The following is a 72,089-nucleotide window of genomic DNA, read 5'->3' as shown; positions in this document are numbered from 1 at the left end:
GAAATAATTTTAAACTTTAGGATAGACAACTGGTTGCACAAAAGCACAATGTTAAGCCCTGCCAAATTGGATTCAGGCGTGGCTGTTCCATTTGGTGTGCCCATGTTGATTTTGAAAGCAGGAGACAACTAGCTCGTTCTAAGATACAGGTTCCGGCCTTAGTAACTTTAGATATTGCAAAAACTTAAAACACCGTGAAACACATTAAACTAATAAATTCGCTAACGCACGTTGGTTTACGAAATACTTCGTGGCGTGGGTTTACTGCTTTCTAAAAGATAGAGAAATCTATTGCTCTCAATCTGGCCTGTGGTCTTGAAAGTATAAAAAATAGAGGTCTCCCCCAAGGTTTGCTACTGTTATCATTATTATTTAATAGTTTTTGGGCACAGTTCCAGTACAAAATTATGTGCAGGTGTATATACATACAATATATCTTAAGCTACAGTTTTATATGAATGCTTTGGACACATGGTTACACGACATATCATTGAACATCAGGAAATGAGCAGTCGTAGATTTTCCTCTAGGTGTTCCAGTGCAGATTTCTTTAGTTTACAGACAGGACTTTATCCCACAGGTGAAATAGATTAAATACTTAGGAGTGACTTATACTGAAAACATAAATTGGAGTCTGCATATAGAAACTATGGCAGCTAAAGGAGCACGGGCGCTTGGGATGCTTCGTAGAATCAGCAATAAATGTTGTGGTTTACGTCGTGATGTGCTAGTAATAATATATTGTATGTATATTCCCCCAATATTAGAGTTCGGCTGTGTCTTGTTTTCTGGAGCATCTGCCCAAAAAATTGACCACTGGTACTAGTAGAACGCGAAGCGTTACGTCTACTTCTTCGACTTTCTAAATTTGTCGCAATGAGTATTTTATATAAGGAAGCGCGCCTGCCTTCTCTTCGTGATAGGTTCTATATACTAGCCATTCGCACCTTCCTAAAAATCTATGTATCCCCACAGACGATGTCGCAATATGTTTTCATTATTTAGCCGACGTCCTTTTTTAACCAACAGTGGCCTAGATTAGGGCACCCACAAGTCATCGTCGTACAGAAGCTCTTGGAAACACTACAAGTTAACCTTCGTGAGGTACTGGTACGAAGAACACCTGTTCAAACAATGGAAATAGAATTTAACAACACAATTCCTAATAATTACAAAAATTGTCCCAGTAGATTTTTAAAGATCACCTGACATGATTAGAAACAAACATATTCTTAGCATTTGATGCTTCAGTTTGCGAAGAAAGGCAGAAGTCATAATTGCATCGTCAGTGTTATATTGGTCTTTTTCAATTCGTTCACCCGATTTTACACCTACTTGTTAAGCGGAATTACTTATAATTCTCTTAGCAATAAAAAATGGCCTCAATCAATAACAGATACTATCATCCTTTCAGACTGCCTGTCTGTGTGTAGTTCCCTAACTGCGCCTAATTTGTGCAGTGCTTTGAATGTATTTTATGCCCTTGCCCAAAACATTTACGACTCGTTCGCTTGGAAGTGGATACCAGTGCATAAAAGTTTAACCCTCAGTGAACATGCAGAGGCACTCGCAGTGCCCTTTCATAATTATCCCACAATTTTTATATTACCGACGCTCACCTTTATCGCCATGGTACGCTTTGCAAATATTGTCATCAGGTCATTCTGAAAAAGGTCAGTTGGCATCACCTGACTTTTTTTCATCTTAAGTACCCCAGTAAAACTCGATGGTGCTCCTCTGGGTTGGCGGAGATATCAATTACGAGAATACAATCCCGAGTCTCCCCCCCCCCCCCTGATGTTTTATCTACACTGGTCTAGTCTGGCATGGTCTCTCCTATGCCTCCACTGAAACAAGAGTGAATCCCTTCATCAATCCCTCTTAACATGCAGGTTATATACAAATCAAAGGAAGAGACTGTTAGAAGTACCTCTCTATATGTTTCCTCTGAATTTATCCTTTCCGGTGGTCCTTTCCTTTGAAGCAACCGAAAAAGAATTTAGCGTCAAGGACGTTTGCGAGGCCTTACGCGATTATCTAATGGCAACAAAACTAATAGAGTGTTAAGCTGAGTCATAAATTCACTTTATGTTGAACCATAGTAGCTTGTTGGTTTTTATTACCTCTATTTATTATATTTCTAATATATGGTTTACCAGTCTGTTCTTTGTTTAAACAACCCTAGTAAATAACCCAGCTGGAAAAAGAATTCGATCTCACAAATGAGGTACCGTTCGTTTCATGGCTGGTCCCCAGGGATGGATTGCACCAGGCCTCTGCGTACCGACCGAACAACCGACCGACCGACCGACCGACTTTCGCTTGGAGCTGTGCTGAAGTTTCCAGATTGTGGCATCGTGTGTCCATTGCATCGTGGAAGGCGAAATGGTAATGACCGCAGACCGCTTTATTCTCATCATCAGCATAAAGGATTTCACTGTCGATTAAAGATTTCAATGTCGATTAAAGACTAAGATTTCACTGTCGACTGGCATAAAGGATTTCACTGTCACACACAGCACTGTTGTGCTGTGTGTGCGACATTGAGCTTCTTTGGCGAACTACATCAGATTTACTGTAAGATTAAAAGAGTGTCTAGTGAGTACGAGGTCGCAGATGGCAAGTGCTCACGTGTAGAAGGGCCTCTTTGAAAGGTTTTAGCACTTGTTGGTGGCGTTGCTGCACTGACAGGCAGCGCCTGTGATGAAATATATCAGTTAGCTAAACTGGGACAAGTGCTGTCGTTTGCGTGTATCTCATTCAGTTGCGTGGACCCGTCAAAAGCTCAATATACAAGCCGTTCACTTGATTACAAAAAAAACCTATGTCTGGGCAAGTGTGCTTTGGGATAAAGAAAATCTGATCTATTTGGTTAAGCTCCTAACCACTTAAGGAAGTCTGAATTTTGAAACCACACAACACAATAAAAATTGCTTTCGTTTCAAAGTATAAATAGCCAGCTTCAATTTATTATGCGGCAAAAGCATCTAAAATGCATCTTTATTTCACACTTATAGGTGCATTGCCAATTCTTATGCGGCGACCTCTGCACACAAACCTGGACAGCCTCCGTCACTTCACTGGAGAGTCAGGTGCGACACGGCCACTTGATGCAACACGCTTCCGATAAAGAACAGCGCCACCGCAGTTTCACTGGAGGCTGACGCAACCACTAGCAACTGTAATATCCAAGCTGCCAAGCTTGGTTATGCTATATGGTCATTCCAGTGACGCAGGCAGCGCCATGTAGCTGTGCTCCGAAGCTGCCACATGGTTATAAAAGTGTGACGCAGTTTGGTCTCTCAGTAGTCATGAACCCATCAATGCGCCTTCACGCTCTGCGACGCTGACGTGAAGGCACTCGAGACACTGCACCGCCTATAGTCGCTGCAATGATTGAATTGTTTTTCTAATGTTTCGAGCACAACAGCAGCGTGCTCCTCCCGCTGCTACAACGAACTTAATAAACAGGACCTATGTTTTATGTTAAAATGCGTCTTTCTGTTCCCGCATGAAAGACGAAGAAGAATAGCCTCTGCGGTGTTGCTGTTACTGTTCGTCTGTGGTTTTTTTTATTAAATATTTCTCGTACTGTCATCTTCGTGGCGGGTGCGATGGCGACAGCAAGGACGGATGCTCCACCCCTTCTTCCACCAAGGCCGCGGTGTGACCTGCAAGCGTAAGATAGGACTGGTGAGCTTGATCATCTGAAGATGGTGCTGCTGCCAAGGTCATCGAGCTGCTCTTACGGGGATGACATGGAATGTGACGGTGGATATGCTGAGGCCACGAACCACCGATGAAAGAGGAAGCTTCGCAGGACTTCAAGCGTGAGTGACCTTAACCACAATGCATCGTCTTCTCCGCAGAAGTCCACAAATGCTTACGTACCTGTCACTGCTACAAGCAACCTGAATCTCCTGAATAGAGAAGCTCTCACGGCGTCTCTAGGAAGGGTAGCTCCAGGAGAAATAAAAGGGGTCCACATTTATCCCAGAAGGAATATAGTCCCTGTTGAGGTTTCTACAAGAGTGAACCTCGATGCACTGAAGGCTGTGACTCAGATGGGCAACATACCTGTGCGCTTCTTTATTATAAATGGAGGCTGCATTATTGCTGGTGTGATTTCTGATGTGAATAAGTATATTGATAACAGTGATCTATTAACGCTGATCTCCTCGACTATGAATATAACAGACATACACTGTTTTGGACGGTCAAAATATGTGAAGATACTTTTTGAGGGGAAAACATTGCCATCGCATGTGAAAGTGGGCTATGTGAGGCATTCCGTCTGCCCGTACGTACCTAAGCCATTAGAGTGCCGCAAATGTCAAAAACTTTGGCAAATTAGCGCTGTATGCGTGAACAGGTTGACTTGTCCCCGCTGCAGCGCTGATATTGAAGAGGCGTCATGCGGGGTATCTAACCTGAAGTGCTCTAACTGCGATTGCCCGCATGAGTCGAGGTCGAAAGATTGCCCTCAAATAAATACTGAAATGGCTGTGCTTAGGAAGAGGCGCTCTCTCAACTGCAAGAGGAGATCAGCATCGACAAGTGTACAAACGCCTACATTGCCTGATGAGTCAGTGGGAGATCGTCTTATATATGAAGCCGTGTCTGAACCTCGAGTGACGCTTTCTTTGAAGGACGTGACGTTCAATATCTTATAGCCTTCTCTACCACCTGGGAGTGCTGAAGTGCAAGGGCCAGAAAAATGGCATGACCAAGAGACTTCATCTTCGGATGTGCAAATCAAACCAATGCTTGCGCAGTTGATCCGTGCCTTGCGAATGCTGCTTTTCGGTGTCAGGACGCCTGTTGCTAAGGCTGCAGTGCGAATTCTAGAAGGACTAGAACCAGTGCTTGGTGCTATCTAAAGCCAACAAAAATCACGGCATCGGCAGCTTCATCGTCATCACTGAGTGAAAGGATTAGTAGTTCTCTTATATTTCAATGGAACGCTCGAAGGCTACGAGGTCACCTTGGAGATTTTAAACAGAAAATGTTTAAATATCGATTTCCTCGTTGCTGTGATATGCGAGAAGAATAAGACTTTACCATTCAGACTGTTAGGATATAAACAATACACTTCCCAAATAAGTGGAAACCCTAGCAAAGTGTTGCTATTCACGCGCTGTGACCTCGCGTATTCCCATAACCAAATACGTACGCATAGCAGCAATGAGTACGCTTCCATCACGTTGAAGCTAAAAAACGTCCGATATCAATCATTGCTGGTTACGTTTCACCGAGAGGGCTTTTGACGCTGGACACCTGAAACTGGTCATCGACTCGAGTCAAGGACTTCGCGTCATCGTAGGTGACTTCAATGCACATCATCTTTGGGGCAGTAGCGTCATAAGTACTCGGGGCCGACAACTTCTAGACTTCAAAAGCAATAATGACCTTCTTGTTTTGACGACGGATCACCGACATATCTTCGTGGCTCAACGTATGGCAGCTGCATCTGTTGATTCTGGGTACCTTTCAACATCCACCGCCTGGTGGGCAGACGTTGAAACTTATAGTAGTGATCACCCTTCTTCTTACGTACAGCTACGATAGTATACCTGCGTTGAAAGCATTCGAAGGCAAGGCACAGATTGGGAGCCTTTTTAAAAAGAGCCAGAAAAGTCTTGTAGCTCTACAGTTTCCGTGACAGAAATTGAAGAATGAAATGTCTCAGCAGTACAGACCACTACACGAGTTGTGACAACATCTAATTCCAGGAAGCTGGTTGATATGGTATGCGAAGAACTGCGGGCAGTTCTTCGTCGAGCTGAACGCAAATGCATGTGAACGAAATTGATCACAGACCTGAGGACCTCTCGTAACGTGCAAAAAGAAATTAAGAGCTACTTTGAAAAGCTTGGCCGCCAAAACTGTAAGTTGTTTTGCACAACCCTGGATCCTTGAAAGCCTTTGTATAAGATATGGCACGTCCAACGAGCTCTAACTTTTTCTCCTCAGCAACTACGTCCTTTCCATGCATTGGCCATCATAAGGACATGCAGCGAAAAACAGATCGTGGAAGAATTCTGCATGCACCTCCCTGGCTCTGCAACAACGGATGCCTCACCGCTTTCGTGCGCACCTCCTACGGCAGACGTCCGCCTCAACCATCCTTTCACGCTGCAAGAGTTTCGTGTGGCTGTGGTCCACTTCGCAAAGTTTTAGTGCAGATGGGCCTGATGAAATCACATATGCTACCCTGCGCCACCTTGGTCCTCGGGCAACCGAAGAACCGTTGTCTTTATACAACCTTTCTTGGGCATCTGGAACTGTACCAACACAATGGAAAACTAGCAACATCGGGGCATTGCTAAAACCAGGCAAGTCTCTCATGATATGTTATCGTACAGACCTGTGGCGCTAGCAAGTTCTGTAGGAAAACTCAAGGAACAAATGATTATGATGCACTTGAAATGGTTCCTAGAGAAGCAAAGAGTATATGCCATTGCCATTACTGGCTTTCGGAAGGGAAGATCATTAATTGACAGTGTTTTTGATTAGGTAACAACCGTTGAACATCAGAAACGGCGCCACCGAATAATGACTGTTGTATTTCTTGATATCAAAGGTACATTCCATAATGTTCTGCATTACGCCATTCTAAATGCTCTTAACGACTATGACATTGACGGCCGCATGCACCTGTGGAAAGCCAGCTATCTTCAAGAACGACCTATATGAATGTGTACTGCCGACGGTCACACAAATAAGCAACCCATGTATCGTGGCGTGCCTCAAGGTGGAGTCCTGAGCCTAACATTATTTATTACAGTACTTGTTAGCCTCGTTACGAAGCTCGTTAGGCTAGGGGTTAAAATGTCGGTTTCTGTGTACGCAGATGACATTCGCATTTGGATCACGAGTCTAACACGTTTGCAAGTGCAAAAGAAACTGCAACGTGCGGTATCGACAACGTCTGCATACCTCAGTTCCTGCGAACTCCAACTGTCACCGACGAAAAGTGCAACCCTGCAATTGACAAGGAAGTCCATGGCTTGCAACGCTATAGTGATCGATGGGAACGTAACACCTTTGGTAACTCATCACAAGTTCCTCGGAGTTGTCATCGATCGCGATTTGTCATGGTCGAAGCACATCTCATCGCTAAGGAAAAAGCTTGTACATAATCGCGTGCTTGTACATCCTCTGTATTTACACTCGAGGGAGCTCAAGCGCGTGCCCTAAGAATTTGCCTAGGAATGCCTCGATGTACTTCTACATGGAGCACTATTGCTAAAGCACGTGCTCGTGCAGCTCGTGTTTATCTTCAAGACTAACCACTACTAGTACATCTGAGGCTACTGACAAGGCATCGAGACCATCTACTGGCAGAGACTTCTAACACACGACCCAATGCTGCATACCCAGAAGCTGTTATGTCGCACCGAGGTCTGCTGCCTTCAAATTATGGACCACATGTGATCTCCGATATAACATTCTGGATGCGTAAGCCAATCGTGCGACTTTTGATCCCAGGAATAATAACAAAGAAGTAAAAAATACCAACTGCTGGTCTTAGGCATTTCGCTTTGTCGCATATTGCCTATATGTACGGGTATACAGTGCGCATTTTTGGAGATGTCTCTATCACGCAGACCTTCTCAGCAACCGCGTTCACTGTGCGTCAAAGTGAAATCATTCAACGCTTCAAAATAGCACACTGGACAACATCTACTGCCGCTGAGCTGACCGGCGTCCGACAAGCTGAGTGCTACATTTTAAAGCAGAGTCCAGCGAAATGAACATTATTTTGCGACTCCGAACCGGCACTTCAGCTAATTATAAACTACATGAGACAAGACACTGCATACAGTTCTCTGGTGTGTGACATAAGGTTGAATTATGCATTTCAATCTAGACATACTGTTGCTTTGCAATAGATTTCCAGTCATTGTGGTATAGCTGGGAATGAACAAGCTGATGCAGAGCGAAAATGGCGCGCACTAGCAGCGAAGTGATATCAATTCACTTTTCCCGATATGATATCGACACCTTGCTGTCTAACGGTATGAGAACATCTATGCAATGAGTGTGGAATGATTCGGATTATTACCACAAGCGCATCTATAGGCTTAGCTCTTGTCGTGCATTTCGCCTTCTGTACCTACTGAGGAAAGACCAGGAAACGCTACTGCATGGACTGCGACTGGGTGTTGCATACGGGCAGCGGTACTTATGCAAGATTGGACAAGAGCAAAATCCTAACTGCAACTTGTGTAACACGCCAGAGACTATTAATCACATCCTGTGCGTGTGCCCTTCATCCTGTGCGTGTGCCCTTCAGTTGAAAGACAATCTCTTAAGCGCCTCACAGATGACCTAGACTGCCTGACTGTTTTAAGAAGAGAAACGTTTGGGTGCTTGAGAACGTGTGGACCACGCCTCACGCAGCTTAAAGGGCTTGTTCGCATTTCTCAGCAAGACAGGTTTTGATTCCCGTCTTTAGAGCATCTGCTAATATAGAAACTTTTGTGCGTGTCCTATATATACACCGAACAAAACATTGTGTGCAGTGACTCATTCTGCTATATCACAATCACCCATCATCATACCCTCCACTTTTTTTCACTTTCCCCCTTGTCCCGTGAGGAGTAGCAAGCGTGAACCCGTTTTTTTTCCAGGCCTACTCCTCCTTCTCATTGAACACCTTCTGCTTCTTCTGCGCCTTTCTGCTGATACGGCAGTGCAAAATATATATACCGCAAAAGCGAGGACGCAACAACAAGAAGAAAAGAAAAACGCACTTCAGAACTACGTAACATGTAGACTTTTACAACGTCAGTGCATACAGAGTGAATAAACAAAATTTGTGAAGATTGAACTTATGCCACTCTGGTGAGAAGGTGTGAACATGTGAGAGCTTTTGCACGTGCTTCTAGCTTTTCGCCATCAGCTTGCAAAACAATATGCTCTAGCGTAGAATACTTTACACGAGGCGGCGCAAGATTTTTCACTTTTGAAAGGTACTTTACTCATCTTTACCTGTCAGCACTTGGCTGCTAAAAGGCAGAACACCATTCGTAACACGCTTGATCGACGTTTTTTGCATGTCCCCAAATCGCGACCCTAAAGTAAAGGGCTAGATCAAAAAGTCACAGGATATCGACAGAGTGAATGATGATGAATGGGGCGAAGAGTCCATCTGTCTTTCTGTCTGTCCATCCGTCCCTCCGTTTGTCCGTCCGCATTTCTGTCTGCCTCTCTGCCTGCCTGCCTGCCTGCCTGTCTGTCTGTCTGTCTGTCTGTCTGTTGGTCTGTCTGTCTGTCTGTCTGTCTGTCTGTCTGCCTGTCGATGCGTCCGTCTGTCTGTATGTCTGTCCTTGCGTTCGTCTGTGCATCCATCCGTTCATAAGTCCGTCCGTCTACCCGTGCGTGCGTCCGTGCTTCCGTCTGTCCATCTGTGTCCGTCTGTCTGTCTGTTTCTCTGATACCGTCGGTTAAGCCTGATGCAGGACAACTTTAGACTAAGAGGAGCTGCGCCCGTAATAAAGTCGTGTGCTTGTAAACACTCGCCTTTCAAGCGTGACTGCACACTCCCATCGCGCATGCACTTTTGTGCGTATATAGACAAGGGAGACTGCATGTGCGCTCGTCTCCATTTTTCAGGGTGTTGTCAGCCTTCGACCCACCACTTGTCACCGACCGCTAAAACACATTGGCGCCAGTCACTATTTTCATGACAACAAGCGGCATGTTTCTTCTCACAGCCAAGCATTTTTGCTCCACCGCACCTCACCAGCTGCATGTTGACACAGGTGTGCAAGCTGCGCTATAAGCTGCGTTTGGCTACGACTAAGACACCATCCTTGCGCTAAGTGCACCCAAAAGAGCTTTCGAGTGTAAACGCCAGGGTGCTGCGAGACGCAATGAAAACCATCTGGAGACTATTCTGGCTCCCGACTTGCTGTAGCCGATGGAAACGCTGTCTGGACAAACAGGCAGACAGACGAACAGACGCAGAAGCGAAAGCACGGACGCACCTATGGATGGACTGACTGACTGGCGGAAGTACGGACGGCACAATGGATGAACAGACAGACAAATGCCCGCAAGGACGGACGGACGAATTCACGGATGGACGCATGGACGGTCGCAGAGATAGACGCTCGGATGGACGCATGAACGAATGGAAACAACAACTAACGGATGGACGAAAACACGGCCAACGAAAGTACGGCCGGACTGACGGACGCTTCACCCTACTCATAATCTATCACTTCGTGCTGTGATTTTTTTCCTGTTCTACAAACCGGCGGCTAACTTCAGAAAAGAACTCTCCAGCTTTCAGTACTTGCTAAATAATAAAAAAACTTCCCCTTCCTGTTAAAACCCACACTACCTTCAGTGTAAGTGAGCGACCGCTACGAACCAATAAGGCGCCCTGTCATGTATGACGAACATTCTAGCTTGTTGTAAGCAACCATGATCTAACAGAGACACGTGCACATGCAAGCTCCCTTGCATAACCACTTAAGCGAAATCATAATGATTGGGGGAAAAAGTACAGCACCTTAATTTGAGGATGGGCAGCACCACGACTTGCGCGCAAAACAAGCATATAGACGAATTCCATGGTTGTAAGCACAAGTAGGCCGATGTCGACATTATGAATTGAATCATAGCGGCGTCCGCACGTAAATTCCGCCATAAGCTCTGAGGGCTGCGATGGGCGCCAGCAAAACGATGTTGTGAGACGCTATAAGCGATGTGAAAGCTATAGGGGCTGCGAGCTGCAACGTGCGCCAGGAAACAAAACACAGTTGTGAGACGCGACTCACATCCAACCGCGACGCAGTTTGTCGGCATACCTTGTCTAGGGGCGATTCTTCTTATAGGGGCACCCGTTCGTCCCTCGTAGTCGTTGTAGTAGTGTGTAACAAATATAACATTTTGACCTGCAAGGTGGTGCCGGTAAGAGCTTTCTTCTGTGCGTTGTTGAACAATAAAAAATAGTGCTCAACGTACATTCCAATGTCTGCTAAGGGGGAATAAGAGACAGTAGAATTCGGTTTTTAACTAACGCACACGCAGCGAATATTTTATTGTGCAACAACGCACAGAAGACAAGAAAGGATTGCTACATTATACTCGCTGGGAGTAACCTCCTAGGTTTTAGAAAGGTTTAGCGAGCGTTGGGCCGCAGTGCCAAGAATACAGTGAACTAGTATATACCGTGAATTAGAGGCGGTTAAATGAGTAAAGTAAACACGAAACGCAAGCCATAAGAAAGTATGCATGTACCTCCTCTCGTTTAGTCCTTGGAATGTCCGCTGGATAGCGGTGCTTCTATGTGAGGAATATATGACGAAAAGTTGCGAGATGGTGGTACTTTGGAGTGTTGAATAGGTGAACGAACGGACACACAGACAGATGCATGGACGGACGCACGGATGGCTGCACGGACGGATGGACGCATGGACGGACGCAGGAGCGGATGCATGGACGAAAGCAGGGACGGACGCACAGATGAACGTGCGGAAGCAGGAACAGACGCACGCATGGACGGGCGGATTGACGCACGGGCAGCCACACTGACGCACGCATGGATGCACGGAAGCAAGAAAGAAAGGACGGACGGATGCTTCGCCCCACTATCCGTCATTCACTCCGTGGATAGGCTGCCATATTTTTTTAATGCGAAGCATTTCTTTGCGAACTTCGGCGACTTTGACCGTATCTATCTATCTATCTATCTATCTATCTATCTATCTATCTATCTATCTATCTATCTATCTATCTATCTATCTATCTATCTATCTATCTATCTATCTATCTATCTATCTATCTATCTATCTATCTATCTATCTATCTATCTATCTATCTATCTATCTATCTATCTATCTATCTATCTATCTATCTGGCCGCCTACGACTTTTCGCTCTCCTGGTCGTTTCAATAACACTTTGCACTTGTGCGATGATGCCAACTGGAGCATTCGTATTAGCAACACTAAAAGCTGATATGAAGCGCTGATGGTCGCGAAGATGCTGATGCTGGTCCTGCACACTGCTACATAAATCAACTTCAGTGAATGGCAACTAACCACAATCATGTCACATTAACCCAACGTGACGGCTGTATCAAAGCAGTACATATGTATTGTTTATAAAACTGGGTAGGCAGAACTGCAACCACTATTGACGTTTCATATAGGATTAGCGTCTATTTAAAAAACAGTTTCCAGATCTGGCGTGGTTTTGTGGTAAAATGCTTCGTTGTCACGCAGAATGCTTGTGTTCGATTCTAACTGGGACCCTGGCGTTTATTCTTTGTATTTGTGAGGTCGACGCTACCGATATTCGGGTATTTCTTAGCGCTCACGCGTTAACATTGCTCCGTGTGTTCTCGTCGTTTCAGGGTAGATACTAAGTGTCAATCCTGTGTGGCCTATACCCGCATACAAGTGGCATATACCCGTCCATAGGTGTGTGTGCCACTGTCTGGCGGAAAGAGTTTGATGACGTACGCGATGGGATTCTGACATTATTCATGTGTTGACCAGCGCGTTATATTGATCAAAGCATCCCACCCTTCTATGCTAATTTTGATTAACGCCAAGTTAAGGGAGTGAACACGAGAACACCCAAACGTATCGGTTAGATAGGTAGATACGCTGTCACCGAAGTTCGCTAAGAAATGCTTCGCTCTTATATACAGCCACAGATGTAGTGCAAGAAAATTTTCAAAGCGCCTGGTTATATCCGCGTTCATAGAAACCCGACCACAAACCGCGAACGCTAAATAATAGTGTACCTACCGAGGACAAACAAAGTATTGTGATTGAATTGACTAGAACAAACTAACGTAGGTTCCGTCGCCTTTTTTTAGAATGCACTAGTTAATGATTTGAGCCATTCTCTGTCGTGCGTCGCCTGCACCCTTTGGGAAGTAACAGCAGGATCTGCTGCCATCTTTCGACCACGGCACCACGCATTGCTGCACGCTGCCATAGTCTTTAAGCATTGCTTTGTTACTTTTCGAACTCGCGCATGCGGCATTACAATATAAAGAAGCTATGCGCCCGAATCTCAACGCACGTCACGTGTTAACATACCTCCTTTCAAGGTTAGTACCGTTCAACCTGTTGACGCTGTTTTAAAGTGTGGCTGCTATGTGGCGAGCAGTCAGCTTAAGCTGCGAATTGTTCCAGTTCATGAATATGCCCGAAGGCATCTCTATTGACTGGAACAATTCGCAATGATGGTGTATAACAGAAGATGTGCTTGCATTTAGTTTATTGATGAAACCACTGGCAAGCTTGCGTACCCATATTAAGTGAGCACACGAATCGGAGCCTTCACCTTTTGCTATGAATTCTGTTTATTAAGAGAAAAAATCTAGTTTCTAAATCGGTCGTTTTCTGTGGCTTTCTCACTACCCTCTTTTGCACACAAGGGCTTTACCTAAAACAAGTAAAGTACGCACATTTGGTCTGCAACACAACATAGTAGACGCTAAAAAGACACACAAAGTAGGAGAAAAACACATGCTCGTCAACATTGGACTCTGGGCCATTTCAGTGGCAATTGGGCCACATAATAAGCAGCAAATATTAAAACAAATAGCATTCCGAAGCTTCATGTAAGGTTCTCCACATTATGCTTACTCAGTTAATTACCACCGCACTATATTTCAGCGCAGCCAATAGTGAAACACTGCTGTCAAGCTTCTAAAAACTTAAACAACACGAAAAAATGTCTCTTTATTAGCTGGTCCTTCTGACCTTTCTGTTGTGAAAAAAAAGCAGATTGACGGAGAGCGAGAAGCCGACATGGGTCCTGGTCTTTCATGTTCTAAGATACACACTGGAGACTGAAATAGGACTGCAGTTTAAAGGAGAAGTTTCTCAATACAATGCTTTCTCAATTTTATTTCTTGCGATGCGTAGTATCCACTCTACCGTCTGGAATAGGGGATCACCAACTATGCAACTAAAGTATGAATGGGAAAAAAAACAGAGAAACATGCTTTTGTAATTTTTCCGTGAGCGTTATATGTTAAGAAACCATGGCACATGCTAAATCATTTAATGTTTTCGCATCTTTAAGAGACAGCCCTGAATTTTGATTTCTAGCCTGTTTTAAAGTGAGCTCATATGTATTGAGCACTTGAACCGATTGAACCGAAGTTTTGTGTGAGTCAAAATTTTCTGAGACATTGTCACCACCAATCCTTCAATTTCTACTGAATAATAGCTATACATGTATTGAACTTACATAACACCACTGAATATGTTCGGGACCTAGTGAGTGTCATTGTGGCATAAGCTTGCCCACTGATTTGATTCTAATAATAACTATACTGTGAGCGCTGACTATGTACTTCATCTTCATCTGTATGACCAAACCATTGTACTGATCATCATCGTATGTCACGCGGGCTGGCTCTCTGGCTCGTGCGTCTGGATTAAAAAAGGATAACCTGGTTGCTGCCGTACCGGACGTGGTCTCATAAGTGGTGGAGAATGCTTTGGTTCCCACGTCCTCCTGCTCTACCCGTCATCCCTGGAGCTCCGGTCTGGTCGACGGTTGTGCCCTCAAGCCACAGCAATGGCAGAACCCAACCCGCCCACTGCTGCAACCGCTCCTTCTCAGCCACTTAGGCTTCACTACACCGTGAGTACCTCTCATCGAGACCCTCCGGTATTTTCCGGCCTTCGCAACGAAGACGTCGAAGAATGGCTCAACAGTTATGATCGAACCAGCGTTTGTAATTATTGGGACGAGGCGCACAAACTGCGCTACGTTCCTTTTTACCTCGATGGCGTCGCTAAAACCTGGTATTACAACCACGAGAGCGACTTCTCCAATTGGTCGGCCTTCACGGGGAATATTCGTCAGGTATTTGGCACGTCTGCAGGATGTTCTGTAGTAGCGAAACAGAAACTCGCAACCCGCATTCAAGGGGACGACGAATCGTATACGTCCTACATTGAAGATATTCTGGCTCTCTGTCGCCGAGCACAAAATGACATGACGGAGGCCAATCGCGTCCGACATCTACTGAAAGGCATCAACTCTGTGGCCTTCAATGCTCTCGTGATTCAGAATCCGACTACCGTCCGGGACGTCATCACTACATGCCAACGCCTGGACGCGCTTCATTCCATGCGCCTTCCACACGCCTCCTGCGACGCTCGCTTTACCAAAGAGCATGAATTGCGGGCCCTTATCCGCACAATTGTCAGAGAAGAACTTCACGGCCTTATTCCAGGCAACCCTACCGTTGCGTCTGTCCACACACCTCCTCCCAACCTGCGAGAGATAATCAAGGACGAACTGGCATCAATGACAAGCGCTGCCCATGCCTCGTCTCCTGTGCGCTTTCCAGTGCCTTCGTACTTAGAAGTTGCATCGCGGGCCCCTGCACCAGTTCCAACCGTGCCTGCGGATGTCGGATGCGACCATGTGGCAGTGATGACAATGCAAGCGCCAAGGCCACGCCACTATTCTACATGGCGTCCTCCCCGCCCCATCTGCTTCTACTGTGGCATAAGGGGTCATATATCCCGTTTCTGCCGCCACCGTCAGCAGGATGAACGACGTGGTTACTCAGCTTACGAGAGAGACTTTTCCCCGAGACCCGATGAATACGATCCCGCACCGTATCCATCCACCTTCCGTCAGTCGCCCTCCCCTCCACGGTCTCATGCTGGGCCTCATCCGTCTCGTTCATCTCGCCGCCGTTCTCCGTCACCGTTTCGGCGTACGTCATCACCCTTGCGTCCCGCTCCGATCTCTCGGGACTCGGAAAACTAGAAGGTGCAGTTTTTGGAGGAGAAACTGCTTGTCGTCGGAACACTACAACTCCTCCGTCTCGTCCAGGTAATTTACTGCCTGTTTCTGTGGAAGGTGTTTTTGTTGACGCCCTTATAGACCCTGGAGCCGCAATTTCGGTAATTGATCGTGAATTGTGTTTTCGCCTGCGTAAAGTGCAAACTCCTTATGCCGGTCCCATGTTATGCGGTGCTAATGACAGTCCAATTCGCCCGACCGGGTTGTGCTCTGCTCGTATTCTCATCGATGGAATCCGTCATCACATACAATTGGCTGTGCTGTCTTCGTGTGCTCATCAGATAATCTTAGGCTGGGACTTCTTGTCAGCGGCGTCTGCTGTAATTTCGTGTGGTCGGCCCCTCATTCGTATTACGGACACTGAGCTTTCCTCTGCTGCCGACCTTTCGTCGCCCAACCTGGTGACAGCTGCGGATTTCCTCCTGCCTCCCGGACGAGAACGTGTCCTTACGATCAAGTCACGTGACATTCTAGATGGTGACGCTGTGGTTGCTCCTTGCCGGCGCTGCATTTTTCGAGGGATCACCATCGCATCTTGTTTAGTGCGGTTCTCCCGTGGTTATGCAAGCATCACGGCCTGCAACACGACGCCAGAACCACTTCTTTTGCCTGAGGGGACCACTGTTGCCAGCATTACCGAAGAAGCACCGCTTTGTGTCGTCACTGGTTCATCTGCTTCGTCATCCTCAAAGTGTATGCCAGCGGAAGATGCATTTCCTGCTCTCAAGCCCACTTTGTGTGAACATCTCAACCCAACGCAAACGGATGCCTTGCTAGCGTTATTATTGAAGCACAAAACTTGCTTTGACGTTTGTTCCGAAGGTCGGGGTCAAACAACAGTGACCGCCCATCGTATCGACACCGACGGATCCCGTGTGATTCGCCGACGCCCTTACCGTGTGTCGGCTTCTGAGCGCAAGCTTATAGAAGAACAAGTCAACGACATGCTCGCGCGCAACGTCATCAGGCCTTCGACAAGCGCATGGTCTTCTCCTGTCGTACTAGTGAAAAAAAAGGATGGCTCGGTGCGGTTTTGCATTGATTACAGATCACTCAACAAAATGACTCGTAAGGACGTCTACCCAATGCCTCGCATTGACGACGCTCTTGATACTTTACAAGGTGCCGAGTACTTTTCAAGTCTTGACTTGCGCTCCGGTTATTGGCAGATTCCAATGCACGAGTCTGATAAAGAGAAGACTGCGTTTGCTACGCCAGATGGGCTCTTTGAATTCAATGTAATGCCTTTCGGCCTGTGAAATGCCCCAGCCACATTCGAACGGATGATAGACACGGTACTGCGGGGATTAAAATGGAAGACCTGCCTTTGCTACCTGGACGACATTTTCATTTTTTCGTCGAGCTTCCCACAGCACCTGGAACGGCTAGACGAAGTCCTCACGTGTTTAGCTAAGGCTGGTCTCTAGCTCAACACTAAGAAGTGTCGGTTTGCCAGTCACAGTATCAAGGTATTAGGTCACGTCGTCAGTAAACATGGCGTTGAACCCGATCCCGACAAGGTTGCCGCGGTGCTGCACTTTCCTACACCAACCACACAGAAAGACCTCCGCAGCTTCCTTGGCTTAGCGTCGTATTTCCGCCGCTTTGTACGTGATTTCGCTACTATTGCGGCTCCTCTGCACAAACTTCTGACCACGAGCGCACCCTTTGTCTGGTCGGATGACTGCGAAGCTGCTTTTCACACCCTCAAGCGATGCCTCACATCACGGTCAGTGCTTCGCCATTTCGACCCTGCAGCACCTACTGTGCTACACACTGACGCAAGTGGACTTGGCATCGGTGCTGTCCTTCTTCAGCGGAACCACGCTTCCGAAGAACAAGTCGTGGCCTACGCGAGCCGTACTCTGTCACATGCTGAGCGAAACTACAGCATCACTGAGCAAGCATGTCTCGCCATCGTGTGGTCCATACAAAAGTTTCGTCCTTACTTATACGGCCGGCATTTCACAATAGTGACTGACCATCATGCTCTGTGTCGCTTATCGTCTCTCAAAAGTTTGTCGGGACGCCTTGGCCGTTGGGTACTACGATTGCAAGAGTATGACTACAGCTTCACATATAAGTCGGGCCGAGAGCACCAAGATGCTGACGCTTTGTCCCGTTGCCCGCTCTCGCAGAGCGCCGAAGTGTCACCTTTCATCTGTTCGTCACCGCCCGCCAAAGTGACCAAACAGACGGCTGCTCCTTCGAAACAGTTAGGTGCCTCGGCGGACCTTCTTTCGTCCACAGATCTCGCCTCGCTCCAACATGCCGATGCCTACTGCCGCACAATCATCGATCGGCTCACTGGCTTATCGCGTGCTCCAAACAGCTGCCTAAGACGACAACTTGCCCGTTTCAAGCTTCATGAGGAAACATTATGTCGGCAAATTTACCATCCTCTCGGTAACCAATGGGTTCCCGTCATTCTTCGCTCACTTCGTCTGGAAGTTCTACAAGCGTTTCATGACGATACGACAGCTGGCCACTTAGGGTTCCACAAGACCTACGACCGCCTCAGGACTCGCTGCTTTTGGCCTGGCCTCTCCACTTCTGTCGCCAAGTACGCGCTTCCTGCGCGTCATGCCAGCACCGAAAACGTACCACGTCTCTTCCCGCAGGGCCACTGCAACCACCGCCGTGCCCGTCCACTCCCTTTGAATTTGTGGGCATAGACTTATACGGACCTCTTCCGCTTACGTCAGCCGGTCACCGCTGGATTGTTACTGCCGTAGACCACCTTACTCGCTACGCGGAGACGGCAGCTCTTTCATCTGGTGCTACCTCTGAAGTAGCCGACTTTTTCCTTCGCGCCATTATTTTACGACATGGCGCACCGCGTGTGCTCCTTAGTGACCGTGGCAAGACATTTCTTTCACATGTCCTTGCTGAAGTCTTAAAGGCCTCTAACACTATTCACAAGACCACATCAGCGTATCACCCAGAAACTAATGGTCTGACTGAGCGTTTTCACCAAACTTTGTCCGACATGATCTCTATGTACGTGCAACCAGATCACAAAAACTGGGACACAATACTTCCTTTTGTCACGTTCGCATATAACACTGCCATACAGCGTACAACAAATTTCAGTCTTTTTTTTCTCGTGTATGGCCGTGTACCGACTTTTGTTCTGGACACCACCTTTTTGTCCACATCTTCCAATCCATATTCATCTCTCCTGGAAGAGTTCGCCGCTCGCGTCGCCCGCTGCCGTAAAATCGCCCGTGCCAACACTACTACCATTCAGGACAAGCGAAAAAACGACCTTGATGCGAAGCGTCGAGTTGTTGTGTTCCGCCCAGGCGACGAAGTCCTTTTGTGGACACCTGTTCGTGTACCTGGGCTCTGCGAAAAATTCCTTCACCGGTATCTCGGTCCATACACCGTCCTGGAACGAACATCTGAAGTCAACTATCACGTTACTCCTGTCAACGCGGCTTCTGATCGTCGTCGCCGCCACACCGAGATCGCCCACGTCTCTCGACTGAAACGATATATTCGGCGTCCCAACCCTTTCTAACTTGCTGCCCTCTTTCGCGAAGGGGGGAAAATAGTGTGAGCGCTGACTATGTACTTCATCTTCATCTGTATGACCAAACCATTGTAGTGATCATCATCGTATGTCACGCGGGCTGGCTCTCTGGCTCGTGCGTCTGGATTAAAAAAGGATAACCTGGTTGCTGCCGTACAGGACGTGGTCTCATAATACATGTATTGAATTTACATAACACCACTGAATATGTTCGAGACCTAGTGAGTGTCATTGTGGCATAAGCTTGCCCACTCATTTGATTCTCTCTTAGGCACACGATTACCTACAGATCATTACACAATGGCTATCATCGCTCAAACACCATCAACCAACGTTCCTGCTGAAAACTGCTCTTTTAGGAGTGAAGCTGCCTAAGGTCGAGACGTCCGTCGCCGTGCGCAATAGCCGTGAAGACAATGATGACGCTAATAACGACGAAGATCAGCACGACGATCATCATGGACAACGGCTGGCTTGTGCAGTAGATGCCATCTCGATATGCTCTGCGGTGCATTTCGTATGACTTGAAACCAACATCGACCAAGGTAACGTGCACAGACCTCGTCTTTTATAACATCAACCTGGTTTCAATTCGTAAAAAGAGCTGTAATGACGGCCAAACGAAATTCACAACTCAACACAGCATTATGCTTATGAACAAGGAACCTTGTATGTGATCGTACACCGCTTTAGCACTCATTTGCATACGTTGTTAGGTTTGGCCTGGAGATTCGTCTCTCAATCCCTTCGGCACCCAGTCTGACAGACGCTGTCGAAGATTTGAGCTATTATCCAGACCAAGCAGCAAGCAAAGGCGAGTCCCCGTCCTTCAAATGCGGACCCCTTTGTCGTCCCTTCAAGCAGCAGCGTGACCGATGGCCTCGGCGACTCATCGGGCGACAGGAAAGCTGGCGTGAGCGGCGCCAGAGCTGACGGCGGAGCGGCGCTTCTTTAATCCTCAGTCAAGTAGCCGACCGGCCGACTGCCTATGCTAGCCAGGCATTGTCCCTGCTGGCCGGAGGAGGAGACGTCGTGTCGCCGCGACGCCACGACGAAAGAGGGCAACAGGGACGGCGTCTTCCTTAAAGAGACCGTGACGGCCACCGCAGATCGCCCCGCTAATTGGGCGAGCTGTGCGGTGGACCCTTTGACGTATGCGACCAGGATCGTGGGAACTCTCGACTAACGGCACACACACGACGAGGAAGAGCCCTGCTGGCGCCACCACAGTGCAGTGTTCACGTGGACCGTGCATGCTCGCCCCCCTCGCCTGTGTGTGCGTGATTGGTGCTCGACTCGGAGAGGAGGAGCCCGACAGGGCATAAAACGACGCCGCAGAGTGCTGGACGTCACTCTGAACTATGTAACGTTCAACCACCACGCTCGTGGTTTGTGAAACCACTAACCCTTCTTTTCTGTAAATATGTGTAAAATAATGTCATAAACCCATGTTTTGTTCTCGTATCCTTCAGCGACCTTCCTTCTCATCTCTTACAACTGGTGGCAGCAGTGGGATGCCATCACCTGCAACTTCGGCCTTCCGACCTCTAACAACTGGTTGGCAGCGGTGAGATGGACTTCGCGACATGGTGCTGTGCTGTGGTGAGTGCTTGGTCTTTGCTTTGACTTTCAAGGCTTCAATTGTGTGAGTTTATTAGAAGCTGGATTGTGTGTGGATTAGGGAGATTACCTTTTGTGAGTTGTAGGAATCAGCTAATTATGTGTGAGATGCAGGGCCAAAGTACAACGGCAATCATGTCGTGGAAGGCAATGCTAAGAGATGAACTTTTGTGTGTGAGTAAGCATCTAGGCATTGAAATAGAGGAAAGAATGGGCAGGACAGCGATTTGGATGCTGATCTTGCAAAAAGCCAGTGAGGAGGATATTAAAAACGCAGTAGAGATTTTTGAAAAACAGGAAATGGAGGAAAAGAATAGAAAAGAGCGTGATCGAGCAAAGTCAAGTGTGTTCTTTAAAACATGGGCTGACATGAAACTACATTAAGCAAATGAGCATGTTAGTACACCAGATTTACTTCATTTTGTTGTTTCAGTTATTGCTTATAAGGATCATATGATCACTTGAGCTGAGAGCCTGGCGTTCACCAAAATTTGAGGCTAGGTACCTTTCTAGGATTGATAAGACGCAGTTTCATTTGATGTGAGAGAGTTTAGTTGGCGTCAGGGTGTCATAAAATTAGGTACTCTCGACTACGCCTTGCAAGTATTTGATTAGAGAAGAAAAAATTCGCACAATTACCTTTTGTAGGTTTAGGCTGCATTTGTGCGGAATTTAGGTGGGTGTGTTTTATGAAATTAGTAGATGTAAGCTAAAAATTAGTAGTGCGGGTGGTAGGAGAAAGCTAGTTTTGTAAAATTGGGATTACGGATAAATAGGGCCGAATTGTATTTGCCTTTGTGTGCTTTTCACGCACGGCAATTTGTTCCATTTTTTGGTAAGCATCTTTACGTCCATGATTGTTGAAACTTTGGCGGCACCAAAATGTCACAAAATTTTAGCATACAAGTTTTTCTTTTTGTGTTAAGAAGCCTGGAGGGTTTTAAGCGGGTCCAATGTGCTTGACTTCAGCATGGTATTGTGTTGTGTGGTTCGCCTTACTGTTGTCTATCATTGTGAGCTGGTTTGGGAGTTGCTTTGAAGTTCGCAGCTGGAGAGAGAAAAGCCAGACCATCGTCCTCGTCACCAACCATTCTCTTCGTGCCCAGAGGTTGGGAGCGCTGGCCAGCCGAGATTTTCCAGGTGGCGGAGGAGCTGTTAGGTTTGGCCTGGAGATTCGTCTCTCAATCCCTTCGGCACCCAGTCTGACAGACGCTGTCGAAGATTTGAGCTATTATCCAGACAAAGCCGCAAGCAAAAGCGAGTCCCCGTCCTTCAAATGCGGACCCCTTTGTCGTCCCTTCAAGCAGCAGCGTGACTGATGGCCTCGGCGACTCATCGGGCGACAGGAAAGCTGGCGTGAGCGGCGCCAGAGCTGACGGCGGAGCGGCGCTTCTTTAATCCTCAGTCAAGTAGCCGACCAGCCGACTGCCTATGCCCGCCAGGCATTGTCCCTGCTGGCCGGAGGAGGAGACGTCGTGTCGCCGCGACGCCACGACGAAAGAGGGCAACAGGGACGGCGTTTTCCTGAAAGAGACCGTGACGGCCACCGCAGATCGCCCCGCTAATTGGGCGAGCTGTGCGGTGGACCCTTTGAAGTATGCGGCCAGGATCGTGGGAACTCTCGACTAACGGCACACACACGACGAGGAAGAGCCCTGCTGGCACCACCACAGGGCAGTGTTCACGTGGACCGTGCATGCTCGCCCCCTCACCTGTGTGTGCGTGATTGGTGTTCGACTCGGAGAGAAGGAGCCCGACAGGGCATAAAACGACGCCGCAGAGTGCTGAACGTCGCGCTGAACTATGTAACGTTCAACCACCACGCTCGTGGTTTGTTAACCCACTAACCCTTCTTTTCTGTAAATATGTGTAAAATAATGTCATAAACCCATGTTTTGTTCTCGTATCCTTCAGCGACCTTCCTTTCCATCTCTTACAACTCGTGGCAGCAGTGAGATGCCATCACCTACAACTTCCTTCGACTCCAACCTTAACAACGTGTACTGTCAATGTCGCGGGGAATTGACGGCAACACCGAACGATCCCGCTAGTTCACTCACTCATCAATAATAACTTCTTGTATATGCCGTGTTTTTTCGGCTCACTTTTTGTATTCAGGAGCCAAACTTGATATTTGTTTCATGATATGAAGGGCCATCGCAAGTACCTTTTCTGTCAACACTGCTAAGTCGAAATATCAGTCACAATTCTACAAAATACCAGAGACTCCACAAGAGAAAGGCAACACCAAGAGCCAAATAGGCACCACGGAACACGCTTGATTGCAATCAGGCACCGAGTCTGTTCCGGTCAATCCGACGTTTTCAGGGATATTGTTTTCACTGCCATCCGCAAAAATCGTGAAACAATACGTTGCGAGAGGTAAATGACAATGTACCCACTCGATGAACGTACTTCTCTTCATACGTTGGAATGCTCCTGCTTCCGCAAGAGCAAGCAATTACCTCCGCTTTTCTTTCCAGCTCAGCAGGAACGTCACCCGGGATCATTGCTCAGTGCCATTCGATAATAAACGGCACCATCGAATCTAGCCACAGCGGCACAATAGTAATGAAAAAGGAACACCACGACATTTTTTTACGCGACAGTAAATTGCAAGCCAGGGGTGAATCGGCGCAGGAAGAGAACAATAGCAGCTCATCTTCCGTCCAGATGCATTGTACGGCTTACCATACAAAGGTACACAAGCGGAAGTGCTCGCAACAGTCTGCACGGCTTTTTCGTACTGCTACTGAATCCGCGATGTTGTGACATCCCGTTCGTAAGCTTCTGACGCTAAAACTCTGATGTAGTTTCAGGTGTTCGGATGAATACGTGTATCCATTGAGGAGCATTATGTTATCCCAGAAAGTTTGAAAAGGCTCCAGATATATAAAAGAAAATATTACAAGCCACTTCAATACTGTGAAACTATCAGATGACGGTGTGCATAGTATGGTGCATATTGTTATGGTTTATGTTACCAGTACTGTGAGCTTAGAGCGCATATATATATATATATATATATATATATATATATATATATATATATATATATATATATATATATATATATATATATATATATATTGTTATGGCGTTTATTAGCCGGCACACAGCGAGTCTACACAATGGCGACAGTAACGGCCAAAACACGGGGTCTACGCGAGACCCACTAGAAAGCACATAAGAGTTCGACCCACTTCAGTGTTCGGCGGCTTCTGTAGAATTACCCCGGGGTCGAAGAGGGAGCCGCCTGGCGACCTAACAGCTTGTAACTACGAGCGGGTCATAGTAAGCCTTCAGACGCTCCACGTTGACTATGTCGCGCCCGCGGCGGCGCATGTCCGAAGATTGTTCAATTGGCTCGATAAGATAGTTGACCGGAGATGTGCGCTCGATCACACGGTAGGGACCTTCATATTTCGGGAGTAGTTTGGAAGAAAGGCCAGCTACGGAGGTCGGGATTGAGAGCCATACAAGGGAACCAGGAAGGAAGGTGGGTTCAGAAGTGGCGGAGCCATCACGAATACTCTTCTGCCGCTCTTGCTCATGCGTCGTAAAAGTCTTGGCAAGCTCGCGACACTCTTCAGCAAGCCTGGCGGTCTCGGAAATAGGTGTACACTCAGATGGATCCGGCGTGTACGGGAGTATCGTGTCGATGGTGTGTGACGGGTGCCTTCCGTACAGCAAAAAGAAAGGTGAAAAACCAGTCGTGCTCTGAGGGGCGGTGTTGTAGGCGTAAGTGACGAAGGGCAGTATGGTATCCCAATTCGTGTGGTTGGCGGCGACGTACATCGACAGCATGTCGCCGAGGGTGCGGTTAAAGCGTTCGGTCAGACCATTCGTCTGCGGGTGGTAAGCAGTAGTTTTGCGGTGGACAGAATGGCACTCAGTGAGAATGGCATCGACGACTTCTGACAAGAAGACACGGCCTCGATCGCTGAGAAGCTCCTGGGGTGGACCGTGGCGCAATATAAATCGATGTAGTAGGAAGGACGCAACATCACGCGCAGTAGCCGCAGGGAGAGCGGCGGTTTCGGCGTATCGCGTTAAATGATCTACGGCGACGATGGCCCAGCGGTTGCCAGTGGACGTCAGAGGAAGTGGTCCGTACAAATCGATACCTATGCGCCCAAATGGACGGTCAGGGCAAGGTAGCGGTTGCAGACCGGCTGGTGACATGTGTGCGGACGGTTTGCGGCGTTGGCAGGCGAGACAGGAGCGAACGAACTGCTGGACGTAGCGTTACATCCCGCGCCAGAAGTAGCGTTGTCTAATGCGATGGTAGGTTTTGAATACCCCAGAGTGCGCGCACTGTGGATCAGAATGGAACGATTCACATATCTCCGACCGCAGACTGCGGGGTATCACGAGTAGCCACTGCCGGCCATCGGCGTCGTAATTGCGTCGGTGTAGGAGGCCGTCACGAATGGCGAAATGGTGAGCTCGACGACGCAAGGCACGCGTGGATGGCGTTGCGGACGGATCAGAGAGCAAGTCGATCAGTTGGGCGATCCAATTATCCTTTCGCTGTTCGGTAGCGATGATGTCAACATCAATGGCAGAAACAACAACCGAGGATACTGAGCAGAGCACGTTAGCTTCAGGCAGAGGGGAGCGCGAGAGGGCGTCGGCGTCAGCATGCTGGCGTCCGTTGCGGTAGAGGACGCGGATGTCGTAGTCTTGTAAGCCACACCTTATGTGGAAACGATTGAACACTGTGCTACACGGTGACCCCCAAGAACAATCCACTTTATCAATTAATAGTAACGGCGAAGAATTAACGAATGCACGCTTGGCGAATTCCTTCAACGACTTTTTCACATCACTTGTGAATAGTAAGCACGATCCGAATTGCATTCAATATTTAACAGCACCGATACAGAAAAGCGCATTCTTGTGTCCGACTACTGTGCATGAAATTATAACATCTGTTTTGTCACTAAAAAACAGTATGTGTACGGATGTTCATGACTTCCAAATCAGACCTATAAAATTTGTAATCGATATTATCGCACCAATTCTGGAACATGTTATTAACCTCATGTTTTCTGTTGGCACATTTCCCAAACAACTACAGATGTCAAAGGTAACTGTAATATTCAAGGGTGGTGACATCAACAATTTCTCCAATTACAGGCCAATTTCAATTATTCCAGTCTTTTCTAAATGCATTGAGAAATTGATATATAAACGCATGTCCAGTTTTTCAACGAAGCATAGCATTATTACGCCTTGCCAGTTTGGCTTCCGGAAGGGATGCTCCACTGAGATGGCTCTATTGCGCCAAAAGGAGCTTATCTTACAATCTTTCGAAGATCATCTCTGTACACTAGGCATATTCATTGACTACTCAAAAGCATTTGACTCAATTAACCACGATTCCTTGTTTGAGAAACTGCAGCATTATGGCTTTAGAGGCACTTTCTTAAAACTTATAATTTCTTACTTTAAACATCGCCACCAGCAAGTCACTATTAATGGTTTTGTATCCGAATTCAAACCAATTAAGGCTGGTGTACCTCAGGGTAGCATTTTGGGCCCATTGCTCTTTAATTTATATGTGAATGATATAGTAAATATTTGTGCTAATACTAAATTTATCATTTACGCAGATGATACAAGTGTTTTTATTACAGGACGTGACCCTTCAAACCTCATTGAAAAAGGCAACGTCGTCCTAAATAAAATTCACACTTGGAGTATCGCCAACTCTTTGAACCTAAACGCGGCTAAAACGAAAGCTGTTATATTTCGGCCTCAAAACAAAACACTGGGCATCACAAACAGTCTAAAGTTAGGTACATCAACTATAGAATTATCACGCGTTGCTAAAAGCCTGGGAGTCATTTTTGAAGAGCATATGACGTGGACAGATCAAGTGAATGCCACCTTAAATAAACTTTCAAAAACTGTAGGTATATTGTCAAAGTTTCGTTACGTCCTGCCTCAAAACATAAAATTGTTAATTTATAAATCACTATTTTTGTCTAACTTATCTTATTGTCACTTAGTCTGGGGCACGACCACCAAAACCAACGTTCAGAAATTACACAAACTTCAAAAGAAAGCCATTCGTAACATCGTTAGTGCCGCATACGATGCCCACACGGAACCGATTTTCAAGGCTCTGCACTTATTCCCAGTACATGAGCTATATCACACAATTTTAAACAATCGCTATAAGTCGGCTATAAAAAATAACGACACATTTTTCACAGAATTGTCGGCGCTAACTCGCGCTGAACATGTGCGAATTTTGAGGACTCGTGAAGTCTGGAGATTACCAAGACCACGAACCAATTACGCAACACAGATGTTGAAATATCAGCTACCGCTACTACTTAACATATCCGAAAAACATAAGTAACACTTCCGCGTACTCAATTCGCATGTGTATGATGATAAAATGTACCTGTGAATCTCTCTCTCCCCCTTCATTTTGAACGAGTGCATCTCTGTATACTGTACCAGTGCCTTTTTTTTTTTTTTTTTTTTATTGTGTACATTTTTCAGTTCCACTAGCTCGCTTATGTTGTTGCAATGAAGATAACTGTTATGTGCCCGTTTTTGCCTTTGTACGCCACGATTGTACGCCACTCTGTACGCCACGTTTGCCAAGCCCGGGGGTACGGACCCTGTCAAGCCTCATCTATGGCTTTTTGTCCGTACCCACCAAGCTCCACTGAATGTCTTTGAAGCTGAAATAAATCATGATTGATTGATTGATTGATAAGCGAAGAGCCCAACGGGCGAGGCGGCCTGAGGGATCCTTCAATGATGACAGCCAGCATAGTGCATGATGGTCAGTAAAGACATCGAATGGGCGACCATACAAATAAGGTCGAAACTTTGTAAGAGCCCAGACGATCGCCAGGCACTCTTTTTCCGTGACGGTGTAGTTTGTCTCGGCTCTTGTGAGCGTACGGCTTGCATATGCCACAACATAATCAGGGAACCCGGGTTTGCGCTGCGCCAGGACAGCGCCGAGGCCTACACCACTGGCGTCCGTGTGCACTTCTGTTGGGGCCGTAGGGTCATAGTGGCGGAGAATGGGAGGAGACGTCAACAAGTGGCGGAGCTTCAAGAACGCGTTGTCGCACTCTGACGACCACGAATTGAGGGGCTCGTTACTTCCGAGGAGCTTCGTCAGCGGTGATATAATCGTGGCGAAGTTTCGTATAAAGCGTCGGAAGTATGAGCACAGGCCCACGAAACTACGCAGTTCTTTGACGGACGCAGGTTTTGGGAATTCGGCCACGGCCCGAAGCTTGGCTGGGTCAGGAAGAATGCCATCCTTGGACACGACGTACCCTAGGATGGTGAGTTGGCGTGCTGCAAAGCGGCACTTCTTCAGATTTAGTTGCAAGCCGGCATTGCTCACACGTGCGAAAACTTCTTTTAGACGTTGGAGATGGGTGGAGAAATCTGGAGCGAAGACAACAACGTCATCGAGGTAACACAAGCACGTGTGCCATTTCAAGTTGCGCAGTACGGTGTCCATCATGCGCTCAAATGTCGCAGGTGCATTACACAGACCAAACGGCATGACGTTGAATTCGTACAAGCCGTCGGGTGTGATGAAGGCAGTCTTCGGTCGAGCGTCATCAGCCAGGGGTACTCGCCAGTACCCCGAGCGCAGATCGAGAGAAGAAAAAAATTGGGCTCCGTGAAGGCTGTCAATTGCGTCGTCGATGCGCGGCAGTGGGTAGACATCCTTGCGAGTGATCTTATTGAGCCGTCTGTAGTCCACACAGAACCGCACAGAACCATCTTTCTTCGCAACAAGAACAACAGGAGACGCCCATGGACTGTCCGAGGGCCGAATGACGTCGCGTCGGAGCATATCGTCAACCTGCTCGTTAATTTGCCGGCGTTCAGCAGGCGACACGCGGTATGGACGTTGCCGTAATGGTGGATGGGCACCAGTGTCAATACGATGCGTAACAGTGGACGCGCGACCGAGAGAACTTCGCCCGACATCGAAAGAAGAACGGTATTCTTGCAACAGGTCTAGAAGCTGGGAACGCTGCACTGACGTAAGGTTGTCATCAATGAATGGGCCAAATACATCAGGAGATGATGGGTCAGAAGTAGAAACAGCACTGATGGTACGTGAATCGGGACAACGCGAGTCTTCGGGTACGTCCAGGACTTGTGCGTCGTCGACTGCTTCCACTCTGCCGAGACATTCCCCTTGAACCAAGGTAACAGTGTACGGGGATGGGTTGGTCACAAAAATAGCGGCGTTGCCCTGGGTGATTTGCACGGTCGCGAAAGGTACTAGCAACCCTTTCCTCCTGGAAGCACGGTAGGATGGCGAAACAAGTGCAATTGTGTCGGAGAGACCGGTGCAGTAGACCGATACGCCCATCGTCGAGCTTGGAGGCACTATAGTATCGTCTTTCACAAGAATCTTGTTCAGTGTCGAGGGACCGTCTTCTGGCGTCAAATGCGAGAAGGGCGAGAGTTCAATTTCGGCGGCGGCACAATGAATGACGGCGTCGTTGCGGGAGAGAAAATCCCATCCCAAGATGACGTCATGAGAGCATGCCGGAATGATGATGAATTGGGCGACATACAGAACGTCCTGAACGACAACGCGAGCTGTGCAGCCTGCTGTAGGATTAATACGATGTGAGCTAGCGGTACGAAGGGACAGTCCAGAAATCGGCGTCGTCACTTTTCGAAGCAAGCGGCAAAGGTTTTCGCTCATAACTGATACCGCAGCTCCAGTGTCAATAAGAGCAGATGCATGAACACCGTCCACAAGCACGTCAATGACATTAGATGGGCGGCTCTGAGAGCTTTCACAATGCGATAGCGTCGCAGTCCTTGCCTCTGGGACTGCGACGACTAGTTTTCCCGCTCATGAGCAGAAGAACTTGGCCGCATGGGGGACAGAGACCGACGTCGTGGAGACGGCGACCTTCGAGCAGACGGACCTGGGCGAGACGACAGTGGCACAGACGGCAGTTCCTCGTTATACGAACGGCTAAGGTGGCCAGCAACAGGAGAAGTGGGAGCCGGCTGTAGTCGAGAGCAATAACGGGCTACGTGACCGGCATAACCGCAAGCAAAGCAGATGGGCCGGTTGTCGGGTGTGCGCCATCGGTTTGCCGGGGTGGGTCTCGCCCGGAACGGTGTCTGGAAAGGCTGCATGGTGGGCTGAAAATGAGGCTGAGGGGTTGCGCCAACATATGCAGCCGGCATACCCGCTGCAAAGGACGGAGGTCGTGCGGCAGCTTCGGCGTAAGTCACTGGTGCAGGCGCTTGAACGACTGGAGGCGGCCTTGCGACCACTTGGGCGTAACTTGGGGGTGCAGGGGCCGGAAGTTGTTGTGGGTGGTACGCAGGCATGACCTCCGCTATTTCCTGCTCAATCGCTCGGCGGATGGGTGGAAGAATGGTAGTGGCCGATTGTTGAGCAGCCGGTGGGTGGGCAAAGGGCAGGAGAGAGAACTGCCGCGCGATTTCCTCACGTATGAAGGACTTGAGATCTGCCAGCAGTGCCACCTGATCACAGCTCGCTTCCAAGCCTGCGAGCCCTGCATCTCGTGGTGTGGAGCGACGGGTCATCGAACGCTGCCGGCGGAGCTCCTCGTAGCTCTGGCACAGCGTGATGACCTCAGCTACTGTGCCTGGGTTTTTAGCAAGCAGCATCGTGAAGGCATCATCGGCAATGCCCTTCATGACGTTCCGGATCTTGTCTGATTCGGACATGCTGTCGTTCGACTTCTTGCACAAGTCCAGGACATCTTCAATGTAACTGGTGAATGACTCACCGGCCTGCTGAGCGCGTTCGCGTAAGCGCTGCTCGGCTTGCAGCTTGCGAACGGCAGGGCGGCCAAAAACGTTGGTGATAGCAGTCTTGAAACCGGACCAGGTTGCAAACTCGGACGCGTGGTTGGTGTACCACAAACTTGCAACGCCCGCAAGGTAGAACACCAAGTTTGTCAACTTGCCGTCCTCGTCCCATTTGTTGGGGACGCTCACGCGCTCGTAAATGGCGAGCCAGTCCTCCACGTCAGTGCCATCGGCGCCCGTGAAGATGGGTGGATCGCGGATCCTGGGGACACCGGGACATGGGGGTGGCATGGGAGGAGGCGTTTGCTGAGAGGCGTCGTGGGACATGGTAGATTGCAGCGTACGTGAGCGTAGTTCCAAGGGCATCGAAGGGGATCGTAGCACTCTCCACCAATTTGTTATGGCGTTTATTAGCCGGCACACAGCGAGTCTACACAATGGCGACAGTAACGGCCAAAACACGGGGTCTCCGCGCGAGCGGCGTTCTCTTTGGGCAGACCCACTAGAAAGCACATAAGAGTTCGACCCACTTCAGTGTTCGGCGGCTTCTGTACAATATATATATATATATATATATATATATATATAAGGGAAAGAAGTGTATACCTAAGGACTCGTTTTTCCGTGTTTTAACACAATATTAATGAGATATAACAGACAGTAATGCCAAGGAATGTACAGGGGAAGTTATTAAAACCAATGGAATGTAAATAAGAAGAAAGAAAAGTGGATGAAAAAATGACCAACTGTGAGCAGGAATCGAACCTACGACCTTCGAATTACGCGTTCGATGCTCTAACCACTGAGCTATCACAGCGGCCCTCCCTCCATCCACTTTTTTGGGTTTATCTGTGAATTTAGAAGTAGGAGCGACAGTCAGCGCCATCTATAAGCCAAACAACGAGTGTGAAAACACTCTTATGCGCATGTTTGGCGTCACGTAGCACGTGAACTTATTATGAGCGGGCAGCTGATTAATTGTCCCTCTTATACAACCTAAACACACTAAGTCTGCCAGTACGAGACCCTCGTTCAATGAAATAAGGGAAAGAAGTGTATACCTAAGGACTCGTTTTTCCGTGTTTTAACACAATATTAATGAGATATAACAGACAGTAATGCCAAGGAATGTACAGGGGAAGTTAATAAAACCAATGGAATGTAAATAAGAAGAAAAAAAAGTGGTTTCTTTTCTACATATATATGTATATATATATATATATATATATATATATATATATATATATATATATATATATATATATATGTGTGTGTGTGTGTGTGTGTGTGTGTGTGTGTGTGTGTGTGTGTGTGTGTGTGTGTGTGTGTGTGTGTGTGTGTGTGTGTGTGTGTGTGTGTGTGTGACGTATCAAGTGATGGTTAGTAGAGGTCGAGAAGGAAGAAGTGCAGTAAGGAATAAACATGGTGTATGAGCCAGGCCACGTCGCCCATTCATCATAGCGTCACACGAGTCGACAGGATGGAGACCTGCCTGCCCCTTCATGAGTCACTCATCATCCACGCAGTTCCCCAGAAAACGCCCTGACGATACATTGACTACCGAATCATCGCCTAAGAGAACAACGACCAGCACCACGGCAGAACCATCGGCTGACCTCGACATCCCCAAATACACCGGATCAGCGGACGACGGAGCCGTACAGGACTGGTTCGATCTGTTCGAACACCACGCAACCGCTGCATCATGGTCGGAACGGAAAATGGTTACGAACTCCAGCGACTACGTCACCGGTGAGGCATTTAAATTTTACCTCACCCACATATTCGACAACGATGAGTCTTGGCAAAAGATAAAACAAGAAATGATCGTTTGGTTTAAAAAATACGATGATGACTACGACGAAGACTTGCTTGTAACCCACCATCCACAGACAACTGCACTCAGTCGTCAATTTTACAGGCAGTCTTCAACCATTCGAATGCACAACAAGATTCGACCTCTGACAAAAGACGAAGTGGCACACGAGTTAAGTGGCAGACGACAACGCGTATTTTGGGAAAAACACAGCCATCGAGCGCGCCTCCCTTGCACGAAAGTCGGCATTTGCGAAGTCATCGCTTCAGCATATGACCCCAGACGTTGCCCAACCACCTGATGCCGTTCACTCTTCGTCTGGCATACGTGGTCCACCACCTGGGTTTTCAACACGTGGTTCTTCAAGCGCTCCTAACGTTCACCACTTGCCTTATAAGCACGCCTTGCTCACGGTAGACCAGCTGACGCATGAAGAAAATACCGAACAACGTCATGACTACTCGAAGAGTGAAAATCCTGGTTTTACATCACTTCGCTCTTTTGTCGCTCACAACGCTCACCTCGCGTCTCACACGCCCACTATGGTCGGGATAGAGCTTCGGAACTACGAATGTACTCAGCCAAGTCCAGGGCCAACCGTCCACATTCATGCGTCAGAACAGCTTACCTTCAAAGTTGCGGACACAGAGAAACAGCCCCAAGTAAAATCTGACCAAACCAAGACTCTCGCAGCGTCACCGTCGAGTTCACAGCAACCCGAGAGCCCAATCAACACAGGAGGCTCGAAAGGATCAACTCCGAAGCTCTGCCCTGTGCCAGGAACGCCCATCAAGAATGGCGTTGCAACAGCCTCAGCAGATTTTTCTGCCAATTCTGGCGCACTATCTTCGTTGCCTGACTCAAATCGCGACACCCTAACAAGTATCAGTTATTTGCTGGTCACGTCAACCTACAAAGAAAAGCGGGCTCATGGTTCCAAAGGAAGTCCACCTCGTCAGACAGTGCAACATCAGCAATGCCAACAAAGCAACAAGACGAACTCCAACAGCTAAAACGCCCACACCAACATCGGCAACGAACAATTAAAACTACATCACGAGGATACTTGTGGTCCGAAGAGTGTCGTGATCAGCATACACTAAAGAAAAGACTGATTCCGCATCTGAGCTATCTTCGCAGAAAGAAAAGCCAAGAAACTTTTCCGCACCAGCGTTCAAGATTGCACCTTCGGTCTGAACATCTGCGTCATCACCTTAGTAAACTCCCCAAGAGCCACAAAACAACCGCTTGTGCTCTGCAGGAACACAAGCAGCGCCTAATCAGCCACGATCAACGGGCGCGCAAATTGCATGCAAGGCGTTTGTATGGCATACGACAAAAATTGCGACGCCAACGAAATATTCAATCCTGCAAAGCGTTCCAACCTCGTTCGTTATTTGCAAGAATACCGGCTGTATTTTCATCTGTTTCCACGTCCAAAGCATTTTTGTGTTATCCAGGACGCAACCACCAGCATCGCCCACCAGAACTCCTGCGTTAACCGGACTGCTGCACTTTCCCCTGAAGTCTTTAAAATTTGCGGAACTCCCCTAGAGCATAGAACCGATTGTGAATTTTGACGTTTGTAACTTTTTAATCTCCACTTGTTTACTTTTTCTTGTTTGTAATCCATGCCTTCTTTCGGGGGGAGGGGGAATCGTGTGACGTATCAAGTGATGGTTAGTAGAGGTCGAGAAGGAAGAAGTGCAGTATGGAATAAACATGACGTATGAGCCAGGCGACGTCGCCCATTCATCATAGTGTCATATATATATATATATATATATATATATATATATATATATACATATATATATATAGTCTAGTAGATCCTCCGTGAGCGGTCACAACGTGGTTTATTTTGACGTTTCGGCCTAGAGTCTGGCCTTCATCAGGATGAAGGCCAGACTCTAGGCCGAAACGTCGAAATAAACCACGTTGTGACCGCTCACGGAGGATCTACTAGACTATATGCAACGCTACGGCCACTCAACCACCATGCCTGCCTATATATATATATATATATATATATATATATATATATATATATATGTAGGTATTGACTGAAGGTAGAGGCTGAGGAAGAAGAAGCCAGAGTAGAATAAACAACATGGAGTATGAGCCGGGCCACATCACCTAGTCATTGTAGCATCATCACACGAGTCGACAGGATGAAGACCTCCCAGCTACTTCATCAGTGTCTCATCGTCGACACAGTCCTCCACAAGACACCCTGACCGTACATCGACTACGGAATCATCTCCTGGCCGCACACAGCAACCAGCACTATGCCAGGATCATCGATTGACCTTCCCATCCCCAGTACACCGGAGCAGCGGACGATGGACCGGTACAGGACTGGTTCGATCTGTTCGAACACCACGCAACCGCTGCATCATGGTCGGAACGGGAGATGGTCGCCAACTTTACCGACTACGTCTCCGGTGACGCCTTCGATTTCCACCTCACCCACATATTTCAAAACGACGAGTCATGGGAAAAGATAAAACAAGAAAGGATCGTTTGGTTTAAAAAATACGATGACGACTACGACGAAGACTTGCTTGTAACCCACAATCCACTGACAACTGCACTCAGTCGTCAATTTTACAGGCAGTCTTCAACCGTTAGAACGCACAACAAGATTCGACCTCTGACAAAAGACGAAGTGGCACACGAGTTCAGTCGCAGACGACAATGCGTATTTTGGAAAAAACACAGCCATCGAGCGCGCCACCCTTCTTCACGAAAGTCGGCATTTGCGAAGTCATCGCTTCAGCATATGACCCGAGACGTTGCCCAACCACCTGATGCCGTTCACTCTTCATCTCGCATACGCGGTCCACCACCTGGGTTTTCAACATGAGGTTCTTCAAGTGCTCCTAACGCTCACTATTTGCCTTATAAAGACGCCGTATTTATCGTAGATGACCTGGAGCATCAAGAAAATACCCTGTCGAGCCATGCTCCTTCCGCACGAATTCATGCATGGCCATCCAGTGCATACACACTCGACAGTGGAAGCAACACCGAAGGCTACGACGCATCGAACATCGCACGCTGCATTGTGCAAGAGCCTCTCGTAGTGAACAGCGTAGAAGAAGCGTGGGAAGAACTTTCTACCCACTCTGAAGCATTATCTTCATTGCCCGAAGTGCATGACAACAGCCCACAAAGTACCAGCTGCCGACTAGGCACCACATCAAATTATGAAGAAAACCAGCGCGATGTTCAAGGAGGGTTCTCGCCGCAATGCGTTCCATAGCAACATCAGCAACACCAGCAAGTCCAAGAATCTCAGACACTCCAACAGATACACCGACAAGGACGACGACGAGAAGTAAGCCTTTTGAAACAAATTCAAGACGTCAGGCATCTTCGCATAAGGGATCGGCACCAGAAACGCATTTGGCGCAAAAGATCAAGACTGCGCCTACGATTACAGCTCCGAAACAGCAGAAAATGACGAAAGAGACAAGAAGGCACCATCTGTACAACGCAGAGACCAAGACATCATTCCAATTTCATCAGCTGCGACCATCGCACATGCAAACTAGAAGCACACCGTCTGTTCCCATCACGAGACGCAACTCGACACCTTCAACATCCGAACTTCAAATCCTACAGGGACCCCCACTCTTGTCCTGTCCTCGCAAGAACTCAACCCATGTCACTACCAGTGCAGATCTCCAGGGTGTGGTTATGCCATCCAGAACGCAACAGTCAGCCTCGCCCACGAGAACTCCTGCGTTAACCGGACTGCTGCACTCTCCACTGAAGTCTTCGAAAGTTTACGGAACTCCTCTGAAGCATAGAACCTATTCTGACTTTTGACATTTGTGACTTTTTAACCCCTCCTTGTTTACTTTTTCTTGTTCATAATTCATGCCTTCTTTTGGGGGAGGGGGAATCGTGTAACGTAAGTAGGTATTGACTGAAGGTAGAGGCTGAGGAAGAAAAAGTCAGAGTAGAATAAAGATGAAGTATGAGCCGGGCCACATCACCCAGCAGTCATTATAGCATCACACACACACACACACACACACACACACACACACACACACACACACACACACACACACACACACACACACACACACACACACACACACACACACACAGATATATATACATATATTTATATATATATATATTTCACCCACTTTTCTTTCTTCTTATTGACTTTCTATTTGTTATAACTTCCCCTATACATGCCTAACTTCCCCTATACATTCCTAACTCCCCTATACTTTCCCTATATATTCCTTGGCATTATTGTTTGTTAGATCTCATTAATATTGTGTCAAAACACGGAAAAACGAGCCCTTAGGTACACACTTCTTTCTCTTATTCATTAATGAGGGTCTCGTACTGGCAGACTTGGTGTCATTAGGTTGTATACGAGCGAATATTGGTCAGCTGCCCGCTCGTAATAAGTTTACGTGCTATGTGACGCCACACATCCGTATAAAAGGGTGTTTCACACTCACTGCTTGGCTCATAGATGGTGCTGACCGACACTCCTGCTCCTAAATTCACAATAAAAACCCCAAAAAGTGTGGTGAAGGAAGGCCGCTGTGATAGCTCAGTGGTTAGAGCATCAAACACGTTATTCGAAGGTCGTAGGTTCGATTCCTGCTCCCGGCTGGTTGTTTTTTCACCCACTTTCCTTCCTCTTATTTACTTTAGATTTGTTCTAATGACTTCCCCTATACACTCCTTCGCATTACTGTCTGTTAGATCTCATTATTATTGTGTCATAACACGGAAAAACGAGCCCTTAGGTATACACTTCTTGCCCTTATTCATTAACGAGGGTCTCGTACTGGCAGACTTGGTGTCATTAGGTTGTATACGAAAGACTATTGGTCAGCTGCCCGTTCGTAATACGTTCACGTGCTACTATTGATGTTAACCTGACGTGACGGGTGTATTAAAGGAATATGAACACAAAATAAGGCTCTCTTTTTGAGAAGAAATTAGGTGTTGTAATGCTGGCAAAAATATTATTGTGTACTCAATTTTTCAATAGGTGACGTAGTTACGGGTGTCGTGGTGACGTGGGGGCTCTAACCATATCAAGTTTTTTGCCTAAATGCTTCTCTTCAGTGAAGTTTCTCTTCAGTGGTTGCATGTTCCGTCTGTATTTGCTGGATTTTTGGCCTGTCAAGAACCAACTATCCCCCATTTACACTCTTTCAAGAGGATCGATTTTCTTAACGCGAAGAACCCTATGCAGTTTTGAAACGAAGACTAAGTGGCCTCCAGTATTTTGTAGCTGAATAAAATTCAACCAAACTGAATAGTGAAACTGGCACCCCAGAACCGATGAGCGCGCAAGCAGATGGCATAAACGACCCCACTTTTCAAGGCAAAGATTACACAAGTGAGGTTCTTCCGTGTTCTTTAGGCAGATGTTCCATCAGGGGCACAAGTGCAAGCGCAACTGGCGAACACCCAGAACCAATTCGGTTGATGGTCTATGGAAAGTCGCTCATTCATTCTGGACATTTCACTATATAACCTTTACGGTCGTCAGCGCTTCTCTTTTGGTTTAGTCGCTGCATTTGGGTGAATGTCATTGCTTGTCAATTTCAACAGAAGTCGTATTCTTGAAATTTCGACAGTGTAATAGGTTATTGGAATGATGGACTTGAATTCTCTCGTTTGGCACAACCAATTTACTCCTAGGACTAAAATGTAACCACTTGAAACTTCTTTAGTTATGCTGAATTGGTATTTTTGTATCAACTTAAAATGCTGGAGCTGCTGAAGAAGCAACTTTGAAGTCATCGCATAACTTGCATTTTTGTGAGTTTTTAGGACTTTTGAGACATTTTTGAGGCACCCAGTATGTATTGTCAGTGAACAAAAGCTTGATTGATATGTGGGGTTTAACCTCCCAAAACCACCATATGCTAATGCGAGACGCCGTAGTGGAGGGCTCCGGAAATTTTGGCCTCCTCGGGTTTTTTAACGTACACCCAAATCTGAGCTCACGGGTCTACAACATTTCCATCTTGTTCGGAAATGCAGCCGCCACAGCCGGGATTTGATCCCGCAACCTGCAGGTCAGTTGCCGAGTACTTTAGCCACTTGACCACAACGGCGGGGCAGCGAACAAAAGAACACAGTAAGGCCGAGTTCCAGAAAGAGAAGCTGAATGACAAGACGCTTCGATGAAGCAAACAAAGAAGCTTACTGCGAGCACATGTAGCCGGATTCCCAGTCGTTTCAAAAGCGAATTCGAGGTCCCCAAAGTTCGAACTGACAGAGCGAAAAATACGCATTGCAATGCAACGCCACATTAGTCTGCATTTCCTGATCCCTTTGTTCACGCTCTTTTTTGCCACAAAGCCATATGAACAAGTTCAGCTTCAAAGCATGTTTCAAGCACATCTTATCGACTTGCACTTTCACCAAGAACACGGGTTATAAAAGGGGCAGGAAGTCAGAATTTCACCCAATCACTTTATTAGGCTTATGATAGAAGATGAACACTATGGTCATTATTTATTATTACAATTTCTGCACCGAAACACAATGATAGCTTTTGGCGCATAAGAAATTGGTATTACCTTGTCTTCGCAGAAAACTCTCTCGCATTAGTAGTTCAGTTGACGTGATGGAACAATAAAGGGTAGTGTTTTTTTTATGGAACTCACTCGAGTAAGTTGGGGGGCTGTGTGTCTAAAATTAGAGCCTTCTTCACACTTTAACACTTTTCATTGCCTGACCTAAAATAGTGAAGTGAACTGGCAATGACCTCTAAGTATCCTCCTTATCTTTCCATCGTCCTTATCCTTTTCTTACTTTTTGTAGCCACGTCATTCACAGCAGTATCCCATTTTATGGAAGTGCCAGCCCATATATGGTTATATCTTCTTTTGACAACAACGAAAAACAACAAATAAAACACATCGCTAAGACGTGAAGAATTGGCGCATTGCGCTCGAAGGAACGAACAATCGACTGGCAGAGCCCATGAGGGCGTATCGATTAGCCTGAATTGTGTGGTGCCGGGCGCCTAACGACGGCTCTTCTGGCTGCAAGGTTCCACACCTTGGGGCAACTGCGAGACACGCAACAGAGAGCACGGCCCGACAGCATAGTGTCGAGGTGGAGGTTTACGAGGCAGGAAAACCGGTGAGTGGTGCAGAGCTCCTAAATACAGCCCAGTAGTAAAGAGAAAGAGAGCGATGCATTACTAACGGCGGCTATTCAGTGAAAGCCGTACCAGTGCCCTGAAGCTAGGAAAAATCCGTGGAGTGAGGGACTCGAAAGAAGATAATTTCGACTTCAGTTAGCTCCCGTGTATATAAAAAAGTTATCGAACGCTCGCAGGGCCCGTGGCTTGCCAGTGTTGCTGCCTTTGAGGATCACATTCATTCCCAATCTTGTCCCACTCACCATAACTTCAGCGTATTTTTCAACTTTTCTTGCAGTCACAGGCTAGTAGACAGATATGTGGGATTCAACGTCCCAAAAGCACCCTATGATTATGAGACACGTCGTATTGAAGAGCTCCGGAAATTTCGACCACCTGGGTTTATTTAACGTGCATCAAAATCAGAGCACACGAGCCTACATTTCCGCCTCCACCGGAAATGCAGCCACCGCTGCCGGGATTCAAACCTGCGACCTACGGGTACAGTCGAGTACCTTAGCCACTAGACCACCGCGGCGGGGCAGCCACAGGCTAGTAAAGAGTTTTAAATGCCAAGCATTTCTTGGCAAACTTCAGCGACTTAAATCGTATCTATCTATCTATCTATCTATCTATCTATCTATCTATCTATCTATCTATCTATCTATCTATCTATCTATCTATCTATCTATCTATCTATCTATCTATCTATCTATCTATCTATCTATCTATCTATCTATCTATCTATCTATCTATCTATCTATCTATCTATCTATCTATCTATCTATCTATCTATCTATCTATCTATCTATCTATCTATCTATCTATCTATCTATCTATCTATCTATCTATCTAGCCGCCTACTACTTTTAGCTCTCCTGGCCGTTTCAGTAAAGTGATGTTCACCAAAAGTGGTACTGAAGATCATGACACGTGCATCATGAATGTCCTGATTCACTCTTCATGTTCTCGCTGCTCTTCTGGTGGCTTCGTTCACATGACATAATGCGAAAGTGGTATGATATGACATGACTGCATGGCGAATATAAGTGACAGATCCTAACATAGATATGATGACATTCATGTATTACAAGTCATGACTACATGCTACGGTCATGGTGTGCTCGCCGCGATTTTTTCTGCTTGACCTATATTAGATTTGGTGTGAGGTGGCGTGAATGGATGACGCAGATGTGACTGGTGGAATTAAAATAGTCATGACATGCATGCCATGTAAGAACAGGACAGCATACCACGCTCATTATGTGCTCGCGGCTGCTTCGCTAGCTTCGAATACACCTAATTTGCTATTGCGTGACGTGAGTGTACTACAAAGGTAAATTACACGTCAAAACAGAATAATCATGGAATGTGTATCATGCAAAACATGACTACATGCTTCGCTTCAAGCACGCTCATGGCCGTTTCGATAGATCCACTTTTACTATATTTGGTATCATGTGACGTGAATGGACGACGAAGATAAATGAGGTTTTGGAATGATAATCATGATATGCGTGTCATTTACACGACGACGGCATGTTACGCTCATAGTGTGCCGGCGGCCATTTCACTAACTCATTTTTTTGTACAGATTGCATTTGTTTCAACATGTGAAAGTGTTGATAAATATGTATGTGTGTCAGCTCTCATTAGCACTGGGAAACATTTTCACCGCGACTGACAACAATGCTTGCATAGCCTGGGAAGTCTGGTGCAGCTGATTCCATGTAAAAACTTGGCCTATGGTGCTAGCTAGTGGCGGTCGCTCTTACATTTTCGTCCAGGCTTCTTTTTTTTCCTTCTGTTGTCTGATAAGCACGTTTTCTGCTTCTTGTTTTATGTCCGTAAGTGGATATATCCACGCCTCGTAAACAAGACACCGCGGTCTGCCGAATTACTTTTTTTGATGAGCTCTTTCTTCCTGTCAAATTAATTTTAAATGGTATGTCGCGGCTTATTTTATTATAAAAATGTGCACAAACACAGTGCTTCACTGCTACATTGCAGTCAACTAATGACAACTGATTAAATAGACAATTATTAGCTATGATCACGCACATACGATGTACAGAATGGCTGTAGTAGAACTACGTCTCTAAACAGTTGTCACCAGAATTCATCTGTATGACAGAGCTACGGAAACAAGTCCACCAAATGCGCTGGTCATTCGGGAACAGACACATCAAGTTTCGCCCATAACGCTGACGGGCCGCCTTCAGTAGCCACCTCGCAGCACGCGCAAGTGCGAACTGGAACAGGTCGATCAATAAAAATTTGGTTAAGGTTTTCTGTCATATACTGCCGCGATCTTGTTGGTCTTGATCGAAGAATATTTTGAGGTCGTGACGCCTGACGCAGGTTTGGTGGTGTAAAGGAGGTAAGACGGCGAGACTGTATGACACCAACATTAAATGAAGGCAACAGCTGTTGTCACTCCTGCGACATTGAAAAACTCTAACAATGTCCCCGGCTTCCAGTTTTCACGTGGTCGACACAGCTGTTGTGCACGTAATAGATTTGCGACTCAAATGTTTTGACGCTGCAAGTGAAACTGATTAAAAACTTCTTTTGCCGGTAGCCTTGAGATTCCCTTCGGAACGATTCCACAACGTAAGCTTAGTGTAATACAAACTTACTTCGTTTACTGTACTGAATGTTTTTGTGAGTTTTGTCTTCTGGGTGCTAATGACCATCTTATGCGCCACTTTTCCCCCGTGGAACACGCACGGGTATGTTGCAATCTCTACACCAAAGGTTGCGCCATTACCCATCGCTTTGCTGAAACGTTCGGGCACAGTCGCTATTGTGGGGCAAGGAGTCCATTTGCATTGCCACCCAACGCGAAATTGAAGCTTATCAGATTTTTTGGTCTGGCATATCTGTAGAACTTTGATTTTTGTAACGTGAAAACCTAACTATTACTAGTGATTTTCAAACTGTCTGGAGGGCGTGGGAGACAAGAATTACGAGGAACACGTGAACACAGATCATCGCAGAATGACGGAAGAGCTGTAGTCAGCAAGCAATACTCAGCTGTTATCTATAAAAATATTGCAAGAGGTGTCATCGGCAACCTACTTTTGAGACGAACCCATTCTTTTAATGATCCACGTGAAAAGGGTGCTCTTAAGAATAGATCTTTATTAGCAGCTTGCTTCATCATTACATAACCAGCGCAAACAAATAGCTGCAAGAGAGGCACAAAAAGCTACTGTGTAAAAGTATAAGTCTTGTCTCTTTCTGGGTGTTTTGTGGCATTTGGGCTTCGTTAGTTCGTTTTGTTTTTTCACCACGCATTCGTGGCGCCATGCATTGCCTTCATGCAATTTCTCCAAAATGCTTTCACGGCATACATATACTGCCAACGTGATTCCATCAAAACGATGTTTGATATTACGTCTGGAGTACAAGAGGTGCTCTTCACGATTTCACGCGTAGTTTTGGCTGTCACTGAAAACTGGGAAGGTGAAAGATAATCAATGCTGTATGACTTGTGGCTAAAATATACGTATGTACACCAGCGCAGTCGAGTTCAGTAGGTATTCAGCATTTAGGCGATGTTTCATAGTTTCAGCGTCTGTTTTGATAGAATATCTTTCCAGCTTCAAGCGTATGGAATAGCACTGCTATACTTGAACATGAAGACACTACTCACGGATAACCATTTCCACAACCACAATATAATGATATTGATGCATGATAGTATTGATAGAGAATGATAGTAATGCTGTGCTGAGCCAGTAAAAAAAGTAAAAAAAAGCTGCAATGAACTAGCACCTCCTAGATATAAACTTCCTTCTAGCACTTCCTTCTTGCAGTCTCTAGATATAAACGGTACTGTTGCAAATGAGTTATATTATCTCATTCTCAACTGACTTCCAGCACCTGTGTCCATGTGTTCCGAGTTGTCGATGAATTCGCCCTCGCGCTGTCTATTTCTGGCTTTCTGGTTAGCTAAGTTGACAGAGAAACAGCCCCGTAAAGGCGTTGGTTCTGGGATCAAACACCGGAGCAGAACGAAATTTTCGGCAACTAAGATTGATTGATATGTAGAGTTCAACATCCGAAAACCACCGTATGAGTATGAGAAACGCCGTAGTGGATAAATGCGAAAATTTTGACCACCTGCGGTTCCTTAACGTGCACCCAAATATGAGCGGACGTGCCTACAGCATTTTCGCACCCAACAAAAATGCAGCCAACGCAGCCGGGGTTTGGTCCCTCGACCTGTGGGTTAGCAGCCGAGTACCTTAGCCACTAGACCATTGTGGTAGCGCCGGCAACTAAGAGGCTTTTATTTCTGAGAAAACCGTATAGATTTCCTTGTGGCATCATGGTACAAGCGGTTGGTTGTCTTCTTTCCCTTTCTTAACGGTACAGCTCATTGCTATAAATGCAAGGTTATCCGATAATATACATATTTGTTAGGATAGATATTGTTGTAAATACGTATCTCGTAAACATTTCTCAAACCTAGTCTGCACATCTGACCCCTGGTTATTCAGCTAAATGCATATGGGCGAACAACAACGCCAAGCAGGTAAATGTAGTTTCCTGCCATTTAGTGAAAATGAAGAGAAGGTTTGTGAGCGAGATCTAATTGCTACATGAATATGCCAAAGACCAACTGGGTTGAAACTTCTCGTCGTAATCCGCTCACATGTCTCAGTTTCTTCCATTTCAAGCTGATCAACGAGGTCATGAACTGAGCCATCTGTGACCTGCACAAAAACTCAAGCTTTCCTGCCGATAACTACAAACAACTTTGGTCTCTCTCGAAGCGGTGAGTCGGGCGTTCGGTTTAACTAGCACCATAGGTAACGCCCACGTCCATGAGCAGGTGCACTTTGTCGGGATTCGGCAATTTTACCGGTGGTGCCTACGTCGTAAACTTCTTTTTTTCCCCAGTGGAAGTGCTGCAGTGGGACCACTGTATCGTTTCACGCCTGTGCGCCTAGGCTTGATGCGTGAGTGTGAGGACCCCCCGTTTCACGCCTGCTCCCACTTCCCCTCCCGTCAACGGGATCGGCAGTTGGTGGGGAGGGTCAGGAAGCAGGGCTCATTGATTTACTATCGGGCGATAGGCACTCAGTAAGTTCTGCTGGTCGATTGGTTTTTCCTGGGACGCGTTTCAAGTTTCTTTATGTTTATATTTGTATTGTTTGGAGGAATAAAAGTACCTTCATTTCATGAGGTTTCCCAAAAACGGTAATGTCATTACTTAATCTGAAACTATTGCGGCCTAACACATTTGAACTATATAGCAGCACGTGTCAAAGCGAGAAATAAAAAAAATAATGTACTATATGTTTATTTTTGTCTGGTGTTTAAGGCTTTACGTACAGTGAACAACAGCGCAGTTATTTTTTCGGAGAGAATGTGCAGGGCAGCAGCGTTGCAAAAATATTCATGCCGACGTGATGAAAAGAAGTACGCGCTTCTAGCCGATAGGTCCCCTCAACTTTAGTGGTTGTTTCCTTAGTGTTGATTTCACGAAGATCACGTCTTTCTGCAAGCATATACATCAAATGTTTATATTGCTGTTATCACCCTGCCTTCCTTGCTCTAGCGTGTTCTTGTTCTGAAGAAAAGTTCTCCGGCTTTTCTGTATAAACCACATACATGTAAGGACATCAAATATAGTACCATTACTTAAGTAAACATATTAAAGGCCATTGCTTCACAAAGCCGTGTACAACGTAATGTAATGACAATGAAGAAAGCTATTTTTTGGTCGAGAGCGTCTCTTCTTTAATAAACACAACCAAACGAATTAGACAACGCATCAGCTTAATAAAAATAAGTGAACTGCTCCCCACTCACCCTCATGACTACACATGACGCTGACAAACCTTCCCAGGGCTTGCATGCGCATAAATACCTTTTAGCTAGACGAGGTGACCACCACTGCGCAGATCGTAACTCCATCGAGTGCGCAATGAGAAGTTCGCAGATTAGCTCCGAACCGGCGGCAAGTTGCCTTTTCGCACACCCTAAAGTCTTCACATTAGTTTCACAATTGTTTAGGCAAGCTCAAACAGTACAATAAATTTTCCCAGTACGTTTCTTAGCCTTATTATCTACTGCTTTCATTAACGCTGTGTAAAACAAAAAAATGAGGCCTAGAATATTTTTCATCCTTCATTCAAAAGAGATGCTACCATGTCAGAGATGTAACATTGTCTGGTGAAACAAAGCAATCCAGACTAATGCCTGTCACCACGTCACTCCAAAAGCAGCGGATAACGAATGGAAGGAAAAAGTTTGCCGACCAAGCATATTCTTTGCACACAATAAAAAGATATGGAGATATGATTTGCTTTCACCTGCAATTGTTCTGATTTTCTTTCACATGCAATTCCGAAAAAATGCCTGAGACAGGGGGGGCCTCAGGCTCAGCATCAGAGAACGGGATTCGTTATATCCGCAAACAACGCCGTTTCCTGTGTTTTCTCTGTCTGATAGGGCACTGTTGTGCACATTTGTTCATGTACTACCCTCAGAAAGCAAGTAGTTGCGTTTCCTGGCTCCTAACAAGCACTCGCATTATTTGCTGTTGCTCCTATTTACGACGTTCGCCATCCTAACTATATATCTGAAAAGACGCACTGGCACACGACTCTGTCAAAGCAATCACTCTGACAGGCGTAGGATGACGGTTTAGCTAGAAGTATTGATGGCGTGTTTCTACGGCGCTATGCCTAGACATGCGAAATAACAAATAACGCTACTGTACACAGCATAGCCACATTTCTTCCTAAAATTTTGTTATCACCCTTGTACACTGTAACTGCTGCCTTGCGCAAACCACGCCGACTGATCAAGGACCATGAAGAAAATCTTAGAGCCTCCTCATGCCATTACGTACACAACGCGAATATTACAGTTCCTTTGAAAGCTTACGTGGCCGCTAGCGATAACGCTGGAATGTATGACGGTACATGTATAAATGCGGACGTGTTTCAGCTCCCGTCAATTCATTGACGGTGAACGCTGAGTTCACTGTCATCCGTGCCAGTGTGTATTGTAATCCTATTTTCTGTCTAGCGGCCACAAGTTGGGCCAAATAAACAGTTTCATCTTGGACATATCGACCACAGGGTTCGTCAACATTGCTACTACGTTACAGTATCAGCATTGTCGCAGTGAGTTCTCTAACATTTGCGAGGCGCGTAAGATTATCTAAACACTAGCAAAAAAAGAAGAGCTCCACCGAAAGTTTATGGTAAATGAAAGTATCATTTTTAGCCCATAACACTTAAAATAATAGTGTTTGAATTATAGGGTTCTATCTATCTATCTATCTATCTATCTATCTATCTATCTATCTATCTATCTATCTATCTATCTATCTATCTATCTATCTATCTATCTATCTATCTATCTATCTATCTATCTATCTATCTATCTATCTATCTATCTATGTGTCTGCCTGCCTGTCTGTCTGTCTGTCTGTCTGTCTGTCTGTCTGTCTGTCTGTCTGTCTGTCTGTCTGTCTGTCCCGCCGTGGTGGTCCAGTGGCTAAGGCACTCGGCTGCTGACCCACAGGTCGTGGGATCGAATCTCGGATGCGGCGGCTGCATTTCCGATGGAGGCGGAAATGTTGTAGGCCCGTGTGCTCAGATTTGGGTGCACGTTAAAGAACCCCAGGTGGTCGAAATTTCCGGAGCCCTCCACTACGGCGTCTCTCATAGTCATACGGTGGTTTTGGGACGTTAAACCCCACATATCAATCAATCATCTGTCTGTCTGTCTGTCTGTCTGTCTGTCTGTCTGTCTGTCTGTCTGTCTGTCTGTCTGTCTGTCTGTCTGTTTGTCTCGTGGGCCTTGTAATCGCCGAACCTAAACCGAACTATCGTCTTATAAAAAAGAGTGAGCACTCACAATCCTGGCAGTGGGTTAAATAATGTGTTTGAAACCTCCGTGACGTGTCGGATGGTATACACCGGACGGAAGGCCAGTTGCCTGAACTAGGGTCTTAGAGAACAGAAAAATAATGCGAATTCAAGTTACGGTACTTATTTCGCCACACGTGCACTGTAAGGATCGTAGGTGCACACGTCTTTTTCGTGAAGGAACAGCTCTGCATAGGCAAAAGTTTGACACGCTTATGAAGTTTCTTTCTATTATGAATGCAAGTAAAAAAAAAATATGTGAGCTCCGTGCGTTATCGCGAGGCAAGCTTGTTTTACAACGAAAGCTGCTATTAGGTCACAACACGGCTCACGTGCGTACTATAGCTGTCTGGCGCTGCCACTGTTGGTGTCCGTAACCACTATCGTACAAACTAAGAAAATACTTCAGTAATTAAAAACGTCAAGGATGCAATGGGATTAAAACTCGTGTCCCCAGCATGCTCGCCCAGTATTATACCACTGAGCATCGCCAGGCCTTGCAACTTTGTGGAAAATTGGCCCTAGGCAGGCTTGATGTCGGGTAAGGAATCGCGGTAATATAATAAAGCTTTACAAAACAGCAAAGGAACAACAATGTGTCAGATTACACAAATTGCGCAAAAAATGGGTCATCGAATGCTCCAACCTTTTACAAAAGCTTCATGTTTGTCACCTACTAACTGTGGCGCATACCCATTATGGGATACTGTGGGGATTGCCAAATTCTTCGTCGTCGTCAGCTACTTCTTGGCTCAGCATCTCTGCAGGTGTGGTTGTAATGCGGTGTTTGAAAATGCAGTTTTTTTAATTAAATGTACGTAAGAAGACGTTGAAGAGGTTGGTGCCAATGCGTGGCTCCGGCTACTCCTCTTCTCTTGCCCAAAAGTCAACATCGCACATTTTGTAGCAAACACAAGGCTATACACATGTACATAGCACAACTCTTACACAATGAGTTCACGTTTTTCAACACTGAGTGTCCCCACCACACAGAAATGGGTCCACACTGCACAGAAATGTGTCCGCACCACACTGAGTTTGTAAAAACACAAGTAATGACGCCAATTTAGGTGTTCACACAAAACGTGAAAGGTCAATAAATGTCCAAGGTGATCTTGTCGCTTAAATACTGAACTGTTTTCAGAAAGGTTTTCTCAAAAATATCGTAGTGAAACACGAAAATACTGTTTTGAAACATATTGCGGTTAACAGTGAAGTACATTTGTTCTTTGTTTAGTTTTTTGAGCTATTTCTGGTTCCTCCAGAAAGTTAACGACTGCCCACGCTGCAGTGGCTCGTAGGTTTCCTTTTGGCCATGGACAGAAGATCTTTGCAATTGATGGAGGTCGCTTATCCAGTTAATTGAGTTTTTGAAAAAAGGTTCTTTCGAGGTACTTCATAATTTTTACAATGCAGAACAATGTGCTCCACGTCTTCTTGAGCTTCTCCACATGAGCAGGTTGGACTACCAGCTTTCCTTATTCTATACAGGAAAGCCTTCGTGTAGGCTATACCAAGTTGAAGCCTATGAATGACTGTTTTTACCGATCAGCTAACCTTTGACGGAGTATTAAATTCTATACCGGGATCAATGTTGTACAACAGAGAGTTTTGCGCACCATTTTCGTACCAGGTTTCCTTAGATAGTTGACAGCTCAGCTCACTTATTAGACAGCATGCATCGCTCATCGATAGAGGTAGCAGTGATATATTATTTTCTTGCCTCGCCGCGGTGGTCTAGTGGCTAAGGTACTCGGCTGCTGACCCGCAGGTCGCGGGTTCGTATCCCGGCTGCGGCGGCTGCATTTCCGATGGAGGCGGAAATGTTGTAGGCCCGTGTGCTCAGATTTGGGTGCACGTTAAAGAACCCCAGGTGGTCGAAATTTCCGGAGCCCTCCACTACGGCGTCTCTCATAATCATATAGTGGTTTTGGGACGTTAAACCCCACATATCAATCAATCAATATTATTTTCTTGATGTGCTGCATGTGAAATGTGTCCAGCTATGTCGTTTCCTGTGATTCCGCAGTGGCTTGGTACCCACTGAAACATTATGGTGTGGTTCAAATCTTTTGGTATAGCGCACAACCTTTGTATTTCATATGCGAGCTCACTTGCTTTGTTGCCCTAGCTGATTCCTTTTAAAGAAAATAAAGAGGACTGTGAGTCGCTGATAACTACCCATCGAAGTAGACCTGGCTGTAAACATATAAAGCGTAAAGCACAGATTATTGCATAGAGTTGCGCCGTTGTGAATGTTGTGAAATGGCTGAGTTTAAAAGCTTGGTATGTAGGTACAAAGAACGCCGACGTAGAGCTTTGATTCAGATATGATCCGTGAGTGTACACGTGAATATAGCCTTCATAATTGATATAAAGGTGTGTTAAAGTTGATTGCTTTATTACACTTATGAAAATATCATTCCTACAATTTAATCCTGGAATCAAAGCTGTAACATCTGGAATAGAGAGTTGCCATGGTGTGTGGGATGCACATAGAGGCCAGTATTCGTGCGTAGGCAGTAAACTCTTGAATTCTACTATAGTTTTATACATTCTTGCAGCTAATTTCTACTGAATAGCTTGGTATAGTGGATGATTAGCGTGTTGAGTTGCCAACCAAAGGTAATGCCGGCAAGTTTCCGTAAATATCATAGCACGTAAAGTCGGTTGACGAGACTCCGCAATTACAAAAGCACTGGCAAACGCTCGCGGTACACCAAGACATATACAAAGGCTTCTGGCCAACAATCTTTGAATTCTCTCCTCTAAGGTACGTGATATTTCATGTAAAACCAGGCAGAGTAAGCTATTCTCTGTAGAATTATTGCTGAATGTACACGCAATAAAGAAGAACGTGAACTACCCCATCTCACTCCGGTCAGTTGACGTAATAGATTGATTAGGGAGATGACTTTGTCCTCTAATGATTTTATTTGTGGTGCTCGCACTAAGAAACACGCACTAAGAAACACGCTACGTGCCATGTTGAATGTGTTTTAGCGATTCTCTACAAGGTATTTTTTACATTTGGGCATGGTTACGTTGGCCAAACAGGGCGATGCATGAATGATTGGTTGAGGGAGCACGGTAACTCTCTAAAAGGTTTCCTTTCCAGCTACTTGGCAGACCATTGTAATAAGTCTTGTTGTCAGCCAATTCTTGACAAGTGTTTGATCACGGGGAATATAAAAATCGGAGCGAGCACGAGGTTAGTGAAGCTTTCTATATTCAACAACTTGGTGCTTCCTGTCTTAGCGTACCCTCAATTTTTCTTAACTGCTGTGAAGTTAGTTATCTGGGGTCCACTTATATGACCAGTTGTTGATAAGGTAGGCCGTATGGTGCATGTACGTGCGATTCTGCTTATGGTGCGTGGTTCTGCGCAGATTCTGTTTTGTATATATCGCAGTTGGTTTGCAATAAACTTTGGTTGTTTGTCCAGGGCTCTGTTTTCGTCTCTTCTGTCCCTTTTTGTCGTTTGCGCTGTTAAGCACTTTCTTTGTCTACCATACAGCACCAACCAGCCGTATCAAGCACTTTGTTAGTCTTGGAGGCGTATGTGCCAGTGAAATTGCACTAATATTACTGCACTTCAAACACTTTACACATGAACTTGTACTTAACATGTAGACAAATTTTGCTATAGAAGCAAGGAGCAGCACTTTTAAACTACCGTCCCGCAAACCACACTGAAACGACATTCTGGTAAGTTCAGAAGGCAATTACGTGACCGAAAATGTTTTCTTTTGAAAATATTTTACTGTTTCACTGTTTTCAATGCAGTAAATCATCACAATTTTTTTCGAATACATTTGAGATGGTCGCTAAGATAGCTGGGATGTTTGGCGTGGATTGACCCATTAGTGAATCAATCTTTTAAGCTGGAGACATTGAGGCCGTCTCCAGTTTATCATACAACTCTAACTATGCATTGTACACAGTTTTCTACACGCACTGCTGTTAATCTGATGGCAATCTGATACTCATATTGGAAATATAAATAGGTATATAGGACACATACCTTGAGATGAAGCCTTTCCCACCAGAGGAATGTTCCTAAAATGAACAAGACATTTGGTGCAACCTATGAGTAGCGTCTACTACTGCTGCAACCCTTTGAGTGAGATCGTGAGTCCGGAACAGCTGCTTTCAGGTTGTGATGAAGAGTGCACTGCATCGTCAGCACCCAGTCCATCGTAGAAGACGTAGTGTGCTTTCCTTTCAACATTCTGCATGTAAGAGATGCACAACATTAAACTAAGCATTTAAAAAATACTGGGAACAATCACAACCTCATTATGATGTGTCATATAATAATAAGCTCCAGCTTCCCCACTTACAGCTTTACCGCTATTAACTTTCACGTTTAAAAGCATCTGTACATATTAGTGTACGAATGCAAGTGCCATGTATGAGCCTAGATCATGGTGGTGGTGAAAAAGTAATTCTCTCTTGAATCATGCACCTACCAAGAAGTTTGAAATATACCGGGATGCTCAAATTTCAGCATTTATACCAAGTTTTCTTGCTTGGCTAGAATACTCTAACAAATAGGCCACTACAATGGGTGATACAAAAAATATATAAACCCATTCAGACAAAAAAGTTGCAATATTTATCATTTACTTTGAAAAATCGTTGTGTAGACATGTACACATCGGAGATGTACAATATACTGTGTGAAACTAGTGTAAAACATCGAGCAAGCCCCAATCTGAAAGGATCAACAGCACTTACAAAATGACAACTGCTGCTGGAAACACAGCACTGTGTATTTGTGGAAGCTCATCTCTAAATTTCTTCTCCATTTACATAAATTTGGTGTACTGGATAAGTTTACAAAATCGCTTTCACAGAATGCTCATTGGTCAACAAAATGATTACTTTAGGCCACGAGTAAAACTGACTACTCTCAAAAATAAGTAAGACATGCTAATCTCATTTTTCGAGTGGATGCATAAGAAGCTCATTCACAGTTGAACTTTTTTTTTAATTCATAAAAACAGCCATGCAACAGATAATGTATCACAAGTTAAATATATGCTCAATAAGCTCTGAACTGTTGGACTATAATTATCTATAATTAAAAAAATGCAAGACTTATTGGAGAAGTAGCTAACAGGAATATATGCATGGAGGGCTTATTAGTTGGATCAGTGTGTCCACATTCGTAAGGATGAAACCTGCACAGACAAAATGCATGGAACGGACAAGAGCTGTTAGGTCTGCCTGCTTTCATTTACAGCCACATGTGTCGCCATCCTTATTTTGTTTTTCGCGAGAGTGTTCTTTAGTGGCTAACTATGCCTACACCATTATCATCTTTGCTGTATCAGTCTAACTGAAAGTTTTGTGCGGGTGTTTGTTGGTACACTTTAGCTAAGCTTTCATATGTAACCACAGCACCAAAACCCTACACCATTAAATACAGAAATATTCTATTCTACAATATTCTATGTGCTGCACTACAACGGTGCAAAAATGCAAAAAGATATGTGCAATTGAGTGTGGCTGTTCAATCCCTTATTAAAGCAGATCAATATTTCTATATCCTGATTATATACGATATACTAGTATAAATATAAACAAACCTAACAAGGTGTAAAAAGCGCAAATCACTAACCAAACAAGGTAAATTTAATTCTATGGTTAGCTGCACGATTTTTAACAAAACACATGTCACGCCACGGCAAAGCGCAGACATCAAAGGGGTACTGATACAAAGTTTAAGTATTTTTGAATTGTTGCTTTAAATAGCGTATTTACTCGCATTAAAAACGCACCCCTATCTTCAGTAATTAAAATCTGCATTTTTTTCCTCCCGCGTAATAAACACACCCCATTTGTCCACTGCAGTACCCCTAACTGACAACTGGCGCCTCCTTTACCGTTAATCTGCTTCGTTTTTATTATGATTATTATTATGCCATTTATTTTGCCCACCTCGGCTCGCTCACCCCCCCCCCCCTTTTTTTTCTCACCCGCTGCCGCATGCCGTAAGGTCTATCTGCGCGCGGCACATCCCCCCGTTTTCTTTAACCATGCGCCAGAGTGAGGTTCACGAACACTGCGACTGTTCAGACATCGCAGCTGATAAGCACACAGCGAGCGAAGGTCACGAAGCTGCCGGCGCCAAGAGACGGTCACTTCCTGCGATTACGAGTATCGCGGGCAAATCGGGAGTTGGTAGGCAGGCACGCACTTCTGCACTTCGTTGTTCGCATGCACGAAAGCTTACCTTTTCAGCAATAGCACGAAATCCAATAGCGTTCTCCATGTAGCTCCCAGCGTACACTCCGTTGATTGCTTGATCGGAAACACTCTGCTTGCAGCGTGCACAAGCTTCAACGAAAGCCGTTGACAGAGGACACACACTCCGCCGCACCGAAGTTGTTCTGTACTTGCCGACACGCCACAGATTGCAGTGACACGTACTGTATCTACTGTAAGCGCGAGTTAAACTGTGCAAGCCGTATAAGTACGCGTTCCTGACAAAGCAAGTGAATAGTAAAATCATAAACCACCGTCAGCCTTCAGCAAACACGCACGCGACATGTTACCACCCAATTCGAAGTCTGCCTGTTGATGATGGCGATGCGCAGTTGCCCCGATACCTCAAAACCGAAACCAAAATTCATAGCAGTACCGTTTTATAATATAATTTTCAAGCTATGTCAAGCCTCCAAGATATAGTGTAATATTTTATGCTTGACAACATATTTATTTGCTAGCAGAGCTTCAAAGAATTTTTTTTCCACTGACGTGTGCAGGCGGCAAATGCGTAGCTTTCGTAATGTGCATTTTTCTTTTCCCGGGTTAGGCTTTATTGCGGAGTTGTTTCGACGTTTTGCAGTCAAAATTTGTTACTTGCGGAACATAGATATGAATAAAAAGTTAGAGAAGGGCGGCAAGGAGGTTGTTTCTAATTTGACACATCTCCCACCCTTTTTATGTTCGTTTGAGGAGCTTTTTTTTTATTCAAAATGGGGCAAATATAGAACCGAAACAAGCTACACTAACGCTGCCTTGACATATATATGCTATCAACGCTCTTCTAGAATAGTAATAATTATAAATAATGTTTTAATATTGCTGTTTTAGAGGAAAGGCGAACGTATGTATGAGCCAATTGAGTGTCATTTGAGCTACTTTCGGGTCAGGATTTGGCCCATTTCGCAAAAAAAAGAAAGCTTGCGATTCGGATCAGCACGCATGCAACCACAGGCAAAAATGTACATACAAATGGGTCAGGCCCCCTTTTTTCCTCTTTCTGTTCCCTTGCACGCATAAATCCTAGCAACACCCCTGCTGCGCTATTAGCTTCTTTTAAATAACACTCTGCCACTCAGCAAGAACCGGGGGCTATGCTTTTTTACCGATAAACTATGAGGGACGCTTGCTTTTATTTCAAGTCTTAAATTTTGTGTGAGCATTCCAATGTGCGATTATCAGTGCATTGTAACGCGACAGTAACAACTCTCAATTACAATGATGCAATTAGTCGACTACTCTCCGTCTTTGTGGCACGGGTACATTGCGCTAGTGTTGTCTACGATCGTTCACGTGTATATTATACGACGCGCAAGCGTGCATATCAAGGAAATAAAAGAATTAGCAGTAAGTGCCCACAGAGTGGTGCGACCTATTGGAAGAGTTCACCCGTGCTTAGCGTATGTGCGCCAAGCTTGTCCTGCGGCGCCGCATGCGTGCACAGCAGCTGCATCAGAGTAAACTTAGCCTGTTAATTCTAAACATGCCTAGTTCCATGGCAATGCAAATACTATAAACATTCAATTTGAACTGATCCATGTTCATAGATGTAAATATAACTCACTGAATAAATCAGGGACTTGTGTATAAATGCGAAATACTTCAGTGTGAGGGGATATATAAACCACATTGAAAAAATTGGCGTCGTATCTGCATGTTTCTGCAAATGTCGTCGAAAGACGATAGTCTTGCGTGTGGAGAGAGTGAACAGGACATTTATTTGGTGTTCTGCGCAAGAAAGTCGGTGAGTGGTATTTTGGAGGCCTTGCCTTCAGTGCCTCAAGCGTGCAGCGGAGGTGAACGAGCGCATCAAGTCACGTCACACGTGAGACATGAGCGTCGTCTGGCGGTTTTCTTAAAAAACAAAGCGCGTGGCTCGGAGACGGGTTTGCGCGCCCATCTCAGAGGTGATGAAGTGTAGAACGCAAGGCGACGGTAGGTGCCACCACCGTCTCGTCTTAGCAAAGCGTTGGAAACACTTCCCGTTCCGTGCAAGCATTGCATGGTCAGCGCAGCGTGAAAGCGCAACGGCCCTTAAAATTACTAATGTATGCTTTTTTCAGTAAAAGACGCACATGCAGAATATATACATGTTGTTATGGTGCCGCAAACATGCGCAATGATTGCTTTTTAAATGACAATTGCACAAGCATGAACGCTCAATCTTGAGCAATATTGGTGGGCGCTGCGGATGAGGTCGGCCATTTCAAGTACCAGATGCCGTATAGAGTGGACAAACAGACAATTGTACAGACAGTAAGACAGACAGACAGACCAAAATTTTTGCGTTGAAGGTCCCCAAAAAAGACTTTAATAAACCAGGACCTCTGTTACGAAAAACTTAGTGTGATTTCAAATGAGAAGGCGCGCACAATAGCCTGTCGAAAACCGTGTATGATCGTTTCATGTTATGTTTAAGTGCAACATAATCTCTTTTACCGATATCTTTGTGAGAATTAGGGAAGAATGGACATGAGCGGCAGCAAAATATTTTTAGTAGGAATCCCAAAAAGTTAACCCATGAATTAAGTTGTTGAACATGTGAGGAATCTTCTGAATTTTGTAAATAGAGGGTGGTTTAATAAATATAATACATAGCACGATATATTTTGGCGAATGAAACGGGAAATGAAAACAAATGCCGAAACATCGATTTTTTCACCAGACTTTTGGCATGCGGTTTCATTGCATCCGTTGAGATGTGATATGTATTGATGCTCTAAACTATATACATCTATGATAGGTGTAACGTTCAAGAAAACACCCTTGGGTGTAATTTGCGAATATACACCTACAGTACACCTAAAATTGACAAATGGGTGTACAAAAGGTGGAATTGCAGAAATTACACCCGTGCGGATAAGTTTGGAAGAAATAATAGGTATAAGATGGGTGATTTATTGAAAAATCCACCCTTAAGGGTGTGAAATGATTTGCAGTGTATGTTCGTCCGTCTGCCTGCCTGCCTGCCTGCCTGCCTGCCTGTCTGTCTGTCTTTCTGTCTGTCTGTCTGTATGTCTGTCTGTCTGTCCGTCCGTCCCTCCGACTCTCTGTCCACCCGTCTGTCTGCCTATCCGTCCATCTCTCAGTAGGTATGCCCTTCCGTTTTTCCGCTTATCTGTCTGTCCATCCATCTGTTTGTTTGTCTGTCTGTCTGTCCGTCCTCCCGTCTGTCCGCATGCCCGTTTCTCTGTATGTCAATCTGTTCATCCGTGCGTTCATCCATCTAGTGAACACTGCAAGTACTGCCATATCGCATTTTGTCATCAAATATTCATCTTATACATGTACCGCCATAAGATCCCCAGGTGGTCAAAATTTCCGGAGTCCTTCACTACGGCGTCTCTCATAATCATGTGGTGGTTTTGGGACGTTAAACCCCACAGATCAATCAACAAATACCGCCATCCAGCGGACATTTTAAGGACTAAAACGAGAGATGGCCACTACATGCAGGAGACGCACGACTCACGCCTTAAGGAGCCTCGCTCCGAAAAAGTTACTTCAGTGGCTGCATGGTATTGCAACGCCTGAGGTTTTTAGAACAGTAATACTGCACGAATTGGAAGCTAACGGTATAGACTTTATTGGTAAAGCATGTGATTTCTTTTGATGGCTAAGATACCAATGCTGCTTATGTTAGACGCACAGGTACAGGTGTGTTGAATCTCACAGGAATCGATAACATGTAGCGTTTTTTCTAGCCAAAGTTTTGTTCCACTTTGTGAACGAAGAAAATGCAAGTTGTGAAGGCTCTCAAAGAGGACACTCTAATAAGGCAATAAAAGGAATAACGAAGCTTCTACCTGACTGAATGTAACTCTAATGAACACCCACAGATTGATAGAGCTCATTTTTGACATTTGGTCATATGTTACTGATTTTTCCACACATTTTAAGCTAAACGCGCAAAGTTTAAGGGTACATATGATCCAGGAGAGGAATCACAAGTGATTGATTCATTGAGTAATTTTCATGTGAAGTTGAACGTCTCAAAACCACCATATGATTATGAGAGACGTGGTAGTGGAGGGCTCCACAAGTTTCGACCACCTGGGGTTCTTTAGCGCCCACCCAAATATGAGAACACAGGCCTACAGTATTTTCACCTCCATTGAAAATGTAGCTGCCGCTGCCGGGATTCGGTCCCGTGACTTGCGGGTCATCAGCCGAGTACATTAGCCACTCGATCACCACGGCGGGGCTACAGCGGCCCGCAAGAAACTTCAGGCACAGGCATACCCTCTTCTGGCTCACTGGCGAAGGTACGCCAATGCAACTCCTCCTTGCCGGTGTCATCGTGTAAAGAAAACAGCGCTTGCAGTATACCAAGGCTACCAAGCACGGATGATAGGAGAAGCCTGCATGGCGACACCAATGTAGCTACTTCAGTTACTCCAGGGACTTTAAGTGCATCAAGGCTACACCTCTTGAAAGTTGTAAACATACTGTAAATACTGCAAATCTACGCTTAACAGCGGAATAAAATAGGGTTATTGCCTAAACGTAAAATGCCAGTACGTTCCACATAGCAGCCTAAGCCTTATGGCACATGCTGAACCATGCCATCAGTGGCTGCTCGCTTGTCTGACTGCAAGCTCTTATGCATGAACGCTGCATTGAGGTGCCAAAGACGCTTGTACCCGCAAGTAACTGTGTTGGGGAGAAAATAAATAGAACAACTACTTAGCAAGGCTTCATTAATCTTCTAAACATCTTCAACGCCTGGTTGCCGACAGCCGTAGTTTGTTAGGTGGCGGCTATTGTGCCTGGGGCGCTAAGCAGCAATGAAAATCTATCTTCTACTTTCACTGCCAGAGAGATCCTTCGGAGGTATGTCGAGAGGTAAAGTGTCATTAGTTCGCTTCAGTGTGGTTCTTAGAGGAGTAAGAAAAGCTTGTCAGGAGCCCTCAAGAAGCATGCCGCAATCGGAAAGGAGGTTGTTGCTAACAGTACTTAGTTCGGATATCTGCACAGGTATATAGAGACATGTGTTATACCCCTGTCACACGGCCACCACCAAACTCCGTTGAACACCGTCAACGTAAATCTCCCCTAGAGGGTTCGACGGAGAAGGAGTTGTGGCAGTGTCACACGACAATGACAAGGTTGTAACAGTTGCCGCGAGGGGGCTTAGCTGGCGCTGTTTGATTTTCGGAAAAGTATTTTAATTTGATCCCTATTGATTTTTTTGTGAATCCTCGTTATGCGGTTTTTACAAAAAAGCGCTATAAAGTAGGTATGCGACTAACAGACCATTAAAATAATTTCAAATAAAAACGCATTTGCTAATTGTAGCAATGCTGCTAGTGACGCTGGCCACATTGTGCTTCTAGTTGTTTCGTTGCCTGTGTACATGTCCGGTACGAAAGCTCTTATGCTTTCTTGCCTCGTGAGCGCACATTTTGTGTTCTTCAGCCATGAGTTACACAGCGGACGACGTGAGAAAGTGGTGCGATATTGCGCTGGCAATGACGTTGATCGGCTGGCGCCGGCCAGCCCGACTCGCGAGGCACGGTGTGTAGGGCATCGTTGCTGAGAGTAAGTGAACTCTGGCGGGCGTAAATATTGTAAACAAACACGCGTTGTGAATGAGTACTACAACGAAAGAACGTTTAATATTGCTAAGATGTATTATTCTTTCACTACGGCCACTTAGTGCTCGATATTTTTCTCTGACCTTTAGACTGCTGAGGACGAGAGTACCTCATTCCGCTGCGAAGGGAGATCGTTGAATGCTCTTTACGAAATGCTCCGTTCACCTTCGTTTGCGTAAGGGTGGCCGTGTGACACCAACCGCATCTTCGTTGTCGTAAAGACGAGGGAGTTAAACGGTCTTCACGGGTGCCCGTGTGACAGGGGTATTAGACATTCTGACTGGACTTGGCAACGTCCAATGGGGTTAATCGTGTTAGTTTTCATTATGGCAACTTGGCAGCGCGAATAAATAGGAAAAGTAAGAATACGAAGTGTTTATGATGAATCTGTGCCAACTAGACCGCCTATCAACTATTCGTTCTCTTTGTGTAGTAGTAGTAGTAGTAGTAGTAGCAGTAGTAGTAGGAGTAGTATTAGGAGTAATAGTAGTAGTGGTAGTAGCTGTAGTAGTAGCAGAGTAGGGGTAGTAGTAGTAGTAGTACAAGTAGTAGTAATAGTAGTAGCAGTATTTGTAGTTGTAGTAGAAGTAGCGTTAGTAGAAATAGTAGCATCAGTAGCAGAAGTAGTAATAGATGTAGCAGTTGTAGTAGTAGAGTAGCGTTATTAGAAATAATAGCATACTAGTAGTAGTAGAAGCACAATTGGTAGTAGTAACATCATTCGAAGTAGTGTAGTAGAAATGATATTAGTAATAATAGTAGCATTAGAGGTAGTAACACTACTAGTGGTAAAAGTATTACTTTTAATATTAGTAGCATTAGTTGAAGTAATAGTAGCAGTAGTAATGGTAGTAGTAGTAGTAGTCGTAGTAGTAGTAGTAGTAGTAGCTTTAGTAGTAATAGTAGCAATAATAGTAGTAGTAAAAGTACCAGAAGTAGCATTTGTAGTAGTAGTAGTCGTAGCAGTAATAGTAGTAGGAAGAGAAGGAGGACTTCTCAATTCACGAAGTTTGGGGCGTATAAAAAGTCCAAGTTCTAGTTTCACTTTCACTTCCAGCAAATACCCAAATAAGAAAATATTGTGCATGTGCCTCTAAGTAAAATAACCATAATGCTAAAAAATTCGCTGTAGTCAGCAGTTCATATCTGGTGTCATCGTCTTTCTGTAGCGGTCGCTATACGCCTTCAGCTATAGCCAGGACGCATGGCCAGATCGAATTTTTCACCGATCAAGAAGCGAAGCTTTGCTGTATTTTGTGTGGCCTGCATAACGAAACATCTGAAGTCGCGGGGAAGTGCAACAAAAACAAAAATAATGTAGCCAGCAAAAGTAACGTGTATAGAAGAAACATTTCTCGACAGTTGCGGTTTATTGACCCCGAAGCAGAAACTTTGGTTCTGTGATGTTCAAGTGGCTCCGCTAATTTTCTTTTGTTTTTCGCAAACGTCTAGAAAACACTGAAATAAAGCTTGCGAGTGTCTGAAGTGCAAACTGAGGCTTACTGTGCGAAAAACCATACTTAGTAAAAAATAAATAAAGCAAAAATTGTTTCCTTACACAAATATTTGAGCATAAGAATGGCTAACACAAGAAAGCACTCGATTGCAGGAATGCATCGCTGCTGCTAGCATAGGTGTTTAAAAAAGTAAAAGACTAGCACATGTAGCAGTAAAAGAGAAGAAAGTTTAATTGTCTGTGGACGTGGGTTATGAAGCTGATATTACAAATGGTGGCATACGCAGAAAAAAAAGAACAATCTTTAGCTATGAACGTATTTAGTTCGCGAAGTATGGGGCGTATAAAAAGCATATTGTTTGGTCGCATACTGGACTGCATGTAAGGGTTCAAACGTTGACCTGAAATGCGCTTAACCAAATCGATGGCATGCGTTACATTAACCGGTAACACTTGAGCGGCCTTCTAGCAACGAGATGGCTTTGCATATGGAAGAGTCGCATAAACTTTGGCCACATAAATATTTGCTCAAAAACAGCTGTGTAGGCAGCTGTCACATACAAAACAGCCGCATACGAAAGCGATGAAAGTAGGTGGCTTAGAGAGCCATTTATAGGCGTGAAAGTGTTGACTTCCTTTCCGCTCTTTATTTGTTGTTTTAAGCGGTCGTTTGCTAAGAGTTCGGCGCAAATCTTGGAACATAAAGACCGGACACGAAGAAAGATAGAAGAGTGCTCTTCTCTTAGTGCTCATCTGTCTTTCTTTCCCATCTTCGTGCTCCAAGCATTACGCCGCAAATGGCTAGTCTAGCAAACTTACGCACCAATTCGCCCATACGGAAAAAGTTCTTACAGAAAACGATTATAAATGACATGATTCACGGAAACGCGTTAAAAGTAAAATTCAGTAGTTAGATAGCATATTTTAGGTTGGTGGAGCCTAGCTGATGGCATAACAACGCCATGTGACCTTACTTGTCAATTACTTTCCAATAAACTTGACAGAGTCTAACAGACCACCCACTCTTAATAGTGACTTGTTTGCATGTTCTATGTCGTTTGTGCTTCTCGCCATAAAGTTGGCCTTGTTATTCTTTGTCCAGCTTTTTTTTTCGGGGAGATTTCGTCATGGTGCATTACCAACTGGCCCATAGCTCTTTCCTGCTTTTTTTTCGCTTTCTTTTTATTTTCCTTTCTTATTTTTTGTATTTACTTCTTATTTTTTCTCTTCCTTTGCATCAATGTACTTTCGGAGAAAATCGAAGCTTAAAAGGGACTTATCGTGTCTCTTTAAAGAGAATCAGTCAGGTGGTATATACGTTAGGGTTAGGGCAAAGGGTAGCAGACACTTTTTTTCTTAGATTGCAGACTTTTTCTTTCTTTCTTTGGCCATAACCAGACTCTAGCGCCTTGCTTGCAGGTGTTTTGTTCCCTAGTTCCTGTCTAATGGAGAAACACAAAAAATCAAGAAAAGCTGTGTTAGACAGAGGAAACTACGGCTCAGGTATCAAACCTTTATGTAGCACAGATCGAACGATCTATATCAACTCTAGTTATGAATTTATACGTTATGGTATGTAAATGACATGCCTTTTTTCGGTAGCCAAATTGTCGTTTTTCACTGAAGTCATCTTCAGTTGTGGTGTACGTTGGGCCCTAATAAAGATACGCGTTGCGCCAATGCTTGTTTTCTATAAACTGCCAGCCAAGTAATTGATGGTAGAGAAGAAATTAAATATAACTAGAATCATATATAATGAAGTCAGTACTTTTGAAGAACAATATCTTCGGAATTCATTTCTAAGTGAAAGGTACGCTTCAGACAAGAATGTTTATTGCATACAATTAACAGCACTTGAAGGGAAGCTAAAGGTAACCACTAGGTCGACGTTGACTGTAGAAATAGCGGCCTAGAAGCCTCGTAATGTTATATCTGTGCCAAGAAAGGGCATATTTTGAAATAAAATCACGCTTTACTGGTCCGCGTTGGGTTACCGAACTTAAATTACTCGTGCCAAGAAGCGGAAGGACCGGGCCGACTCACGTCACTGTTGCTGCGCACAACGTTGCCCGGCTTTACTGCGCTAGTAGCAGCAGACCGAAAGCAGCGGGAGCCACAGCAGCAACAACGGTCATTGATCAGCTTTTTGCCATTGGCTTCGAGATTGAAGACGTTTTTTGGTTTGACTGCGCCCCGCTAGATGGCACCTTATGTCCCATGTAACTACGTGAAAATTTAACTTCTGAACAACTCGCGCCATTCCCGACAGCTAAGTCCAGCGGTTCTTTTTATCATGAATCAAACACAAAATGAACAAGCAGCATTTTAAAGCGTCTTTTGATTCACGGAAGGTTTACTGCAGCCAGATCAATTACTAGTGAATAATTTTAGACGGCCCCTCTGGTGTCATCGGGATCATTTTGAAACTTTCCTACTGTGGCACCTCTGTTCATCTGCATTCGCCTTATTTCTCGGTAAGTAGGGCACTGTTGTTGATAATATTGTCGTTTTAGACGCTGTCATTCATTGAACTTTCACTGTGACGTAAATTGTTATTTGACTTGAGTGTCACTTTAAAGCGAGTGCAACTGTCCGCAGTGTACAAAAATTACCTAATCCACACGTAAAAACAAGAGAGCATAAAAATGCACGATGTAATCTACAGCACTGAAATACTCTCACGAATCACCGAGCACTCAAAGAGACAAAAAGAAAATAAAACACAACAAAAATCTTGAAAAATGAAAGTACAACAGTCCCCACTGCAGCTGGTCTGCGGAAACTGCTATGCTATTTCAGAACTCGCAACGTGCTACCCGATGACCACAGATAGTGTGCCATGGTTGAAAAGCGGGTTCATAACAAGGAAATAAACCAAATATTTGGTGAAACTAGCCCTTAACTAAGCAAGGCTAGCAAGAGCAAAACTGGGCAGCAATCTGCAGTAAGTTTGGTTTCTTTCAAGTTGTTCTTCGGCCTTAGGTAACGTATACATATTGTCTTGAGGTTGCGGATAGGCCATTGCTGGGTTTTAGCTCGGTTGTGCTTGATTGTTTCTAAGTTGATTATCAACGCATACAGGTTTGAGTCAAACTGGAGACAGTCACAGATTACGCGGCTGCCCATACTCTTGAGAGAGTACGTCACACTGAAACACACCTTTGTAATTTCCCACAGGCGTGCATGACGCTTACTATAGCTGCAGCTTGGCAGATGTTAGTCGTAGCTAGGTTGAATTCGGTAAAACTTGGCTATACGCATGCTAAACTTGATGTGGCTAGGTTGAGTTTGGTAATACTTAGATAAAGCGGGGTGCACATTTATGTGGTTATTGCGGCAGTATCATCTTCCGATTTCTGCGGCACAATGTCCTTTATGACAATAATGGGTTTCTGATAGTCCCAAAATAGCACACCCCATTCGATGACAATAGTTTGCGCTTGGTTTCGGCTTTTTTATGGAACACTTCTGTGAAGTCGGCTTTTCCTAATTAATGAGGCATGAACGTTTATACCTAATACTGTTCTCGCATAGGCGCATGGCACATGGAAGCGGGCTGCGGAAGTAACGGCAAGTTAAAGTAGCTTTGCTATAATAAGTCGCAGGCCACGTGCATGCACATGTGGAAGAAAAAATGTTCTGCGAATATTTATGTCACGAAAGGAACAAGGCAAAAAGGAAAAAAGAAGGCAGGGAGGTTAACCACAGTTACGTGATAGTGACAAACAAAAATATGCGGATACAAAATACAGATGACACGCAAATATTACGATAAGCGTCGCGACAGTAGAACTACTGGAACAGGACAAATTGCCAAAGCTTGAGCTAGGAAACCAAAACGAAAGGTTTAAGTAGACGCCTTCTTCTCTAGGATTGATTGATTGATATGTGATAATTAACGTCCCGAAACCACCATATGATTATAAGATACGCCGTAGTGGAGGGCTCCGGAAATTTCGACCACGTGGGGTTCTTTAACGTGCACCCAAATCTGAGCACACGGGCCTACAATATTTCCGCCTCCATCGGAAATGCAGCCGCCGCATCCGGGATTCAATCCAGCAACCTACGGGTCAGCAGCCGAGTACCATAGCCACTCCGAGTACGTCCAAGCAGCTATAAGCCATGCCGGTGGTGTGGACGAGGTAAGTCCAGCAAGTGCCATTTCCATATGCGCAGGAAGGCCGTCGATGAGCCCTGGTGTAAGGTGCGCGTCCTTTAGGTCGGTGAAGCGTCCGAAAGATATTTTTTTTCATTATAGTATTCCTTAAAGCTCTGGCCTGATCTCAACCGGCAATGTGTGAATTGGCCGAAAAAAGCCATTACGGCGCTCGTAAAGCGTTCTTTCATGCGTTCAGATAAGCTCTTCCAAGACGCGTCAGTGTCGAAGACCGAGAGGTAATCGGAGAAGTAGCACAGCTTGTCTCGCTCCGTTCATCCTGCGGCTGCAGTCCACACCTCGAAAAGCCAGAACCACTTGTCGAAAGGGACGTCCTTAGATGCTCCCGAGTTCTTCGCGATGTAGATTACTTTCTTGGATGTCGCCATGATAAAGTTCACGGTAGATCCTGTCGACTAGTGTGTCCAGGAGACGCGATGGCTATATCATGAAACATTTATTTTTATTCGCCTTCCTCCTTCTCTACTATTCCACCACACCATTCTCGTGTTTTTCGTCACAAATATTTATTAGGTTACTTATTCAATACTTACTGTGCACACAAGGTCCATGCAGGGTAGGCAAAACACAATCAAAAAGTAAAACAATCTTGTTAGTTGAACTATACCGTCTTTAGTAGACAATTTTAAGAAACCCACATTATACAACACAAGTGTGCAAAACGAATAATAGAGTGTGTTAGTTGTTCCAATCATTTTTGGTGCGCGGAAAAAAAAGGATTTGAATCGGTCAGTTCGGGCAAAACAATGGGGTTAGAGCATTTGGGTGATAATGCGAGTAGGCCTCGCCGGTAGCGGTCTCAAATATACTGCTGGATCGAGTGCGAGTTTATTATTAAGTAGCTGTGACGGAAAGTCAAGCTACAGTATTTTTTTTTCACGCGATTCAAGACTGATGATAACATTCGACTGAATCAGTTCAGTTGGTATGTTGAAAGTAGGAAACGTGTTGTAAACAAATCGGATAGCCTGTCTTTGTATTCGTTTAAGGTTGTATGTTACATTGTGTGCAGGGGTCTTATGAGATGCAGGCGTACTCGAGCTTCGGACGAATTAAAAAATAATACGCAAGAAATTTGCCAGAGACTGGAGCAGGTTGAAGTTAGTACTTAAGAAAGCATAGCTTTTTGAAGGCAGTTGAAGATATGTTTTGAACATGAAGGTTCCAGGAAAGGTTAATGCAAATTATGACGCGTAAATATTTTTAGTTAGTAACTTCTTTAGGCCGAGAGGAAACTAACACGTAATAAATATATATGGATGTTTTCTTTCGAGAAATTGGTAAAAGAACAATTTTTTCTGCAATCGAGGTCATTTCCCTATGGGAGCATCGCATATAAATCCGACTGATGCTTTCGTTTAAGTCATCTTGGTCACTAACGTGGGTTATTTCTTTAAACAACATACAATCATCGTCGAATAGCGTATTTGTACATTTGTTTTAACAACATAAACATTGTGATTGACGTACACAAGGAACAAGAAAGCCTCAGTACTCTTTCCAGCGGTACTTCAGAAGTAACTTGCAGACTGGCAGGGTGGTGCCCGCATATCTGCACGAACTATAGCGTTTTTCAGGTATTCAGCTATACAAGAAACAAGTAGTTCAGAAATATCATAATTTCATAGCTTAAATATTAGTTTGGAATGAGTTATATTATTGAAAGCTTTGCTAAAATCTAAACGTACGCTAAAAGTTCGGGCCCCTCACGATACTTTTCCAAACTGGACAGCTTCACAGCGACTAGATCATGCCAATAAGAGAAGGTGAATAAGCTGCCGCACTGACGCATTTAAAATGTCAATTTTTCCCAGGATGATAGCGCGGTAAAATAGGCTGCCTTCAGAAGTGGCAGAGGTTACTTCACATGAAGTATGTTCAAGATTACTTCAAGGTCTAGAGTAGTTTACTCGCGAAGATGCGTAGAGACGAAACGGTATTGTGAAGCTGCTTTGTATACTCCCACGTGACGCTACGTATAGTTGACAATGAATGGCATTATTATTGTGTTGTAGAAGTGTGAGTATCTGTATTCAGTGCCAAAATTTCGTTTTCTCCCCCCCCCCCACTGTATTACATTGGGCGCTGCGGGTACTATGGTAAATAAATAAATAAATATAAACATTATGTCGATTTGATCATTATTCTTAATAGCTGAAACAATAGTATGAATGACACTGACTAGTTATGTGACTGTAGAATATCCTTTTCCGAAACCGTGTTACGAGCCAGGCTAATTTTTTAGTCGTCAAAAAACTCATTGACGGCTTTTATCATATCAGGTTCAATTAATTTACAGCAAGGTGTTAGTGTAATGGGACGATAGCTGTCTAAAAAAAGATGCTAACCTTTTTTTTATATTAGCCACCACACGGGCCATCTTCCAGTCTTTCGGCCAATTGGAACATGACATGGAAGCTTGAAATATAATGAGAAGGAACTTTGAAAGAAGTTCGACATATCGGCGAAGAAAAACACTCCCAATATTCTCGCGCTCCAGCAAATTTTTGTTTTCAAGTTTAGTAGCATTGAAATCACCCCGGGGTAGCTAATAAAACCTAAAGAACGTGAAGAACTTGTAACAGCCGTGGCGTAAAGTGGGGCAGTGGGAACGCTATCAGTTGCAACAGAAAAAACACTGTTGAAATATGCGTGAAATTGTTCAGCAATGACTCTGTTCACTTTTATAACGCCATTAGCATTAATCTGTGACACAAGTTTATTTATTTTTCCTCAAATAATTCGAAGATTTGGTCAGGCCTGTTTTAATAAATATATATAGCGTTGTACTGAAATACCATTCTTTTCAACGATGCAATGCATTTGCAAGGCTTCCGTTAACTTCTGCTATGACATGGGATGATGCGCGATTCTTTTTTAATCTCTTAACTTAACGTTTCAATTGTATGATTTCCCGCGTCATCCACGACGTGTCTTTGTGTACTTTCTTTCATTTGCTGAGGATAAGTTTGTCAAGGCAATACTGGCACATGCTAGATCGCACAAAACACCGACATCACTGTCATCAAAATCACTAAGGTATGCCTCTAAGCGAATAATAATTGATACATCGTCCGTATGCGAGTACTCTTTGTAGACATGCATGTGTGTTTCTTTTGGAATTTCACTGCTGGAAATTGGCATAAAAATATTGACACGTTTGTGATGAGAGAGCCCGAATTCAATATCAACACTGTAATTGACAATTCATTTGGGAAGGAACACTAAATATAAGACAGAACTACAAGTACCATCAACTCGAGTTGGCTGGTTAACGGCTTGCACAATATCAAGCTCTAGCAATATTTCAAAGCATTATGTCATTATTCGCAATGTTTTCGGTGTCAAGCCAATCCCATTTAACAATAGGGAGATGAAAGCCGCCAGCCAAGATTATTTTCTTAGTTTTATGTTTGTGAATATGTGAACTTGTAGCTTTTATAGCAATTCTCAAGACGCGTCGGGTGGCCTGTAAAGACACTAAAAATAAACGTTTGGCTGTAAAAAGAGGGCTTGATGCCCAAGAAATGTGCACGCGAAAAAGATAACGATTCAATTGATGACGACATGGCGCGTTTCTCGGAAAGACTAAAGCGTTAATGGAGAGTTGTAGCTTTTAAATTCGCATTATTGTGACGGAGCTTAAACTGCCATTAGCCGCAAGTGGTCCACCATTTCTTTTGTACAGCAATCCCTGCGCTCTGAGGCGCACACGGTATTCTCTAGGACTTCAGCACCGCAGCACAGGTGCTTTGTACCCTATAAACATACAATTTGCACTCTACAAACAACGTCCTCCCCATCTCTCCCACTCAGTAATCACAAAACGGAAATAATGAAAGAGAGCGAAAGTGCCGTAATATGTGGTCTGTTTTCCTAGAGACAGCCTTTATACTATCATACCGAAATAGTGCGGCCACGAATTCGCTCAAATTGTTCTCCTCTTACGTTCGTACTCTACGGTAAGAGCTACTACGTATTCGTCTGGTTCCCGTACGCTCGCATATTCGAATTGTAGCTGTTTGGTTCATTATATACTTCAAACCACGTATAGCCGGGTACAACTTTCTGAAGTGGAGTCAGTTCACGTCAAAGTTGAACGCACATAAACCTGCACCGATGAGTGAGCGCTCTATACCAGCTTCATAAGCCTGATTGTTAGAGAACATATGACATTGCACAAGTAACTTCGGCACACAGGCTTCAGTGCTCTGGGTGCGGCCTCTCCTGCTTCTTAAGTTGCATCTTACTATCAGCCATAACTTGAAATAAAGAGAACTGCGTGTGCTTGTACGACTTCAAAGTGGTACTCAAATGGAAAGTAAGGTGATGACATTCTAAAGAAAAGGCCAGTAGAGTCAGTGCTTCTCCTGTTGGCTTCTTCTTCTTCTTCTAGTGGTGAGAAAAGAAGACTGAATAAAAGACTTTTAGCATATTATAGGCTTTACATGCACTAAACTAAATCAAAAGCAGCTAAATCTGTAATTTTTCCACTTATTGTGAGCTATAGAGTACCCCCATAGTCATAAATAGTTACACTTGTTTTTGTAAGAAGTAATGACCATACTCCGCTTGAATAGATGGTTGGATGGACGGCAAAAAGTTCTAAATTTGCAGCACGAGCCAAAAACAGAAAGCACGTGAAAAGTGAGCAAACAATTCTCACAGTTCCACACTTGAAGTGAAAGACGCAAGAAACGAACGCACAAGTTTACACAGGACAAGCACGAACAACTGTCACAATTCTTGCATTTTCATGTGTGAGCAGCGTAACTCTTTGGTAAATGCGGCCGAGGCGGCAAGCGAAGGGATCTTTGTGCTCTCCGGAATGAAGAGTCTGATAAGTGCGCACGCAGAAGAGACTACGCTCCGTAAAGGCGGCGTTTGTTGAATTGCGATAAGCGCCATCCTTTACAGCGTGCCAAACTTGAGCAGATCTCGCCTATGATGACATAAACTTTCTTAAGTGCTAGAGCTGTGAAAATCGCAAAACAATATAGTGTACATAAATGGCTTACCGATTACATGTCATGGAACGTACGCTCCGTGGCCTATAGTGGTTAGCATCATGAAACGGAAGGGCGCTGGTTCGACGCACCCCGACAGATCTTTTCCTTCTAGTTTTATTTTCCCTGCAACAGGTTAGTGTACACTTTACAATGTCATATCTGTCACAGCAATATGTTAGCGAAGCCGTGGTGGACTCCGTCTCAAAACGCCTTCTTGTTAAAATAGTAAAAAGCAAACTGCCATTTCGAACTCTGGCCCCAAGATCTCCAACGTGGCACACGCTACATATGCATATGTAGCAGCATATGTAGTTACATGTGCATATGTAGCATACCCAGCAGCAAATTATTGCAGAGTATTGAGAGAGGTCCTTAACACGCGCATCGTTGACTGGATTTTTCGATCAAGCGTGTCGGTATGCCTGGTGGCCCGCGGCACGTTACAAGCGAGACGAGAAAACGGTCGAAGCCAGTCTCCGCTTTTCGGTGTGAGGACAGCTAAAAGAGGAGGCTAAATTGGTCACCGCTTCATTGACTTCCTGCTCAAAGCAAAGGCCGCAAGTGTGGCGCCCACCAAAATGACACGTGACATTTTTAAATGTATTTTATGACTTGCAATGTACTATGAGCTATTTTCGCAGCCAAGCTGAAACTGCGTGTGCTCAACTTTTGAAGTTCACTTCCATCGCCATCCGAGCAGATCATTCAAATTATCACGAAAGGAAACAAAAGGCAACCCACATACGTTTTTTCTTATTGCGAAGCTGAACTCTTAATATGAATCACCATATTTTTTCGCGTATAGCCCACGCTACAAACCGTGAAACTGTGCCTAAAATTGGTGATGCGGGTTAATGCGGTGGTTAAATGTATATCTTTTTTTCTTTTTTAGCGTTAATGTTAAGGAGGCAGGTTATATTGCAGCGTGGATTATATTGCAAACAAACACCTTATATGCCAGTGTAGCAACAATGTTGCATGGTACTGGTGTATCCTGTTCAGTGAAACTGAACTTTCTTTTATATTATGTTGTTCATGACAAGGTCATCATTTTGAGACGGCGAAAAGAACACCGCGTTATCGGTAAACTGGGGATGCGCCGAAAAAAATAGATACTTTATTAGATGGTTCAGAAAGAGAAGGAGAATATCACGAATGTGGGTAAGTTAGCAAGACTAAGACGAGTTTGCTATTGTATCCACGTGGAGAGGGGGAAACGAGGGAGTGAAAGAGAGAGAAGGGAAGAGGAGATACACATTGCAAATAACACATACGTCGCACACACAGTGCTGATTTCACAGGTGGTTGCACAGTGATGTTGCCCTCAAGAAGAAGAGCTCGTGTGGCTTTCAGTGCTGATGTTACTTGAACGCCATGCAGCCAAGTTTTCTCCAGAGCAAAAGGTCGATCATCCAGTCTTCTTAAGAAAAATTGAGAGTCCGGCAACCTTTTTCGTAGTCCGCAGAACCGCATATGACATGATCGACAGTTTTTACGCATTGAGAGATATCACAGTTGGGGAGGGGGGGGGGGTCGCCATACTAATGCGACAACTGAATAAATTGGAGAAGGCAAGCTGACCCACAACCTACGCTGCATTGTAGCGTCACTGAAGACTTTCGTGGCAGGTGTAATTGGAGTAATGAACCCAGGTTCTGTGGACGTCGATTGAAGTTTAGTGGAATATTTCAATGCATAAGTGTGGCATTTTGCGCGATGTGGCGAAGGTCTCATGCAGCGTCATGCCTTCACAGGAGTAAGAGCAGTGTGGGCGCTCCGTCGTGGGCGCATCGGCCAGCGTTTTCAGCGAGGTGGTTACCACTGATCTCACGGTGACCAGGTAGCTATTGAAAGAATATGTCATGTTCTTCGTTAGGCGATGACTGATTTTCTTGATTTAGGATACCATCTGATAGTAGTACCAGCGTCGTATACTTCG

General features: G+C 45.1%; 1 non-coding gene across 1 annotated transcript; it reads right to left on the bottom strand.

The window, feature by feature from the left end:
• Positions 1 to 31,518: 31,518 nt before the first annotated feature.
• Positions 31,519 to 31,591, bottom strand: TRNAT-CGU (transfer RNA threonine (anticodon CGU)). The gene has a single exon. It is a non-coding gene; the product is annotated as a tRNA-Thr (tRNA).
• Positions 31,592 to 72,089: the final 40,498 nt, after the last annotated feature.

Source organism: Rhipicephalus microplus, unplaced genomic scaffold, assembly GCF_043290135.1.
Source record: "Rhipicephalus microplus isolate Deutch F79 unplaced genomic scaffold, USDA_Rmic scaffold_19, whole genome shotgun sequence".
NCBI classification, from domain to species: Eukaryota; Metazoa; Arthropoda; class Arachnida; order Ixodida; family Ixodidae; genus Rhipicephalus; species Rhipicephalus microplus.
This window is presented reverse-complemented; position numbering and strand designations above follow the sequence as displayed.